This window comes from Megalops cyprinoides, chromosome 3 (assembly GCF_013368585.1).
Source record: "Megalops cyprinoides isolate fMegCyp1 chromosome 3, fMegCyp1.pri, whole genome shotgun sequence".
Classification (NCBI taxonomy): domain Eukaryota; kingdom Metazoa; phylum Chordata; class Actinopteri; order Elopiformes; family Megalopidae; genus Megalops; species Megalops cyprinoides.
The window spans coordinates 36,768,966-36,829,913 of NC_050585.1; the positions used below are offsets into that span (position 1 = coordinate 36,768,966).

At 42.4% G+C, this 60,948-nt stretch overlaps 6 protein-coding genes across 7 annotated transcripts; 4 read left to right on the forward strand and 2 right to left on the reverse strand.

Moving 5' to 3' along the window:
- Window positions 1-563: 563 nt before the first annotated feature.
- On the forward strand, window positions 564-3,511 carry cfap298 (cilia and flagella associated protein 298). Its single transcript, XM_036525494.1, has 8 exons — window positions 564-677; window positions 972-1,112; window positions 1,452-1,619; window positions 1,716-1,783; window positions 1,940-2,098; window positions 2,440-2,571; window positions 3,087-3,182; window positions 3,332-3,511. The coding sequence occupies exons 2-8, from the start codon at window positions 974-976 to the stop codon at window positions 3,440-3,442; spliced, it is 873 nt and encodes a 290-aa protein (XP_036381387.1). The 5' UTR covers window positions 564-677; window positions 972-973; the 3' UTR covers window positions 3,443-3,511.
- A 672-nt stretch (window positions 3,512-4,183) lies between these two features.
- eva1c (eva-1 homolog C (C. elegans)) lies at window positions 4,184-8,408 on the reverse strand. Its single transcript, XM_036524709.1, has 8 exons — window positions 7,959-8,408; window positions 7,435-7,631; window positions 7,006-7,129; window positions 6,691-6,843; window positions 6,353-6,496; window positions 5,222-5,299; window positions 5,023-5,121; window positions 4,184-4,915 (listed from the first exon to the last, which is right to left on the reverse strand). The coding sequence occupies exons 1-8, from the start codon at window positions 8,071-8,073 to the stop codon at window positions 4,557-4,559; spliced, it is 1,269 nt and encodes a 422-aa protein (XP_036380602.1). The 5' UTR covers window positions 8,074-8,408; the 3' UTR covers window positions 4,184-4,556.
- Window positions 8,409-16,515: 8,107 nt separating this feature from the next.
- On the forward strand, window positions 16,516-19,401 carry mis18a (MIS18 kinetochore protein A). The gene is made up of 5 exons (XM_036523859.1): window positions 16,516-16,738; window positions 17,334-17,400; window positions 17,482-17,604; window positions 18,063-18,162; window positions 19,303-19,401. The coding sequence occupies exons 1-5, from the start codon at window positions 16,516-16,518 to the stop codon at window positions 19,399-19,401; spliced, it is 612 nt and encodes a 203-aa protein (XP_036379752.1).
- Window positions 19,402-22,988: 3,587 nt separating this feature from the next.
- On the reverse strand, window positions 22,989-34,071 carry hunk (hormonally up-regulated Neu-associated kinase). The gene is made up of 9 exons (XM_036524927.1): window positions 33,287-34,071; window positions 29,949-30,241; window positions 28,769-28,824; window positions 28,146-28,281; window positions 27,756-27,883; window positions 25,885-26,011; window positions 25,621-25,789; window positions 25,221-25,371; window positions 22,989-24,150 (listed from the first exon to the last, which is right to left on the reverse strand). Exons 1-9 carry the CDS (start codon window positions 33,524-33,526, stop codon window positions 23,471-23,473), a joined length of 1,980 nt encoding a protein of 659 aa, XP_036380820.1. The 5' UTR covers window positions 33,527-34,071; the 3' UTR covers window positions 22,989-23,470.
- Window positions 34,072-35,598: 1,527 nt separating this feature from the next.
- Window positions 35,599-54,449, forward strand: scaf4a (SR-related CTD-associated factor 4a). 2 transcript variants are annotated; one of them, XM_036523465.1, is made up of 20 exons: window positions 35,599-35,736; window positions 40,994-41,077; window positions 41,327-41,371; window positions 41,540-41,701; window positions 42,002-42,143; window positions 42,375-42,520; window positions 42,684-42,845; window positions 43,159-43,247; window positions 43,464-43,578; window positions 43,848-44,036; window positions 45,173-45,261; window positions 45,375-45,565; window positions 46,336-46,436; window positions 46,853-46,966; window positions 47,364-47,520; window positions 48,001-48,107; window positions 51,632-51,791; window positions 52,725-52,802; window positions 52,898-53,062; window positions 53,187-54,449. In XM_036523465.1, exons 1-20 carry the CDS (start codon window positions 35,707-35,709, stop codon window positions 54,050-54,052), a joined length of 3,192 nt encoding a protein of 1,063 aa, XP_036379358.1. In that variant the 5' UTR covers window positions 35,599-35,706; the 3' UTR covers window positions 54,053-54,449. The 2 variants fall into 2 exon arrangements, with proteins under 2 accessions (XP_036379358.1, XP_036379359.1); XM_036523466.1 differs by having other exon boundaries at window positions 42,684-42,839.
- A 963-nt stretch (window positions 54,450-55,412) lies between these two features.
- sod1 (superoxide dismutase 1, soluble) lies at window positions 55,413-60,254 on the forward strand. The gene is made up of 5 exons (XM_036523467.1): window positions 55,413-55,568; window positions 57,870-57,966; window positions 58,617-58,686; window positions 59,621-59,738; window positions 59,847-60,254. The coding sequence occupies exons 1-5, from the start codon at window positions 55,497-55,499 to the stop codon at window positions 59,958-59,960; spliced, it is 471 nt and encodes a 156-aa protein (XP_036379360.1). The 5' UTR covers window positions 55,413-55,496; the 3' UTR covers window positions 59,961-60,254.
- Window positions 60,255-60,948: the final 694 nt, after the last annotated feature.

Sequence of the window (60,948 nt, forward strand, 5' to 3'; positions counted from 1 at the left end):
GCTGAATTGGACAGGCCCTAACGAGGATCCACTGTTCATTCTTTCTTACATGTGATATTTGAAATGAGAACAGCAGGGTATAACAAAAGGATGCAGTGCCTTCATCTGAATCTTCTGCATACCTGAAACGTTATTAATAAGGAGCGCAATAATTTCTTGTTCAGTGGGACTGAGAACAATTAACAAGTAATTATATGTACTTATCGAATATCAAATATGTGTTTTGGAGCCTGATAGTTAATTGTAGCGTTCAGTGGTCAACAAGTCTCTTCACGTTGCTGTAAATACCGTAAACGGCACGCCTATTTAGCAAGTAATTTACAACTGACGAAATGTTGAAGTGTCAAGAGAATCAATATTAAATTCAAACCTCCAGCTCAATGAAAACAGTCATGTATGATGCGGTCACACTAGAGTTCTCAAACACAAACGTAAAGTACGTGCCACGACGTTTATTTCACGTAAGTAAAACAAGAGTCTTGTCTATGCGGTATTTTACGGTAATATAAGGTGATGATCCCGGAAGCAGTCTTGATCCCTTTGAACTGCAGAGCAGTCGCACATTTTAGTGGCTAAGCTACTTGTTTGGGGGCTGAAGGCGCACTTGCCTTACAGTATTATTTCGGAAGGGTAAATTTGTCTTGTGTTCGCGTTTTCTGCATTTCACATTCTGTTTGGTAAGTCAAGGTATATGTAGCAGGGTATTTGCATAACCAGCTGGATAACGTTAGCTAACATTAGTGTGAGAACTTGTCTCATGGAAGACTCCAACCTTCCAAAACTGCAAGCTTGTGTTCAGTAGCCATGGCAACAGTGTTTGGTACGAGTTTTTGAGCTAGGCTGCTAGCTAACTTAACTCAGTGTGCTTTGATCTCGAAACATCGTATTACAAAACAGCTCTGATGTTGTCATGTGCTTATAGTCACATAGTTTGCCAACAACACAGTGCTTTTACTCCATCTCCGATCCAGATATGGTCCAGCTGCACGTCAAACGAGGAGAGGAGAGCCAGTTTCTCCTGGATACCACAGTCGATGTTTCAGTGGAAACCTTGATAGAGCAGATTGCTGCTATTTATAACGGAAGACTCAAAGTGGAGAGGATTTGTTCAGGTAAAATGGATGGGAAATTTCGGGTTAAGTACAGTGTATAATTTAGTCGTCGTGCGTTACCTCACTAGCTAGTATCTCAAAGTTACATCATGTGTCAGTGGATGAAGTGTTTCGCTTCAAGTAATGAGGCAAAGTATATACATCATTTATCAAGTATAACGTGTTTATAATTTACCAGTTGTTCGAATATTAAGGTGGCAAGCTGTCTGTTAGTATCAAAAGCTGATCTTTTTCCAAATGTTAATGCTCAATGACTGTCAGGCAAGGTAGCTATTTTACTTTACGCACAGTAAAAAAAACTGTGTATTAATGATATTTGTCTTCATCTGAATGTGACAGAAATACAGGAGCTTGCGGAGCATGGGATCACGCTCCCTCCAAATATGCAGGGGCTCACGGATGATCAGATCGAGGATCTGAAACTTCGGGACGAGTGGGCGGACAAGTGTGTTCCAAGCGGTGGAGCACACATTAAAAAGGATGAAATCGGGAGGCGAAACGGACATGGTGAGAGTAGTGAGACCAAGTACAAAGAGTTCATTGTTTTGTTCTTCTGTGTATTGCAAATTTTTCTAACTGCGAAATTGTGTTCTTTGTAATCAGCTCCAAATGATAAAATGAGGGACGTTTTAAAGAAAACTGTTGAGGAAGCAAAGTCATTAGTTTCCAAGGTAAGCAAGGAGGGTAGATTTCTTTTCTGCCAGTATGCTCCTATTCACAGATGAGAATCCGGTGCAGGTTTGCTACACTGCACCACACCATGTTTTTATAAACAAGTTAACTTTTAACGTTTAATCTTATTCATTCTTTGTTGCTATGCCTTGTAGAAACAAGTGGACGCCAAGGTCTGTGTCACTATGGATATGGTGAAAGAAGCTCTTGACCAGCTCCGTGGTGCTGTTATGATTGTTTATCCCATGGGCCTGCCTTCTCATGATCCCATCAGGATGGAGTTTGAAAACCAGGAAGATCTGTCAGGAACACATGTAAATAACATAGTCAAACAAAGCCACCCATTTGCATCAACTCCACCAGTGGTGCTGGTCACAATATTTTGTTTCTTCATTAGATCATCTTGTTCACGGCAACACGTTTACTTGTTCTTTTTGTACTGATGCAATTTGGGTAAAGTATGTTCATTAAAGGTACAACAGCTGTGCTCTCCTGGATTCTGCTGCTTCATCATGTGACATACAGGATCATAGTTCAAATCTCGCTCCACTATGCCACTGTCTGCCACTCTGCATAGTCTGCATAGTAGTAGCTTCGCAGCCTTTCCTTTTTCCGTCTCAGAGCTGTTTTCTCCTTTTGGCCTTTTGTTTCCCAGGCTTCACTGCAGGTGATTCCAGTGGAGGAGGCCCAGCTGTGGTGGGCAGCCAAGGAGCTGCAGAAAGGGAAGAAGCTTCAAGACTATGTGGGCAAGAATGAGAAGACCAAGATCATTGTCAAGATACAAAAGGTGTGTGTTACGAAAGCAATCTTACCATGGGTTTATTTTCATGGATAATTTTTTAAAAAATCACTATTAATGGAAAGACTAAAAGAAATTTTAGGATAGAAACTCTAGGTTAGAAACTCTCTTCTTCTGTGTTAACCTTTCTCCTTGTTCATTTAAGGACTATTGGAAAGTTTGGTTAAATATGATTCAAAACACTGAAACGTGAAAGGCTCTTCGTACACGATGTGTACACTCTGTCCAGTCTTTTCTCTGGTTAACTTATCACTACAGTTATGCTCACTGCCCTTGTTGAATGTATGTCTCGTTGAAATTATAGTCCCAACTTCTTTCAGTGAATCTCAGTAACATTTGTCTGTCCAGTTAAGCTGTGGCCACCAACATTCTATGATTTTTTGCTTTCAGGTTATCTTGTGGTAATAGTGACTTTTCGGTGAATCTATGCAAAATCTGTTTCTCAGGTTAACGTGGGTTTCTTGGAGTCAGACTGTTTAACATCTGCATTATTTCCCCACTAGCGAGGCCAGGGGGCGCCAGCGCGCGAGCCACTGGTCGGCCCGGAGGAACAAAAGCAAATGATGCTGCACTATTACAGAAGGCAGGAGGAGCTCAAGGTAAGAGCACACTTCTTTAAAAGTTGTATCTGTGGTAAATTTAATCCATGTTTAATCCATCCTAGTACATCTGGTTTTGGCTGTATTATGTTGTTTTTTGAAGTCATGCTTTCTCAGTCCTTTCATTTGTAACATTCTTTGGTTTCCAGAAACTGGATGAAGCAGATGATGACTCTTACCTGCAGTCTGAGTGGTCGGACAGGCAGGCATTGAAGAGGCAGTTTCAAGGTCTTACCAACATTAAGTGGGGTCCCAGATGAACTCGTCTCCACATCCAGCTTTGTCCTCAACCTAGTGACATTAAAAAGTCTAAGGGTGCAGCTGGCCCCACCCACTGACTGTTGAACTGATACTTGTCGCATCTTTCAGATGTTTGCTCCGTAGGATTTTTTGCTCCTCTTGTTACATCTCTCGTTTGATTTAAACTTTGTATGTTATTTAATGTGCCTTGAATATTTGTGAATTAAAAACGGAAATAACAAGTGTTGTCACGTCTTGCTCACTGCTGCATTGGGTATTGCAGGGTTGACGTCAATGGCAGGGTGTGTATTAAAATGTTGTTGTTAACAGGAGCGTGTGTGTTCTGTGACTGGCTGGCTTGCCCTCTTTTCTCCCCAGGAGAAGGATGCAACACCTTTCCTCTCTTTGTCCCTGCGGCTGGCAGTGGCAGCATTAAGAATCTGACGCTGTTCGAATACAGGATATCGCTGCGCGGCCAACTTCTCTGAGGGCTGCGCTGGATATGGCCAAGCTCATAATGGAAACATTTAGCAGGTGAAAATTCCAGAACATTGAGCGTAAATGTCCCCTGTGGCATTGTCAAAGTACAGCTTCAGTGAGAGGAAGAGCTTGGGTTTGTAAAGGTGTGGTTGAAGGACTCCTCATCAAGAAAGCTGAATAACAGGAACTCTGCACACAGTTTTAAACTCTGATAAGAATTAATTTATCCTTCCAGTCATTCATAATTACTGACCACCACTAAAGGCACAGAAAATGGCTGTTTGATGAATCCCACTGACTTTAAAGCATGTTGACTGAGTCTTTGGTATTATTAACAATACAAACACATCAATGTAGATTCAACCTCAAAAATAGTCAGTTTTGTAAGTGTTACATTGTCAAGCCATTTGAGATAGTCACATATTTGAAGACTACATAGTCTCGTTTTCATTTGGCATCTCCTAAAGTTGACTGATACAGGAGCTTTACACTGACCTAATAATGCACATTCATAGTTCGTTATCTCACTGACCTCAGAGTTTTATACCAGCCAAGCTGACCAGACAGTAAAAAGAAGTTCAACAGTAATGCAATGCACTTGACCCTTCAGGGACAATGTTCTTGACTGCATTCCGCCGTGAATGTGTGACTAGGTTAGCGAGGTCCTGGCGAGGTCCCATTGAGGTAAGCATTCATCCATATCTCCTGGATGACCTGCTCTCTCCGTTCGATCCTCTCCGCCAGCTCCGCTGCTTCTGTGGTATCCGTCGTCACCTCCCAGCAGTAAAGTCCCTTCCTGTCATCGCTAGAGAGCGACGAGCTGCTTTGCTCAGACTCTTCCTCCTCAGCATCTTCCTCGTTCTTCTTCATGGGCTCCCTGCTAGGGGCTGTCTTTTGACCCCCTCCCCATGGGATGTCATTGCAGGAGAGCCTGACAGACACAGCGATGAGGGCACATATCAGTCCCAGGCACATGCTCGACACAAACAGCAGGGCGGCCATCTCGGGGTGCTCTGAAGGAAAAGGAGTAAGACGTCAGTCTGTTTTGGCCTGAAGGCCCATCACAGCATTGTCTATATTGGTGTCAAGTGGAGATGGAATGTAAACCATGTGTCATTACCTTTCACATAAGCGTAAGTCATCAGAGAGTTGCTCACAATAATCCCACTGCTGGGATGGGAATCAGGGTGTCGTGAACCCTTAGGGTACGGAGCTGCTCCTGCATGTTATTTAAATCAGAAATACTATTTAACAGTTCGCATTTTTGATGGCTTGTATTTGGTTAAGGAAGCAGCTTTATCTATGGATTGGTACATTACCTTTTTCAATGTTCTGTTTGGGAATTGAGGTAGTTTTGAAAACATTCGGGTCAGCTTCCCTGAGCAATGTTTGTGGCACTACATGTAAAACACAGCAAAAAAGCAGGAAATACATTACTGTGGGGGACTGTCAAATCCTACAGCATTTCTCTTCTGTTGAAACACACATTGAAAAAAGTGTTTCTTGTTGCTGTTAATTTTGATGATAACTGATATTGTTCAGTCTGAAATACAAGAAGTTACTCAAGAAAATGTCAATCAACAACAGGCCGATGTTTAATCGCAGTACACAATACACATGACAATATCTTTTAAAAATGTCCACACAATTACAATAGCTTGGTATTACTTTAGGACCAATAGCAGGAAGTCCCTCAGGAAGGCCACAGAGGTTTCCAAAGCTCAATGAATGCAATGCAAGTACAGAATTTTTATTCTCATACAGTTTTTATCAGTTGTGCTGAGACGTGTTTTGTGTATAAAAGAGGTCACTTTTACCAAATTCCCAGTGCATGACATTGGCTTTATGGGAGGTAAGTCTTCATTTGGAGAAATATGATCAATTTCAGGTGGTGGAAGAGTGCTATCTTTCAGTGTTTTCAATTATTTTCTTTGCAAATGCCTTCAGTACACTTATTTGCGATGAATGTTCCTTACCATGTAGATATCCTCAACTTAACTGATCAATGTCAACTGAATTGTACTCTGAAGCCTTTCTTGAGGGAGTATAAGAACATTTTGGGGGCAAAGGGTAGCAGAACACATTATTCACTGTGCCACCAGCCTGAAGGTGTGATTGGAGGAAGAGGGAATTGTAGTTATCATGAGCACCTGACTCACATTTCTATACAATGTTGGGCATAGCAATCATGGTCAACCCAATGACCAATTATATGCAAGGTGAGTTCTTTCTGATTGAGTGCATGTATCAAACACTTCCATGCATGGAGATACCCATACCCTTCACATACAAAATACAGAAAATGGTTTGCATGTCTCCCAAGATGAGAGATTCAAGGACAGGGTGACATGTTGGTTTCTGCTCAACTACATTTCTACTTTACTCCAAATAATTCACAAGTGTTAGTTAAGTTAAATGTTAGTAGATTCAAAGTAAGAAAAAAAATGTACCACATGCATAGAGGATGGAGAGATACTTCTTTATCCCTGGAAGGCAGGGGTCCCTGAAGTTGTGGTCATTGACAGTAATAACGCACCTCTGTTTAGCGTAGCAGGTCTTTGACACTAGGTGCACAGCTCCGTGGAATAAGCATTCTGTGAAAACACAAAAGACACAGTGGAAAAACTCCACACTTTGTTGGGACAGACTATTCTAGAATTAATTTTCAATGACATGGCATTGCCAGTTTAGTCTCTCATAGGTCATGGAGAAGATTCCTTCTAAAGGGGCTTCATTGGGGAGAGGATTACTTCACAGCCATGGGTGACACCGGCCGACTCTGACTCACCAAAAGGTGGTGGAACTTCATCATGTGAAGAGCAGATGTTCTCATCTTCCAGTGCTCTGCCATAGACCGCTGAGTAAATGTTAAGCACCCGAGGGTACTTACAGTACAACTTCACATGCTCTCCCTCACAGCCCACCTTCTTCTTATGCTCAGCTACAACACAGATTATGCATCAGTTATATACACTGTGCAATTATTGAGGGCTCACTGAATGCAGACTATGATTCCTTAATCCTCATTGATATGTTATTAAACTACATGTATTAAGACGTAGAGCCCCTTTACAGAAAATATAAGTATATAGCTCTTACTTACTAGGCTTGCATTTGTAAGACACCTGAAGGTGCTTAGAGGTCCCAGGGCAGGGGTCATGTCCAAAGACATGGTTATTTACAGGGAGTTGGCAGTCACGATGGCCCTGGCATTCTGCTAGCAGCTTCTGAACAGAGAAGAAAACGAATGATGAAAATGAGCGAACAACCAATACCCTACATCTTTACAGGTAACTTCACTGGCAGACAAGGGTGACGTTAAATTATCGAGATGAGCTGAATAGCTGATTGTGTGACCACTGGAATGAGGGAGCAAATGAAAAAAAAATACCCACAGGGCAGCTGTATACACTTACACTGCTGTAGTTCACGTTTACTGAAACACACGTGTGGCCCTCGGATGGCCCTTTTAGTGACCTGAGTCCTGTACTGAGATTGAGAAATCAAATGTGTTGCAATTTCCAAATCGCACCTGTAATGCAGTAAAGGCGGAGCAGCTCTCATTGGACGCTCTGTCCACTTTGGTCCTTGGGGCGCAGAGAGGTACTTCGGAGTGTCCGTAAAATGCGGACAGCACTGAAATGGTGGAGTGCCTCGGGCAGTGCAGGCGCAGCTGCTCTCCGTCGCAGGCGTGAATTGAGTGACTCTGAATGATCCTGGTCAAGTAATCTGAGAAGAATGTATACACCAGCGTATGACACCAGCGGAAGAAGCTAGCACTATAAATGTAATGCATACCATGCACTCGTAATTCATTGGCATAACAAGAAAATTTTCATTGATTCGATTTCAGATGTTTTAATTTGTAGAAGCAGTTTGAAACATTGGAACATCACTAAATCACTTCGGACACTGCACAATAAATTAATGATTAAGGACAGTAATATGACCAGGTCATAAAGTCAGTCATGAATCAAACAGACAACAATACTATTAATAATAGGTCACTAGTTGCAGCATTAACTTAATCGTATCGATAATAAGAATACAACTGACTTGAAAAGTTTGCCAGTCCGTCCATTTCTTTGGTCCACAGGAGAAGGATGTAATAAAAAATATCAAGAAGCCACTTCTTCTGTCTCTGAGAACTGAAGCAGGTCATGATTAGCATTCCCAGTGTCTGAGATCATATTCGAATGCTTGGCTTTTTATCCAAGGCTCAGTCAAACGCCTGGGAAAAAAATTACACTGGAATGTCAAACGACCACGCCATCTACACCTGCCAAGTTAAGGACTTCTTCTGAGCTACTGTTAATAATCGCCCTTCTACGTGTAATATCAGCATCCGCTGTAGATGCAAACGTCACATTTCGCGAACGTCCAGTTTCTCCTTTCAATTGTTTATTCGAAATCTTGTCGTACGTCACCGTCCAGCACGAGCAGCCTGTTCATTTCAAAGCGCGACTGGGACTGTGATTGAAAATAGACGCCTTAAGAAATCCGTATCCTTCCCGAACATCCCGTGCGCGCTCGAAACTGCGCAGCGACTTGAATAATAACAGCTCGGCACCTCACAGCACGAATAAAACATACGCAACAAGTCAAAACTGTCTGAAATTCAGGAAGTGCGTCCCCTGCGCTGGAGCCAAAAGCGGTTAGAATATAAATGTTCTGCGATAAAATATTTGCTGCTCAGTGAGATCATTTATTTAATGATTAAATAACTTCACATGAACATTAAAGAAAGGAACGTAGTTGGTGTTGGCACAGTTGGAAGGGGGCGTGGCCGATCTTTATTTAAAGCAGAGGTGTACAAATCTTTACACTATTACTTAACCTATACAAAACTAGCGTTTAATCATACAATTATACAATTTTTAAAGCATCATCATATAAAGGCATTTTATCCTTAATTTCACGTCGCACTTTACTACTTTAAAACATTTCAAAAGTCAGCGAAAAGTCTGTCCCAGCCTGACGCCCATAGGGTGAGCAGTACCCTGAATGTGTGCCCTATAGGCTGTTGTCAGTTAACGCCGGACAATGTTGCCTTGGATTCCTATGGTAAGCCTCTGTGGATTTCTTGTCTAGACCTGTATCTGGATACTTCGTATGAAAGCAGTCATTTTTAGTATTTCTGTGCTCCTAAACCTCAGAGAAAACACTATTCAGGGACCCACTCAGGCAAATATGTCTGTGGGCATACAGTCCCCACACAGATGTAAAATGATTCAATGAGCATGTAAAAATAATACCAATACCAAATAGACAATGCTGTCACCCCCCAAACCCAGTTGACAGCTACAAGAGATAATATTACAGACAATCCATCTGTTGGGATTTAAAAGTTTAGATTTAATGACCTGGTTACCATCATACACATAACTTCCAAATGAGCCATATTCATTTTTTCAAGTTTTTTTTTTTCCCTATAATAGTCTTGATGAAGCCAACTAATTTGTGGTACAGCAGTTCAAATCAGTTGTTCCTCTTCTCCAAAACACCAAGAATGGGGACAGGGGATTTACATTTTGTACCTCATATTTATTCAGTTGAATGATCATCAAGACCTCTCACAGAATAATCATTTCACATTTATAAATTTCATTACGTTCTGTAAGTCTCAACATCACTCTGTTGACTCTCATTTACTTGCCAAGTTATTGTGTTAAATTGAGAATAACCAGCAATAAAGAAGGATGTCCTTTTGGAAATGGCTCGTCTGGTGGTCTGTATCAGAAGGTACCCTTGCTCGCCAGTCATGTGTCTCTGACTGTGCTGAGTAGTAAGGCCTGACATACACCTGTACAATGTAGCTAACAACCCATCCCCTGGTTGCCACGTTTTCTCAAATTTTTAGAAGTCAGAGTTGACCCTGTGAAGGTATTCACCTGATTCCCCCATCCAGAGTCACAGACTGGGGATATGCTTACAAGCAGCTACTGCTGAACAGCAAGTGTTAAAGCTCAGGTTCCAGGGTTGCAACTCTGAGGAAAACTGAGCTTCACAGAGCATCATGGGTATGAGAAGTGCCAGGGCCCTTATCTGCCAGTCAGATCTCCTTTGTTTTCTTGAGCCATGCCTCGGCCATGCATGCAAGCCACAGGACATCCAGGGGTTGGGCATTTCAATACAGGGACTTTATGTTGTCACATCCTGCTGAGTTCAGCCAGCCCAAAGATGGCAAGGCTGGGTGGATGTTTGCTCAGTTATGTCATTCGTTGGAAGGAGTCCATGCCTGCTTTCGCATAATGCTGCACAGTCCCCATACAGCCACTGATTCTTGTGAGAGCTTTCTTGATCTAAATCTAAGGTCCAAGATCTCGTGCCTCCTCCACCCATCCAAAATGAATGGAACTGCCTTCTATTGATCGTTTATATTTAAGAGTTAGTCTAATACAAACAGCACTGCTCTACTTTCCTCCACACTATGCTTACCTATCTAACAGCCTAGTAGCAATAACACAATGGTACAATTAGTATGATTTTAAAAGCCATTATGCCTATGATCATACTGCTTCACACACTTTTGCTCTAAACAATTGCTGCTATTGATCCTTTTTATTAAGGCAGCATGGCTAAGTGGGAGGAGTAGTGCATTGCTCACTATTGTTTAAATAGACATTGTGGCAGGTAACATAGTGACAGGTCCCAGATCTTTTCCCTATGACGTTTCCTCCTTTGTTTTGGCCCCCACCAATTTGATTTCACTCTCTACCTCCACTGAAGATGTTTTTTTAAAATAAGTGCTCTCAAAGTAATTCAGTCTGTCAACCCCTCTGGCCAGTTACAGTTTTATGGTGAAGGATTAGGATTTATCATATGTGACTATGGTTAAGGTTGGAGTTAGGGATGTCATGTCCATGGGGAGGGTTGTTGCAGGGCTACTGACTTTTTAGTCAAACCTGCTTGTTGATTGCCAGACCCCTGTAATCCCTCAGACTCTGAAAGCATGCTTGGCATTGTTGTAAAATTCTTTACTCACTGTTGCTCTCCAGTGGCTGACTGCTGATTGCACAAATGGCAAGGACTGGCACAGCTGGCAATTTATATTGTAGCATGGGAAGAAAAACCTTTAGAGGGTGCTAGAGAGCTGGTGTTCTATTTCCCCAATTACTAAGCATTGTGGGTTGTGGTCACTGACGGCTTTACAGTGTTTTCCATTGCAACTGTGTAATCTTAAAAAGGAAAAATTGTGTATTTCAGCAACTATGATAAAACGCCTTGTTTAAAGGTATATAATAGCTTGGTTATCTCAGAGACTTACGCCCTCAGACTTAAGATGCAGAATCCTCTACCCCACTGATTCTCAATCCTGCTCCTGGGGCCCCCCTGCTCTGCACGTTTTCCATCTTTCCCTGCTCTACCGACCTGACTGAACTCATCAGTGGCACTTTTGATTAGCTGAGCACACCTGATTTAATCAAGAGCATGTTAGTCATTTCAATCAGGTGTGTTTGGAGCAAAGATAGAAGATATGCAGGACAGCGGGGCTCCAGGAGTAGGATTGAGAAACACCCTAACCACTAAAGTGCTGCTTTATGCATGGGGGAGGCTATCATGTACTTCATAACAATATTAATGCTTTCATTAATGACTTTATTACGTACACCTGAATATTTTGTTGATTTCCTATAGGCGGAGCCAAGGAGCTGATTGTAAGTGTGTCTTGCCCAGTATGCATCTGAAAAAGGTCTTGGTGGTAATACTTCAGAATCATGTTATCTTGACAGTGAGTGAAAATATCTTCCAGTCCTCTTTAATTTGTTCAAAACAAGAAAATGTCTATTTAAAGTTTGTACAAACAATTGCATGTCAAGTAAAATATTGCAATCATTTCTCTTTTTGTTTCTTTTTAAAGATGAAAAGTTCCCCCGGGACTTTAATAAATGATTCATTCTGGTTATCTATCTTTATCTTATCAAGTATCCGCATTTGCGGGATGTTTAAAAGGCTGTACTTGTGCAATGATTTCAAGGAGAAAGCGTCTCTCTTGTATACATGTTTGTGTGTCTGTGTGTTATTGGAAGCGGGTGTTATCAGTGTGGAGGAGGCGGTTCGGCCTTGAACGCGTGACAGAAGGGGTGATATGTTTCCATATTAATCACGTCGCTGATTTTTTCCCCTTTTTGTCTTTCTCTGGCGCAAGCAGGAGAGCATCTGATTTGGAGGGAGCCACACTGGGCTCGTTGACAAACCTGCGGGTCTCTCCTCCTCATATTACAGACATGAAAGTGCACCTGAATCTTCAGACTGCACCGTCTGACCTGACACTCTCCCCCTACTCCCCCTGCACTCCAAGTAAAAAGCAGTAACCATCGTTTTTTACCCAAAAAAGGCTGGGATTAGGATTTGCTCCAGGTACTTTCTGGCTACTGAAACAGATCTTGGATCAGTTTACCCACTTCTAATGCTAACAGAAACCATTCAGTCTAAAAGGTGAATACTAATATAGGACTGCTGCTTTTGTGAGGAACCTATTGACATGGGTCAGCAAGATTAACCTGATCCTATGTTTGCTGGGATTAAGTCATATCTGTTTTTAAGGCTCAGGTAGAGTCGTTGTAGAGTAACAGGCAGATTAATTGGAAATTATTGGAACAGAGAAAATATTAGAAGTCTGTAATTGGTTTGTTCAATGAGAGTTAAAACGGTAAGCATTGCATTATTCAAACTGGGGATATCTGTAATACATTTCACATTTCTGTAACTTGTTTCTAGTATGGATCAGTGTCCATAGTTTGCACAAAATGGTATCAGTCATGACTACAGGTGGGTGAGGTCATCCTGGATCAGTTACTGGGGTCAGAAAGTACCCAGAGTGTTACATCCCCTGGCTGTTGTGATTATTTAGACCAGCTGTGTTCTTTTTCCAGTTCTGATGAGCACAAAAGTCTTTCCAGGAAGACCCCACGTCTTACGTAAGTCAATGGGTCATAGACTCGAACTCCCACATATCTTACTCAGCTGTGCTCAGGTGACCAAAGCTGCTTAGGAGCTCATAAAGACTACCGGCTCTGGGCCTTAGAAATGAGAGGTTGCAGAGGGGAGTTAAGTGAGCTAATCTGGTAGCAGCAAAGTGATGTTTGCAAACACAAGGCAGACCATATGTTGTCCCCAGCTTCAGCCAGTGCTGGGTACTGCTCCATGCTGATCTCCTGTACATTCTCCTCTGAGAGATCCATACTAAAGCAAAAAGTGAACAAAGACATATGAGATGGGCTGATAAATCAAATTAAAAATCAAAAGTTACATTTTAAGATCATAAGAGGGTCAAGTGTTATTATGTACAGTAATAAAATGTTACAGATATCAAATGCCTGGGCTGGTGGTAACAACAACAGAGTGACATCTTATGTCTTTGCATAATTTCTGTATTGTACCAGACAGTTGCTGTAAGTCTAACTTGTGTGTAGAAGTAAACTGCAAACAGTCCATTTTCCATTTTATATAATTATACTGGTAAGCATACTCTAACTGAAGACCTTTTGGTATTTCAATATATTTACTCCTGATTTTCTGCTTTTTCATACTTGTGTGTAAATTACAGGGCTTCTGTAATTTGTTTTATGTGGTTTAAGATACTACATGTTGATGGAAAGAGATTGCATAGCCAGATTCCTATGTTGTCCTGTGCATAACACAGCTAGCTAACATAACTAACTCACACACACAAATACACACATGCACACAGGATGCCCTAGTTGATCCAGTTCCTCAAAATCTGGATTCTGAATCACTGCAATGCCTTGGACAAATAAATAATTCAGCTCTTATTGTCCACAGATCAGATCTACAGTGTACAGGAGTGAGCTGGGACCACCCTTCCAGTGAGAGGGTTAAGCAAATTCTCTCCAACACAAGACCAACACAGACTCTTTCTATCGAGACACAGCTGTGAAGCAGGACTTATGGAAGTTGAACCGCACCAATGAATCCACCAACCTGCTCCTCTGTCTGAGCGAGCATAAAGACACAGTATCTAAACTCTTCACTGGCACCACCTGAGGTAGGGGATGTCCACACCAGGTGGCGCTCACAGCCTGCTTGTCTGAAGACCTTGAAGGGGAAGATTCCCCGGAGAGGCAAGAGACATTTCACCTGTTACGCCTTTTAAAAACACACCTGCCAACAACAATGCAACGGTCTGCCCATTCACTTACAAATATGCATTACACATCCAGGAATAGGTGCAGTCTCTCTGAAGGCTTAAAAGGACTGCTTGTTTGTTTTGATTCATATTGTTCCTTCAGAGCCTGGGATGTGTGCTGCTCTTTTTATGTCTGGGAGCTTAGGAGCAAAGCGCCACCGGATCTGTCCCAGACATGTGCAGACTAGCGACAGAGGCCTTAGGGACAGTGCAGAAGAAGAATAACATGCTCTGCGTGACAGGGCAGTGGTCACCAACCTATGGAGAAACATTTCCTCCCTGCACATTTGCACATTCCTGTACCATCGTGAGTCAGTGTCATTAAGCGATCCTACAAGTCCATGTTTACTGAGAGCACTAATGATTAACGCTGTGGTAAAAAAAAAATTCTGGCCCACTCACCCGTTTTTGTGGTGCAGAATATTCTACACCTTTCAAAGAAACATTCTCTTGTCAGATTTGTCCACTTTATTTTACACATACATTGCGAATAGGATATATTTTGAATGAGCTTACTCTTTCACTAACAAACACCAGCTTCAGGATATTTACATGACAACATATTTTATCCATTTTGTTTTGCCATAGGATGGTAAGAAACTGTGATGCACATAATTTCAGACAAAGTGCTCTTTGATATTAGTGTTGAATGTAATCGGTGGCATTTGAGAAATCCTTCTCTGAGATACTGAAACCTTCATATATCCAGAAACATCATGGTTATACGATGACTGTGCATTCACATTTACATGGAAATAACAGAGAGACCTGGACAGTCCTTCGGAAAATGAAACATGGTATGACCTGAACCAAGTTGTCCTCTTCAGCACAATGATTTGTAATTTTGATAATGAGTCTGGCAACTGGTAATGAATCTTCTTTTAGACTCTCATTGTGAGGCAGCTGTGGTTGATGAATTAATGGATATTGGTTTTATTCATACTTTTAATGTCGTTATGAAACTCCATATTTCAGGCAAGCAGTGAATCAGTTTTCAGCACAGACAACTTTTTCTAGAATTGTGACCCCTGTAATGAAAAAGATGAAAAAAAAAAGAGTTCAGCCAAAATATTGACCATATCTACCACCATATCCAGAATGTCTACACAGATAGATGCACATTGTTTATAGCAAAATCAAAACTCTAGCCTTTTGTTGAATCAGTCTGACATTCTCTGAGGAGCTTCCTGTTATGTTGAACTCAAAGTTGACTTTATCTTTGTGTTACAAGCACAGTATTAACTCAGGACAGGGAAAACACAAATCAGCTCAAAAATCAACCTAAGAGGACTGAGAAATAAACATTAGAACTAAGAATAAAACTTATAAGACAAAGTGTGCAACGATGCACGTATGTGAACCACTTAAAATGAACAAGTACAGAAGACCACTTACATGGGCGCACTGCCTGAGCGGGACAGATGCAACAAGATGAGGAAGAGAAGAACCACAAAGCCAGCCATACCAACCCAAAATATTATGACGACGGAGTCTGTAGAGAAGACAAATGATTTCTTTACTTCATATGGCGATTTTTAAAAAAGCTACTCAAGCGCGAAACGCTTCTAATTAGAATGCCCTTTAGATATTATAACAGTAAACATGCTGTAATCCAAAAGCAATACTTACATTTGTTAAATTTCAGTTTTTTTTCATCAACAATAACCGGATCCAGGTAATCGTAGAAATACTCATATTGCCACTGATACTCCGGGGGGTTCGTTGTATTTGTCATGCTGATCGCCAGGAGAGAATGTGTTTAAAAGTCCCAGGGCAAATCGATTGCATATGACAAAGATTTAATGCGTTCTGGTGGCGCCGAGACTTCTTAGATGAGGAAAAATCCACATAAGTAGACGCGTGAGGTGCAGATGGGCGTTATGATATACCGTAACATCGCTAACTAGCTAACGGTAAATGGCACAGCTTTTGCAGCTGGTTAAAATGAGGGGGAATATAATTGTTTTCATTAACACTAAAGTGACTGCACATAGGTGGAAATTGGTGTTATTTGTACAGACCTAATCACGCATATAATTACAACTGATATTTTAAAGTCTACTCTATATTGGATCGCTGTAATTAGAGGATTTTTAAAGCTGAGTGAAAATGCTAAAAAAAAAAAAAAAAAAAAAAGTTCATTGGGGGTGAGGGTAAACATGTAGGAATATTGCAACTAGCTAGGTCTTCGTGTCTTTGTGGTCATCTCATATCTACACAATACGGCCTTGGCTGCGAAACCTCAACAGTGGCATTGCTGAGACGAACAGCGGCCGTTTTCATGATTTTTTATCACTACTAAGATCGCACATTCTGCGTTCCTGCCAATTCTCTAAAAGAAGATCCGATTGAAGTTTACAGCATCGTGTATAAAGAGTTCCGGTATTGACAGAATACTGTCCTTTTACTGTGACGTATTTCCGGCTGGAGAACGCCGCGCGCTGTTTTGAATCTAGAAAAGCAATGGCGGGGAATGGGAAGCCGTGTTTGAGAAATTTAACGTTTATAACGGAAAGTGGAACAGATGAGAGCTCTTATCTGGGGCTGAAAGAATTTAATTCTAAACAGGTTGAAGAGGATACAGAACCGCCTGCAGTATTTCAGTGCGGTCGCTGTCATCTCCCCGTAGGTGACTCGCTGTCTTGGGTAGGGAGTGAAGAAGAGGACAACCAGATACTGCTAAAACGTAGGTAACGTTAACTATAGCCAGTCAGTTTGCTAACTGGATGCGCCATATTGTTTCGCTGAACCTAAACGAACCTTGTCTTAAGTTATGTATTATGATAGTTAACGTTTGGAGATACTGCTCTGCTAATATTAGTATTGGTATTGCTCGTTCAACGTGGATACACTTAATGTGTATACTGTGCTGGAACTCGCTCTAGATAAGAGCGTGTGCTAAGTGAATGTAATGTAATGGTACAGCTAACTAGGTGATGTTATATAACCGGAAAAATTATCTCGCATCTACGTTAGCTGGCTATCCGGCTTTATCCTAGGAACGAAAAGAATTATCTGAATCAGTTGTTACAAGCCAGATAAGTATAACATTTTGAGTGGCTGTGGTGTATTTAACGAAACTGGATTGTAACCTGAAAGTTGTTCTTTAGCTGATCTTTAGCGAGTTCCTTAAGTAGCCATCAATTTGAAAAAAATAAGATATGTAACGCAGCGTGCAAGGCATATAAAATGTAGGATTAATGTATGGAGTGTTGAGGGTTTGCATTTCATTGATGTATTGAAGTGACATGCTGTTGTTGTTACCATTTTTATTTTTTTAGGTACCACTGACAATGTTGTTGTTGGCAAAGAACCCTTTGTTTCCCGGACCCGCAAGGAATTAGGCTGGTATGAGAACATTAATTTATAACTTTTGTCCCCTCCAATAATCATGATTGATGCAGCAAAAGACTTTGTTTTCTGTTGCAGCCTTATTGTGAACCTGTCCTGTCTTGGCTGTTCCTCACCACTGGGCAGAGTTTACACATCCACACCAAAGAACTTGGACTACAAGAGGTCCCTATTCTGCCTAAATGTTGAAAATGTGGATTGGTAATGGACGTTTTCTAATCTATCATTTCCATTGTGTGATTGTGTTTTGACCTGATTTAGGAATAATTGCTCAGTTGTACATTAGTAAACAGCAACGTTGATAAGGATTTTGTTTTCTTGGGTAATAAGGCAGTCAATGTTTTAGTGTACTAACAGATTTATAGGGATAGCTCAGTAATAATACCATGCAAGTTGTCATTGTATCTTCAGGATGTGTTGGGAAGTCCACAACAATGTGCATCATCATATCATTGGATATTATGTTTGTCCTGTAGGAAAAAGAAAAAAGCTACACCTTTCACAAAATTAAATCAATGAAAGCCTTACTCGATTAACTAACTCTGTCTGGCTGCAGCCCTGATTTGATTTGATCTTGGTTCAGTCTTGTTGACAAACAATGATACTGTACTTGTATAGTATTGGTCTGTAAGTAACATTGACTCTGGTCTTCATTGCAGTTATGTGCTTGGCTCCTCAGAGCAGAAAATGATACTGGACACACAAGAAGAGCCCGTAACATTAGAATACAGAGAGAATGTCGACGTGCAGATTGGCAAGGTGAGGTTATCGATACATGGGTGTTCATCCTTGTTTTCTGTCAGACTTAAAAATACAATGAGGGCTTGTTTATAAATCTCTAGGAAGGCCATACATACTCTTTGTTCAGTTAAGTAGTCTCTAGTCTCTGGTCTCTAATTTAAATAGCTCACAGATCATTTCTTATAAATATTTTGTCAGTAAATTGTGTGAAGTCCTTAACAGCAGGGTCAAAAATAGTTTTCTCTGAAGTAATTTCTGATGAATTGCTTAGCATCTCTTAAGTAGTTAAGTACTGTGTCCATATATTACTTTCTGGTCTAAAACACCAGATCTTAAACTTGAAGCATGGGGTGCATTGGAAAATGGGGGTATGGCAATTTAGTTAGGGAATCAAACTACAAGTCAGTTAGCCATGAAAAGCATGGCAAAATGCTTATTAGTGGGGAACAGGCAGTAGGTAGATAGAGCAATTAAGAAATTGTGACTACAGCCAGTCAGTACTGGTTGTGCTTTGTGATTGTAATAAGACTTAGAAATTGTCACAGAAGTTTCAAGAGACTGTCCTGTGGTGTAAACGGGTTGTTATTTGTAATGAACACCAGATGGCGCTGATGCTGCAGCCGTGACAGTCATAAAGCAATGATTGAATAGAGTTCCTAGAACAATAGAATGAACAATGTATAGGAATTTTACAGTCGTCTGTCTTGCACAGGATGTTTATTTTTGCTTTTATGAAAAGCATATATTTGTTGGTCTTTTACTTAACATTACCCTTTTTAATACATTCTTTTTTTGTAATGAGGATCTGTATTATAATGCCGTGTTATTGTCATGGTGTTGAGAGTTGGTTTAAGGTACCACTGACTACACCATCAAATTCAGTTGAAAGTGCTGGAATACCATTTGGGTTGGACAGTATCAGAGTTACAGCTGTCCATAGTTAAACTCTTCAAATTTAAATATGTGTTTTACTACCATATGTATCATGTTTGTTTTTGCAATCCTGGCTGTGTGTTGCAACAATTCGAAAACAAATTTTAGGAACACTCTATTAATTTTTAATGTGCCCTGTCTCTCCTCTCCCCTTGTTTTGGTTTCCACATTTACCCAGCAACAAGACGTAACAGTTTCCTCTCTCCCTTCCCTTGTGTCTTACAGATCAAAGCTATTGCAGTGTCAATGGCGCAGAGGCTTTTTGAAATTGAAGCTAAACTCCAAAACAAAGGACAGTGTTCTGACAAGCACTGGCAGCCATAGGCTTATTTTGACCATGGAGACATGAGTGGTCAGCCTTGACAGGTGTCAGGATCTTGCATTTTTCACCTTGTGCATCAGAAGCTATTGTTCTTGGGGGACGGGATGCTGAGAAAGCTGTCATTAATTGCTACGTTTCAGTGTCTTCTGGCATGCATGTTTTGTTGTGTTTCCTTCAATCAAGTATAGAAATAAAATAAATATGTAAAAATAATTAAATGTTATATTTGGATGAGATTTTTGCCTGTTTCCATACTATTTCTTGCTATTTCTTGTCAGCAAATAAACATAGATGCTGATGCGACTGTACTGTTTTGGAAGCTATAGATTTTACTCAGTAACAAATGAAATGGAGGGTAATGAGTGGTTATGAATATTTGTTTACAAAGAACCACCGCACATGGCTACAGTATCAAAAAAAAAAAAACTCGAAAGCTTCTTTTCCTAGACACCCGAAGCTAACTGGCTTATCCCTAACCTTGAGATTGGGTGAGTTTAAAAACAACTAAAATATTGAAGGCGGTGTAACCGACCAACCAGAAAGCTGTATCCAAGGGAAGGAGACGATGGCAACAAAGAGCACGTGCTCCAGCGAGTCTGTTGCCACAGCATCACATCTTCTAGCCAGCCAGTCAGCCAGCCAACGAGCCAGCCGTCAGCCAGCCAGCGTTAATATTCATGCGCGCTCTTCAGACAGCTGGAGGCGAGCTTCCGCATGGATTAATCCCCGCGCCTCGTGTTTTTGTTCCCCCCTTCAACTGCCAAAAAAACAAAAACAAGCCGCATGGCTTTTGTTGTCAGCGGGCGGTAATGTTGTTTCTCTGTTGGCCAATAGAAAGATCATCGCTTTTGCTTGCGCCGTGTACGTTGAAAGCCGTTTGAACCCTTACAAAAGAGCGCTGTAATTGGCCACAGAGATGCGCGCGCGCAAGAACGCTCCTGAACTGGGTGTGAAAAGCTTCATATATGCTAAGGTCTGCTGTTGTTTATTTGGTTTTTCTGAAGTTGCCTTTGTTTGATGTTGCTTTGCTGTTGATATGCTGCTCTCTCTACAACTGCATTGCTGGTCGATTGCACTTTTCAGGGCAATAATTGCAGCAGTTTCAAGACAGCCACTCCCCAATGTCTGTGCTCTGGGATTTTGAGAGAAAATGAATAATGTAGGAATGTCTGTGATAAGGTACCATCACCAGCACTTACCTTACACAGAATTAGGGTAATATAATTGTAGTTTAAAACGAAGAAAAAAATATTACATATATCAGATGGGGCCACTGTTTAGTAATTAAAAAATAAAAGATGAAATGGCATGTATCCATAATGAATATGAAATCACCGATTTTTAAAGCGTAGTTTAGATATCCTAGATATATTATTCATAAATTAATGAATATGTATTATGGCTAGTAAAGGAAACAAACTTGTAATGTCCACTAAATGTCTTTAAAAACGATTACTATAATAGACAAAATGGCAGCATTATTTCATTTTACATACTTTTCACCTAGTGGAAAAAAAATACCCTGAAAAGGGGATTAGTCTGGTAAGCCTGAACAGATTGACTGAGACGAGAGGTCTCTGCAAAACAGGCGGACGCAGCCCCGACTCTGACGCTAATGAGGGCCTAACAGTGTTATCTGTTAGTAAAAGCTCCAGGTCTCAACACCCCAACCCTTGGAAACAGCGCTGTGATTGGCCCGGCAATATGTTGCCGCGTGCGTCTTTGTTGTCGGTTGTTTTTCATACCCGGTTTTCCTATAGCCACGCTGTCATTAACCGTAAACCTGAAGCCTCTTTCATCTTTTTAAAGCATCCTTGTTTTGAAAGAAGGCCTTTGTGTGTTGTAATGAACATTTTTTTTAATGGGAGGGGATGGGGGGGTGTCCAAATAATGTTCAGACCGTGTATCAGTTGTCTTGAGCAGTTAAGATAATGCATTTACAGAGCATACAGGCTGAATTAAGAGGTTTGTGAGTCTGCAAGAGAATTGCCTCTGTTTGCAGTACCTGACGAGGGAATTTCTCTACCACATACTCACACTTCTGTCCAAATAAGGTAGAAGGGTTATTGTTATTGTTATGTGTTGTTTGTGGCTGAGCTTCTGAAGCATTTAGGACAACTCTATGGCACTTTGTAAACAATGGGCTTGGGTCTAATGTACTTAATAGGCGTTCCTGCCCTGCAGCTTTGATCAGCTTAGCCACTCAGATTTAGTGAAGTCAGGGAGCAGTGGCTTTTTTGGCAGGGGAGTTTCTTTCTGTCTTGGTTAGAGCAAATGTGATCCTTGAGGTTGTGCTGACATGGCCTGGACTGAGGCCTGTCACTCAGCTGTCACCAGGGATCACCATGACCCCAGGTGCAAAGTAAAATGTTGAAAACCAGACATCATGGCCACTGTTGCCCCCCCCCCCCCCCCCCCCCGCCCCCAAACACACACACACACTCACACATACACACACACACAAAGGAGGAGAGTTCGCAGTACATTCACATGCCAACCATATGGTGTAATTATATACCAAATGTTGAGAGATTTAATGCCCATGTGCCAATTTGTCAGTGAATTATGGCGGTGAAATAATCACAGAACACATAAGGCATTTGTAATATAAATATTTAAAATTATTATTTTTACAGCATAAAAATATCACACTCACACAGGAATTCATTACAAAAGCTTTCAAAACTTTCATCTTTTCTTATTAACAAATTACACACAGAGAGCTGAAATCAATGGATCTAACAATTGATCACCGGTATTAAAACTGGTGTGCATGCAAGATTGGTAAATAAATTTGACAGAAAAAGAAATCAATTGCTGTAGTAAATGTACATATTGTGTATGTAGAAGCAACTGGAAGATCAGTAACACAGTTTTACTCTTGTGAAAATACCAGTTTGCTTGCTACAGCAGCACATATACTAAAATTGTAACAGTACAGAGAATATAAAAAAGGTGCAGCATAACATTTCATTTCTAAAATCCAATCACCATGGGAGACTGTTTACAGTAAATCGGTATGTCCGCTGGAAGAACAAAGACTAAATATATGAACAAGTGTACTCAGAAGAAGAGTGTGCTTGGCAATATTATACATGAGGACATTTTCAACTGACATTTAGTGTATGTGTTAATATTGCAAAAGTTACTCTATTGCTACATGGAGGTGTTGCTGATGACTTTTTAGTCTGACAGGCAATCGGAGATATATTTAAGGCTTTTCAAGACTTCCTTTGTGTTGTCTGTACAGAAATGCTATTCCTTCTTTCCATAAGATGAGGAATGCACTGCTGACATAGAATTTTACATGAATAGTGATCATTATGCAACAAGTTCACTATGGGGATTAAGAGCAAAGCACTTAAACTGCTGACCACGTCTGCTGGGCAGAGCAGGCATTCCTCCAGTATTCTCAACTTGTTCTCTGCAAACGTGGGACAAAGACTTATTGCATTCTGTCGAGAAAATAACAGTAGTCTGTAGGTCTAAACATTTCAACAGGAGTTAGATAATCTGATTGGTATGAGAAGATAAAATACACGATTCACGAACATGACAGAACAGCACTGACGTTAGACATGAAATTACAATTGCAGATTTTTTTTCTTCATTCAAGTTAAGAACTGAGGCTCATGGGAAAGAACTGCAAAAAAATGTCACGTTCTCAAAGAATTGTGGATTTATGGTGCCAGATGGCAAACCGGCCTCACAGAAAGTCCACTAACTGTGTTTCCAGTCACTGGTTCAGTCCAGTGTCTATTTCAGAGGGATGATGATGTTATGTAAGATGTAATACCCCTAAATACATAATACAAGCTCTGGAGAGCAGGGAGTACATGGACTTTACATAGTCATTGCATGAAAAGCAAATATGTACATGTCCAGGACTAAGTGTGGTAACTCCCAAAGGGTTTTTTTTATCTTCTTGTGTCATGTTGTGGACCCAAGTTTTAAATTAACTGAAAAATCTCACTAAGCAAAAGAGTGTACAGGCCACATAAGCCCCCTGCTTGTCTCATCAGAGGAAAGTTCCAAGGTCGAGCACCTCGTAAGAGTTTGTCCCACAATGCATCAGCAGAGGGTCTTGAGGGCTCCTGACGCACAGAGCAGGGTCTGCATGTGGTAAGGGGGCAGGTCCACCGAGGTCTCCATTTCCAGGGCTGGCCCCGCTTTGAGGTTAAACGCAGGGCCACGTTTCTTCATGATCTGCCCCATGCCCATGGAGGGGAACTTGCCCCGGTGCTGGGGGCTCTCGGGTTCACCGACACCTCCGCCACTGGGCGGACTGGTGCTGGAGTCTGACGTGCAAGGCAAGTCCGTCTTGCTGGGGCTCTTTTTGGGCTGGGGGGCTGGGAGCGCGGGTGGGTTGGGGATGGTGGCCTTTTTCAGGTAGGAGCTGTCCGGCTGGAAGGCGGAGACATGGCGCGGGGGCGAGAGGGCACCATTGTGGAGCTTGTACCAGGGTGACACTGGCTGCGTGTCACTTGGCTCTCCGGTGGAAGAGTCCCAGGAATGTGCCCCCACACCAACGGTGGCTGGGGCAAGGGCAGGGGCAGGTGCAGGGGTGGGGATGTCGAGCCCTCCCTGGCCGGGACTGTCGCTCGCTGGCTGCTGAGTCTCCAGGCGCCTGATTGGCTGCGGCGTACGGGGAAACAGGGGGTGGATCTCCAGGTACTCCAAAGAGGAAGAGGCCACACTCCCTCCAGGACCCAAACCAGAGTCCTTCCCACCAGTAACAGAGCGAAGCAGACCTGACGGGAACAAGAGCCAAAGGAAAACCATTTACTCATTTTAAAAAGCCCCATGTACTGTAATCCATTTATTTAGAACAATGACAATTTAGAATCTAATCCTTCAATCTGAAATTCTGAACAATAAATGTCCTGTTTGTTGTTGCTATAAGTGTATTTTTGTTTCCTTATGACGTTTTCCTCTGTTGATTCTGTTTTGGGCAGTTTTGATTATCTCCTTTGCTGGCTTTCTGATTGTGTGTCTAAAAAAAGAATGTTGGGAAATGAAACTTTATTGTTGAGGGCTACTGACCTGTAGAGCTATATGTGTGTTACACGCATATATAAAGTGTGGGTATGTGGAACCTGTCTGCAGGAAACCTATGAAAAAGATCAAGCTCATCTCTGTACCATTCAGAAATAGCCCTTGATTCCATGCAAACCATGATAGGGTGATCATCAGTCAAGAGAGCGGACAGATTGTATGACTGGTAGGTCAATAGTAGTGTCTTCATTTCTCTGCACAAGGACTACACCCTCCAAATTCCCAGAGGAGTCTGATACACCACTCCGTGAGAGTGTAACAATAATCTACATCATTTGAATAGCTACACCACAAAATCAGCAAGGCCTGCCAATCCATTTTAAGTTGCATAACAATCCTCTCTGTACCCGCCATTTCTACTGCCAAGTGTGGTATTTCTGGTTCTGGTTCAATAACCCTGAAACCTGAAACACTAATCATAAGAGCACTGTTTACAGTGTTACCAATGTGGTACAATGCCGAATATTCCCAGCATTGTTGATACTATATGCAGTGTGCACTTGAAAAGCTGTTGTGAACTGGTGTGCTCCTTCTCTGAACTGGTGTGCTCCTTCTCGTTTCTGTGTACATCAATTGTATTCGGTCCATAGGCAGTGAGAGAAGTTATGCATCATGTTGTGTGTCAGTAGTGCATTTTTGTGCCCACTCCCAGCTTTTTAAATGCCTCTAAGACTGAGTCCTGTTTGTGCTCTAGCCAAAGAGAGGGTCATTCACAGCTCAGACTGCATATCTGGACTATGCATCTGCCCCATCCTCAGCCACTGACCTGTTTTCTGTTTCTTTTCTTTGGTCGGGCCTTTGCTCAGTGCCAGGTAGATGGGTGTCTGTTTCGGAGGAATGGTGATCTTCTCAATGCGTTTTCTCCAGTGTGTCTGGAACAGCTCATTCTTCTTCTCCTTCTCCATGACTTCCTTTTCCTGCAATTTAAAGAAGTGGGAAACTGCATCAGCCTTTCTCAGCTGACCCTGTGAAAAGCAAGACTAGACGGAGCCAAGATCTCTCATATCTCACCCAACAGGCATGAAAGATGCAGACGTGGCTACTGTTAGATTTATGGTTATCGTAAAGAATTTGCTTCATAAGTGACTCCAAAGTGTTGAGTTTCAAGTGAGCCTTGTGCATGCACTGTTTTGAGTCACCTGCCAGGTGGCTGCCCTGCCACTCACCCGGTACTCCTTGGACAGCCTCCTCATCTTGTTGTTGAGCAGGAAGTACACAGCTAGGGTGTGGCTGGCCCTGTTGGTAAGTACAGCACTCAGGACCTCGCTGTGCTTGTAGCCCATCTTCTCTGTCATGTGCATGAGAACCGTGTGGTTGATTTCCTCAATGTGGATCCTAAGCGAGAGTTGGAGAGATGAGACGGTCAGCCCTGGCTGATGACCAGAACGGTTTACTTATACGCTAGCTAGTCTCTCTCTGCACAGTCTTACCTATTCAGGTACGGAGTTCCAGACTGTGGGCTCCTGAGATGCAGCCATGGGTCAGACATGATTTGGTGGATGTTGAGCCTCTTAGAGGGGTCAGGTTCCAGAAGATTCTTCACCAGGCTCACAGCATCTGTGGATAGCAGAGTCAGTAAATGCAGCTATTCTGGACATTCAGAAAAGATCCAGAAATCTTTTATGACAGCACAACCTTTTTCAAACAACACCAGGCTTTTAATGGCTTTCTTGTTTGCATGTGAACCACAACAAAAAACGCATTGTTTGCTATTAACATGGGCAGTCCTGGTTTAGACAGGAGACAAAGAATACAGTTACACAATTTGTTATCTCTGCTGCTGACTCAGAAGTGGTAGGAAAAAAATCTTTCTATCCCAGACATAACAACCAGTTTCAGTGAGTGAATAAAAGGCAATCTATCCAAAGTACATTCTCTGAAAACTAATGTAGACAGCCCATAGGCCCCTAAAATTCTTTCTAGCACTAGCAGACAGTACTGTCAGACAGCAGCACACGATTATGCAACACTAATCTCAGCCGGGTTTATGTCTGAGGAATGATATGCTATAGTTGAGAATGACGAATGAAGGAGCACCTGATAACCACGGTCTTATCACAAAACCACACCCAGAGAAACATCACAGAAACAAATCTCTGTGTTACCTACAGGAACTCTTAAATAGCTTGTGTACAGTTTGATGGAATTCTGTACTGTTGTAACTGTTGTCTTCTATTCTAGACTACAGTGCACAGACAGCAAAATTCTTTACTAAGATCTGTCATAGTAAGACAAAAAGACTCTTTGGAGAAAAGAGGCAAAGGCTTGGAGATGGGGGACTGACAGGAAAAAAAAAAAAAAACAAAAAAACAGAACAAAACCAGTTTTTCCTGCTGTTACGCAAATAAGACGATGACAAAAGTACTAATAATTCTTTGTGGGATGGTTTTAAACATGTCTACTTTGAACCACTATGTGATTTACTAATATGCAAATGAGTAAGGGGGAAAAACACCGGAAAGAAATTTGCTGTTACATAACTGCCATTTAACATTGCTGACATAATGCTAAACCATAAGACATTGACTGATATTTGTACACTGTTCCAAGATTTCAATAGTGCTTACAGAGATTTTATGTTCGGTTACATAACTGTCCAAGTTATCAACAATCCCTTGCTGACATTAGATACTGTTTTTATGAGCATTCCAACTCATATCCAGTAATTATACTGCTGAAAGAGTCACTGGGGCTCCACTAGACTTAAGAGGCTATTTCATTCAAGTGTTCTTACAACAGGAATGTTTGAGAGACACAGAGACTGAGTGCAGACCACTTCATAAAAACATTTAGCCAAAATACTTCCTCAATCAGATTTGCATGTCGGCTCCACAAGAATCTGGATGGCATTCCAAGCAGACAGATGTGGGCACGCTAGACACTTTTCTGCACTGGCAAGAAACCAAAGCCACAACAACACCAGTCCCTTGAAAAACAAACAATAGATGGTTTCACTTGAGACTTATGAAAAATGCTGTTCTCTTGCATGTAATTGAATCTTTCACGGTGGATGGAGACCAGCTTGCACACCCTTTCCACAAGAAAGGCCCTTGCAGTAGGGCTCAGTGCTGTGGGCTCCCATGTTGTATTTGGGTGCAGTTATATACATACTTGAGAACTGCTCCAGTGCCGTATTGTGCTCATGTGTGTATATACCTGAGGAGTACCCACCTAAAGGGAGCTCCGTCTCATATGTTGTTTACAGGTAAGTATGTATCTGAGGGAGAACTCCAGTGTTATGCTGTTTACAGGTAAGGATTGTGCCAGTGCTATGCCTTGTACAGGTGTGTAGGGTATGTACCTGTAGAAAGCTGAGGGGGTAGGGGGTTCATCTCCTTTTCCACCATCTTCTGGTGCAGTGCTCTGAGACTGAAGGGCTCCACAGTGAAGGGCAGGGTGCCGGTCAGCATGGCGTACATGTTGACCCCTCTATGTACACGAACACATACAGAGAAAGGCCCAGGTCAACAGTGCAGAGTAAGTCCTCACTGGGGAATGAAGGGGATAAACTAAAATTTACACCACAGATCAAGAATGATTGTATCTTACTTTTCTTTCTAGGTCACTCTGAAGCTCATTATTAATTACACCAAAAAACACGAGGAGCTGTTAACAGTGGATTCTGTCTGAAGTATGGTAAAAATCCTCATTGCCCAGCGTCTGGGTGCGCAGAATAAGTGAGATCACTCACATGGACCATACGTCCACTTTGGGTCCATACTTCTTCCTGGACAGGAGCTCTGGGGCAGCGTAGGCCGGACTGCCGCACTGTGTGCTGAACGGGTCAGAGTAGCCCAGGATCCCGGCGCAGTTGCTCAGGCCGAAATCTGAGTGCGGAGGGGGAGGGAAGAGAGGGGGCAGGGTGGTGAGAGCTGGACGATCCAATGTGTCGGGGGTTGTTAGCACGCCAGTGTTACCCATCCCTCATAGTCTTCCCCCATCGGGGTGCAAAGCACTGCTGCTAAACAGTGAACCTGTTTGCCACACTTAACACCAGCTGATTAATAAGGTGGTTATCTGCTCTGATTGTTTTACACGAAGGTGCAAGGTTATTTAGCATTAATGAGATGCTTGTTGCTGCTTAAACCCTGACCACATGTGGAAATGGGTCTCTTTTTTGTCACAGATAATGGACTCTTTGTGAGATACTATTTCAGTCTTATTTTGTGAAGTTGACTGTGCCGGGGTTTGCCCTTTTCGAGTGATTATCTTTCAGATAAGATATAATGAAAAAAAGAAAATGTTTACACACACATAAAGAAGGGTTGGATAGAGAGGTGCCATATTAAATATATTTTCATTCTATTAAATTACCTATCAACTTTATGTTGTCATTTTCATCCAGGAGAAGGTTTTCAATCTTCAGATCTCTGAAAGAAAAATTAACAGGTATGTGAAATGGAAGACAAGTGCTTTATCAGTTCGGTCATCTCTGTCCCAGGCAACAAAGGCCTCACTCAGGGATCAGATCCTTTTACAGGCCTGGGCTAAGTGACACCCTGCTCTTTCAGGAGCCATGCAGTATGTGGGTCATGCAAACACATTTTAAGTCTTATACACACCATCATATCTACACAGTTCATTAGCTAAATTATACTGCTTACTCAGCTATATGGATGATTCTAGTTTATATACTTTTGTTCCACGATCAGTTCAAAAATAGTCAACATTTTGCTGCAAAACCTTCTCCATCTCCAACTACATCTGCTCACTATTGAACAAACTGGACACACAACTCATGTGAAATGGTCACCTTGAGAATGTGCTTAAAATTCATGAGAAATATTGTTTTACAGCAGGTTGGAATATCAAATATTGGTCTACAGACCTTCCCATCAAGCCAAGGATTATACAAGATACAAGAGGAGGAAAGTTTCAGGGATGCACACAGCCTACAACTGGACATGACATGCAAACAGCATCTTCAGTGGAGGTGTTGACTACCCGTGGCTTTCCAAGAAGGGACCTGACTGATGCTGCAGCTATAAGAAGCACGGTTTCCCCAAATTAAGTCGTGCGGAATGCATGAGCCATTTTTGCACTTTGGACAAAGGACACATTGTCTCCTGTCACAAGGACTCACAAGGGACAGATTGTTGTGGAGTCCGGCACAGGAATGCTGACCAAATCTCGTCGAGTTTGGTGAATCATCCCGTGCCAGCAAATCACTGCTCTCCACACCTTAAAACACAGCCTCTACTACCAAGCTCCTGGTGTTGAGGAGCACACTTTATTTTACAATGAAAGGAGAAACTGTTGCCTCCAACCAGATATGCATATACACTACATTTGCTTAGAAGGTGATCTAACCCTGAGCAATGTATATAACTTATAATTTTACATGAGTGACAGAATAAGCACGTTTGTACATGTGTATGCATGTGATAATTAGTATGTATTAGCTCTATGTGGTTATGTTTTGGTGTTTTTGTTGTGCATGTGTAAAAACACATATACGTATCACTGTTAATGTGTGAGAGAGAGAGAGACTCACCTGTGTACCACCCCAGCTCGGTGCAGGTGCTCCACAGCCATGACCAGCTGTCTCACATACTTCTGCGCCTCCTTCTCTTCCAGGCGCTTCTTCTCGTAGATTCGGTTCATGAGGTTCCCTCCAGGGCACAGCTCCATCACCAGGTAGTAGCTGTTCTCCGTCTCCAGGATGTCCAGCAGCTGGGTGATGTTGGGGTGGCGGATCATCTGCTGGATCTGGCCCTCGCGACGCAGGTTCTTCGTCACATACGAGTCCTTCTTGGCCTTCCTCTTGTCAATCACCTTCACGGCCACCTGAGTGAGCAAAAGAAAGGTACGAGGTTTGGTGGAGAGGAAAGACAGAGAGAACATGAGCTCAGGCATGAAATTGTGTGTGTTCTGATAAGCAGGTGATACACATTACATTGCATTCACTTAGCAGATGGTCTTATCAAGAGTGACCTCGAGCACAATAGAACACAAGTGTATCCATTCAAGCTGAATGAGCAACAGTGTCAGACCAGGCTAACAATACTGTGAGACCAGTGAGTGTGAGCATACCATTATTCTAGCCCCACCCCGACTTAACTTGTGCAACCTACTACCATACATCAGTCACTAGATCACAGAATCCAAAACGCGTTGGTATACTACACATATACAAGCCGTGACACACAGCTATTACCTTTCATTAAAAACAAGTAATAATACTATACAGTTTAACTGAAGAAGAGGTGTAAATGTGTTTGCCTGTGTTCGCTGCGCTGTTTCAAAGAGAACAGGTGAGATGGATATTGACCCCCTGTCATGCAAATTAGGTCCTACCCTCTCATTTCACAGTTGCCTTCAGAGGCGCCCAGCAGGCAGCCAGAGGAGGCTGTTAACATCGCGGCCCAATGAGGGTAAAATCTGTGTGAGCACAAGTGTGGGGGAGGAGGTGGGGCACTCAACTGATCTAAAGCAAACTGACTTCACGGCTAGCGAAACCCCAAATGGCTTGTTGGCTCAGCCCATTTGTTACATACACCCTCTGAAGAAACACAACACATTCTAAGAACACTGGTACCAAACCTAAAATGCATCCTGAAGAATGCCATCCAAAGTCTATTTATTTTTATGAGGCCATTTTGAAAAAATCGTTGAAATTTATTTCACTATATGTAGCATTAAGGTGTTCCATTATAATGTCTTTGTCTGCAATCAAGCATAGATTGATCACATTGCATTGATTCTATTCACATCACGCCGGGTGATTTATTTTCTGTTGCTACACCATTATTGCTACCCATTCAAGTTACATTATTCAATTCATGTTCATAATCAATTCATCCACTATGGCTTGAATTAGCAACATGACATGAAGACTGTGGTCTGTGATGATTAATCTGTAAATGGCAATACATCAAATGAAATTCCAATTTAATTCTAATTTTAATTAGTGACCCTATGAAAAACACATAAAACCAGATTTTCAATACAGAGGACTGTTTTTCCCTTTTTCTGCTGTGTCTGTGGAAATTACCCGAACTTCAAAATGTGTTCCGTATTTGATCTAAGCCTCTCCAGAGTTCAAGCAGCATACTAAATGTCCAGCTTTAAAGAAGCCACTGAGCAACTAGTCACACACCTCCAGTTGGGCGAATAATTGGATCAATTGGGGTGACTGAGGATCTGTTTGTAGGGGCGTGGGGGGCCACCCTGTCTGTCTGCCCCCCCCCCCCCCCCCATCTACAGGAGTCACCTCAGATACAAATCTGGCATCCCAGTGTCCTGAGATGTCACATCACATATCCCTCCTTTCCTGCCTCGGTCAACTGGGGAGAGCGCAGCAGCAGCGAGACTGCTGACTGACGGCGTGTTTATCCCGCATTTTCAGACAAAGAGCCGAGGAGAAAACTGGGTTAGATATGTTCACATATCTAAGGAACATGTGCTGCGCTCCCACCCTCCCCTTCTACACCAAACCCCACCCCCCGCTCCCACCCTCCCTGATTCCTCTCCCTCTCCCCCATTGGCCTTTCCTGTTGATGCGAGGTTGAACCTCACAGGGGCTCGGAGAGAAGGAGACAGCAAACATGACGGTGGAGTGCTTTCTGATTTCTGGGGTTTGCATCATCCAAAGAGGTGTGACTTCTTCCCCCAGCAATAGTGAGCCCTCTCTCTTTTTTTTTTTTCCTCTTTTCGTTTGCGTGGGTGGTGGTGGTGGTGGGGGGGGGGGGGGTTAATCCTTTATATGCTAAATAGGAATTCCAGGTCACACAAAACACAAGTGCTTGTTTTCCCATATGCAAATGAATGGTGTAGCATGAAGCTCTAGCACAAAGGCAGACATTTTTCAGTAATAAAGCATATCAAATCACAGCCTGGACGACTAGGAGCAGGGAAAGCATTAATACATATTATTGTCCTTGCTCTGTCTTCTACAGAGGCCAATACCTGTGCATCCTGTAGAATGTGTAACTGCAAAATATTCACCATGAATACATTATAACTCTGATTCTTTCGCATACGAAGAAAGTGTTTATTGTTTAACATTTTGAGAGAGGGAATGACTGTGCATACACAACAGTAGGGACATCAAATATTTACCTGTTGGAACTTAGATGTGAGAACGTACAGTACAAAAAGGTACATCAAACAACATAATATCACATCATTAAAACATGCTTCAAGATCCACCCTTATTTGCGTTGATCACTTTCTCTGGGGTAATCGGTGATTAACTCAGGCACCTTGGGAATCTCCAGATTGCCCCTGTTGCCTAATAAAACCACTAAGGTGTGACTAATCAAGTATAGTGTTCGCATCGCTTTGCATCCCTCAAGCGTAAACAATAAAAAAAACTTGCCTTTACTTTTTTCTTTTCATACTTGTTATTACACAGTAAAAGCTAATGAAGCATCTTGTTTCCAATGCATGTGACTACGGGCTACGTAAGAAACAATATGGAATACAAATGGATTGCAGCGTGAAGTTATTTGTATTGAACGGAACCCCTTAGTTAAAGTGGCATTGTCATTATGCACGTATCGTATACATACATACATCACGAAAAATGAAACTTTTAACCATGAAAACGTGCAAGTGCGCTGTTTTAACCGCATTCTCTAATATAGGCTACAAATTTCATTAAAAATGTAGACTTAAAACATTGTCAGGACAGCTGCAGATGTGATCACGTCACACTATGAGACAGCATTTCCCACTTCATCCCAGCAAATATTTTGTAATAAAGGATGCCCATTTTGTCTACAACTTTTGGCCGTTTGCTCCTCAAGTGTCTGTGAAGACACAGACAACCATCACGCAAAAGAAGTTAATTCTCAAACCACAGACACAATGAACAGAGCCGTAGCCTACCTTTTCCCCTGTCATAGCATGAAGTCCCTCGCGAACTTTGGCAAAAGAGCCCTCTCCGAGTTTCCTTCCAATAAGGTAATTTCCGACCCTTTTGGTGTGGTAAAAATTGCGGAGAATGTCCCCCGACGTGGAGCCATTCAGAGGCGCCGGGGCGATGTTTTCTGTGCCGATGGAAACTGGGGGTTTAAACCCAAAAAGTCGAGGACCGTCGATGACCATTTCTCTGTCAGCTGCGGGCATCGCAATGCCTTCGGACTCCGTACAGTTTGTTATGCGGACAGTGCGTGGAATTGAGAAAGCTGCAACCTCGCAGCTCGCCTTCTGTGTGCTGAAACGGTATCAGTCTTGTCAGCAAGGGACATCTGAAGGAAAGTCCCTTCTGTTTGCACCCTAACCCTAATACAATATACTTAACGGACGGCGGAACATATGCCACCTGTTCAATGCAAGCGTCTGACTCTGCTGAATATGCAGCTACGAGATATTTACTGGCCGACGTTTTAGTTTTACGTAACGGTCGCATTCGTGGCTGAAAACACACAAAAGTTCAAATGAAGGTGTATAGAAAAAAGTTTATTCCAGTGAAATTCAGGCAGTCATCTCTCTTCTGATGTTTATGACAACTAAGACCAACGCAATGGGCTGATAAAACAGAACGGTTTCCCTAACGGAGCGCAATCGACGACTCTGCTGCTGTTCCGTACAGAATTGAAAGAAGTGTCTGTTTCGCGGCACTGTAAGCAGGCGTTTCTTGTTTGAAGCGTAGAAAGCCACTCCACTGCTGGGTTGCGGTAGGCTCTACTCTGTTCCTGGTAGGCAGCGGGAGCAAATGTGATCGCACCGCCAGCTTGTAAATCATTCAAGTCCCGCCCCCAATTCCCCTGAGGGATCGTTCAAAAACAACATGCGAAACCACCGTCCAGGAGAAAGAGTGAAAGTGTGTGACTTTTGGCATTGCAAAATCCCAGATTCACTTTCTCATTATTTTCTTAACTAGGTCCTCTAATCGCTGTTTTTCCTATTAAACGCATGTGGCCTGAAAGCCCAGTAACAATGAACAACAAAATAGTCTAATATTTGCATTGTAAACAATACTTTTATGGCATGTTAACATATATCAGTTCCAAATTAGCAGTATATTTTTTGATTTTATATTATTATTTTTTTTTTAATAAAATATTACATTTTACATACTGGGATTTAGAAGAAATTCGATAAATTCGCTCGTGAGCATTTGACACCAGAAGCTGCGTTCGTTATCAAGACGACACACGTGGCTACGCGTTGTTTTTGTCACAGTCCTTTCATGTAATTTTAAAAATATGAGATGCACGTATCAAGAACGACTTAAAAAGTGTTCGTACAAAGTGCATCTGTGGTGAGAGTAGGATAACCTCCTCTACAATAAAACATTAAGGTCTTGAAATGTGCATGACAGAAGAGTGGCGTCGTGTGCAATCAATCCAATCTTACTGTTAACCGATTTTTAAAAGAAGCTTTAATGTGTACATCAATAATTAACATAACCTTTCATTGTTGTTTGGGGAGGAGTGGATGGTGTATTGAATCTGACCGTGCTTTCCCATTGTAATGCTGGGTTAGCTAGGTATCCCACAGAGTCAGAGTTAGCCTAACATTCTCTCTTTTCCTAAATTATGGGTCTGTTTTGATTTTTCAGAGCAAAGCAACGAATATTTTACTGCATATGCTACTGTAACCCTACATATGCAGTACAATGTTAATTTATTGTTTATTTTTCTAACACAAAAAATATAGCCGAAATGAACAGGTTCGTTCCAGAGGCTATTCAAAAACGGGAACGGCACGCCACCTAGCGACTGTTTAATATATTCCACACAAGATACAATTTTAAAATTCAGTGGAAAGCTATGGTCAATTTCTTTGAAGAATCTTCTCATCTTTGAACTATTCATAAAACCAACGAAGATGCTATTATGTAAATGTTTTAGCAACACATCTGAGAATTTAACCCTTAAAACCCTATTTAAAAACATTATTCTAAAATCAAGTTCAGCAAGTTTGTCTTTTTATTCAAAATTATTTTGAATTACAAATCACGCGGATTAGCTTCATACATCATTCCATGGTACTGCAAACGTCTCAGAAAACGAAATCTTGTATGCAACAGAATAGCGTTTTTGGAGGTTCCCTTTCATTTCATGTGTCCAAAGCAGAGAAGAGACAGAGCCGTGAGAAAAGAAATACCACACCGCCACGGTGTGGCGACATTTGAGAATGTAGCAATCCCATCCTGCTCCGCGCTCCTCTCCATACCCGCCGATCGTCTGCTGCCGAGAACTGCTGGAAGCGGACATGTTAGACCGGCCTGTCCGGAGATAAACATTGCTTATATCAGGGTGCTGGACGGTACAGGGAAAAAGTCAAAGAGACGGGAGACCATGGATGCTGTCAACGCCTTCAACCAGGAGGTAAGCCGGTGCCTGGGATCACCAGGGGCCTATAATTTGATTCAAAGCTGTGTGGTTCTCGTCATGTGAACTCGGCTGTGCGAGATAGTCTGCACTTGTGGAGGCCGCGGAGTAGACTTGCTCCAAGGCCGCACGCAAATGCACACTCGCTTCCAAGTTATAAGCTCATTTCGATGTGTGCTCTGGACAAATGTAGTGAAGGCGCAGGATCTGACAGTTTTTGGCAGTTTGAATGAAAAACGCAAAGCCTTGTCTGTCACTGTTGCTGGCTAGCCTTGTGTGCTAACTAGTGTAGTGTGTTGGCGGTGTGACGCGCTAGCTACTCTGCCAAGCACTTGCAGTGTGGGTGTGTAGCTAGCTGGGTGTCAACGTTGAAGTAGTAACTATTGACAAACGCGAATTACCGAGAACATTTGTAGCTGGGTTAGCAGCCGTTGTGCTGCATGTTGCTTTCATTTTGCTAGGTGCAGACAAACTTCGAAAATAGGCCTAACGTTAGCAAGCTAGCTAGCTAACAACACTTGGTATGTGAGACAAGTGCAACTCAACTGTGCGTCGTTACCAAGGTAGCTAGCTAGCCAGCACGTTAGCTAGCTGGCTAGTTTGTTAGCCAAAGAGCGGGGATGCAAATACACTTCCTTGTTTGGTATCAACACTGGTGTGTGAATTTAGTTATTGTTGTATACGTGTAGTTTGCTGCCTACGTTATTTATTGTCCCGTTCTGTGGTGCAAGTTCCTTCGCCTATTGTATGGTATTTGATGTGGCTAGTTAGGATGGTTCGTGGGAGTGTTTTTTAATGTGGCCTTTGATCGGTCACTCAGTTTGTAATGTTATGGAACAGGCAGTCCTTCCGTTACCCCTTTGGGAGGAAACTGAAGAACGTGAATCAGTTCAACTACAAGAAATCCAGCCGAAGCCCTTTAATATCCGTTTGTTTGTTTCTTGTATAGCCATTATTTCTGCTGTTTCCATCCCCAAGGTTGATGGTTCGTTCCAGCTCAAAATTGCCACCGTTAATCATAAGTCATAAGTTAATCATAAGAATATTGCACTGATCGAAGTATACGTTTGTTTAAAGTGACTGAACATAAGTGCATTTTAAACCTCGTGGTCTCTGAGACACCCTGTGAAATGTTTGAGTACCACCTATGCATTGTTTGCATTCAGCAGCACAGATAGTGTTTTGAAGTGAGTGCAAAATGATACGCATTAAATGCATGTGTTGTTGGTGTCTGGGTGTAGTCTGCAGTGTGCATTCTTTTTAAACTTTTTGTGGAATACAGGGTGTCAGGAATCACTTGGATCCAAAGACTCATATTGCCTTCACTGTTAAAGGCTTATCAGTGGCTCTACACACGGTGTTCCAGTCAGGAAAACAACCTGTATCAGCTCTACATCAGCATCTTTGAAAAGCCACAGTGTTAAGTAACCAGCCACACTGGTTCACCTCTCTTTGACCTCACCCCACCTGAGATCTTTGACAAAATAAATTACCAAATTTGTTCACTCACTACTTCATCCGCTCTGGGCTCTGGATCCATGATTTGTGGCTTCAGATGGTGGATTAGAAACCGTTGTCTTATCCTTGAGTTGGGTACTCTTTCTCAACTGCTGTAATAATAATGTAAATGTAATAATAATTCTACTGTGTAGAGTAGTTGCAGAATGTGTTGTGAGTATTATATGTCAGCCTTGATAGGGGTGTCTGCTAAGCATACTCTATGGAGTAATATATGAATGAGATCAACTGAAACAATTGCACACCTTTCCTTTGGAGTTTTGCAGAGTTTGGGAGTTTTCTCTTTCTGTCATCTGTTTTTCTTTGTTTTGAATTTGACTGCTGCTTTTGATTTGATATGCCACAGCGGCATATTTGTCCATATTAAGGGGTCAAAACTGCCAGTGGCACAGTTCAAACTGGGAATTTTATGAAGAGCGCAGGAGCAGTGCCCGGTCTTGGTTCTGGGAAACCAGGAGCTAGTGTTTCCATGAACATGAGTAATTAGTTTGGATTGAGCTTTTAATTGTAGTAGTAATTTAGACCTGACATCTTATGCAGCTGTCTGCCTGAAGCCTGGTGTAATAGACATTTGTTGTGTGAGGTGTGTAAGATGATAAAAGTGTTTAGATATGTGCCAGCAAAGTTTCACTCGGATTGGTAGTCGATTTCAGTTTTGTTTTTCATTTGATTGCTCAAGTGTCTCAAGTATTAATTGAATACTGTTAATAGTGATGTGTTTGAGAAATGTCTATGTGTGTCTTTTGGTTAACAAACATGCCCTCCAACCACACATTTCTGCCAGAAATGTTAAACTGTGCAGAAATGTCAGCAATTATAAAATCACGCTTAAAATTCAGATACTCTGTTAATAGAAACTAATACAAAATACGGCACAGTGAGCTGTATAACCAGGTTTGGGAAACTCTGAAGCAGTGGCTTTGGAAGGGATTGGTTATCAGACTGATCAGATAAGAGTGGCAGTGTATTCTCGAATTTCCCACTACATATGGTTGCAAGCTCCTCTGCGGAGTTTATGTTCATAGAGTACTGTTGCACATGGGAGAGACATCTGAAGAGGTCAATACCTCTAAAGGCAGGTAATGAAAATGGTTCTCAGCAGTGTAGTATGAGCATTGTGTGTGTGTGACCAGAAGGCATATCAACACTCACCAGTAGTAGTTGCAAAACTGCAAGTGACTCGAAAGAATTATGTAGCTAATTAACATGCAAGTGCATCACTTGTTTGGGGGTTGAAAAAATTTTACCTGCAATCATCAGCGGCTAGAAAACTGCCCTGCCTGGCCTGTAGGGAAGGTGAGCCTGTTCATTTCTGAAACAATATGTCATAGCCAAAGTCAAGGTTATCACTGTCTAACAATATTGATTCCAAACAGCTTCTCCGATTGCTTTGTAGCATCAAGAAGCATCTTTGAGGAGTATGTCCATCGTCAGCAAGTGAAAACCAAGCTCACAGACATCATGTTTATATTCTCCAGATTAGGGCTGGGTATTGGCACAGATGCCCGATTCGATTGAATTACGATTCACAAGCTAACGATTTCATTCAGTCTGATTCAATTCGATTCCGATTCGATATTGATTTGATAGGAATGAGTTATGAAATACTATATAGCAGCTTTCCATATTTTTATCTGAGGAACACATGGGTATAAGTTCCTTAAAAACAAAACCAACCTGGGTCATTGCCTGCTTATTAATGACATGAAGCAGCAATGTGTTTGCATTAGTTAGCTCAGGGAAAGCTGCTTTGTGTGGTAGCTACAATGACAAAAAACGTAGCTGACTGCCAGTAGCAACTTTGCAATTGTGAATGTTTTCTTCCTAGCCTAATATGAACTAGTTGGCTAGCTACCTAGCAAACGAACATGAATAACTATGTTTCTCTTGAATTGTGCTAAATTACATTGCATGCGTGAGCAAGTGTTGCTGTTCAGTTTAGCTAGCTAGCTAGTTAGGTAGCTAGATAGTGGTTGTCGCATTGTCTCTCTCCTGTGTCGTCCGTGTGACCGTAGGGTTAGTCATAGTGAACACTGAGAGGTCGCAGCACAGTAAAAAAAATTGATGTAATAGGTTTTCCTCTATGCGTTTGCAGGTCATTAAACGTTAAAAGTTAAACGAGAGAGCGACATCTAATGGGGGGGACTAGTAATTGCCATTAATACGACAGGTGGGCTATGTCAGAGCCTGTCTATTTAATTCTCCGGCTATGTTTAACATTTGCAGAAATGAATCTAGAAAACCCGAAAAAATACATATTAGCCTAAAATATTGATCCATAAATTTTACAGATCGATATCCAATCGGATGAATTTTAAAAAACGATTAATCGAAAAAACAATATTTTTTGCACACCCCTACTCCAGTTAATGTAACTGTCATCTATCATTAGTACAATATGCTATGCTTCGTATGCACAGGGGCTGTGCTTGCTCTACTGCTGTGTACTGTTTGGTAGGAGTGTTGTTTGGCTACAAGAGGTACTCATTTCCATGCACTGTAAGTGTATCTTGGCCTGTGTAGGCCCAATGCAAAAGTGGATCATGACCTCAGCTACTTTTTACTTAGGAGATGTGACTCATTTTGGGGTTATGTGTCTTTAGTCATCGGGAAGCGAGATATAGTAACCTTGGTCTCCGCACTACAGTATCGGACACTCTTTTTCCCCTGTCGTGCTGGAACCAGCCATTTTCACAGCATGGTGTTTTGTTATTGAAAACAAAAGTAAAAGCATCTGTGAAGCACTGGTGCGGACCTGGTTACAAGCAGACCACAGGTGGTGTTAGAATAAAACATTAGATAAAGGAGACTCTAGTGGATTTTGCCAGTGTGCCTTGATATGTAACTATCAATTCACGTGTTGATAAATTGCATACCTACATTGCCTGGTAACATTGGTCTGCTGTTATTAGACATTGGCTCAAGATTTTACTGATAGTGTATGCTAAAGTAACATTTATTTCAAAAAATATGGAGAACAGTTTACTTATATTGCACCACTTAGTACTGAATGGTAGATATAACTACTGGTAGCTTTTGTAAAGTTAACCTGCTAGCTACAGGTAAAGCCTGGTGGGGCTTTTTGTCAGTATGGTTTTATCAGTGGAGAAAGGGTGTGTCCTGAATGAGTGCAATATTGTTAATTTGTTTGATATTGTTAATTTGTGCTCACTGCTATTTACAAAACCTTCCACTTTGTTGCATTTTAATGTTATTGCTGCCATTCTTATTCTGTAGCCGGATGCCTACATGCTGCATTCCTAAATTACTTAAAATTGATTTTTTTTAAAATTGGAGCCTTTGATTGGATGGAAACGTGTGTCGCCAGTATTTCTGATATCTATGAACTGCTGGTGGAGGAATTTCTGAAACCCGTAGGAGTGGATCCAAGGCCTGGTTGGATTTCCCTGCCCTGTAATACTGCTACTGTGATTGTGTAGTCATTTTGGTCACCCTCAACATGATGAGTACTGTTACGGTTGTGTTTGCAGGCTGTCACTCAATGCAGAAACGGCCTGATCTTAGGTATCTTGAAGTAAACGACTGGGCTCTTGGCCTTCATCAGTGTAATGTTCAGGACATGGGCAATTTTCACTGCCTCCCACGCAGCAAAAATGTATTTGTTCTCTCCCGTACCACACACACTCCCATCCTGGCACTGTTTCAGGATGTCAACAAAGAGCATGCAGTGAACTTGGATGTTTTATCTTTTATGTGTGTTTTATCTCTTTTATAGTTGTTCTCCTTGATGGACATGAAGCCGCCGATTTCTCGGGCCAAGATGATTTCGATAACAAAGTCAGCCATAAAAGCCATTAAGGTAAGGGAGCGTAAAACACAAGAACATTAATGCACACGTGTAAATGAGCTTCACTGCTGCAGTCAGCTGTTGTGTGGTTATTCTCTCCTTAGGGGAGCAAGCAGGATGTGATTGCTGCAAGTGCTTCTCTAACACTCTTAGTGATGAATAACTCCCCGGTCGCAGTCTCTTATTTCAGCCTGTGATTAGATGTTGATCAGATGCTGTACTTGACATATTTAGGATAAATGTCTGTCATTTTCTTTTCAGTTATACAAGCACGTTGTCCAGATTGTTGAAAAGTTCATCAAAAAGGTAAGGAAAGTTGTCATGCTTGTAACCTAATGCAAACTATGAACATTTGAAAAATTTGTTAAAAATAGTCAGAATGTGCCCATGCAGCGTTCTGTACTGCAGTAGGTCCTGAGAACAAACTTAATTGGAAAGTGTGAATGAGCCATAAAACCCTGTTGTTTTTTCTAGTGCAAGCCTGAATACAAAGTCCCGGGGCTCTATGTGGTGGACTCCATTGTACGACAGTCTCGTCACCAGTTTGGGGCAGACAAGGATGTGTTTGGCCCCAGGTTCACGAAAAACATCACCGGAACGTTTGAAAACCTCTGCCTCTGTCCCACTGAAGACAGGGTAACAAACCACGGCTTTGTGGAAGTAGTATTGAATGCGTACACTGTGGGAAGCATAATTGCTGTTAAACCTGTTTCTTTTTAAACCTATTTCTCCTCAGTTGTATATATTACATCACATCTTAGAACAGTTTATCTATGCAGCTCTCAAAAGGTATTGCAATAAGAGTTAGCATAACACACACATAAACACCAGCTAAGTATCCCCTAACCCATCAGAAGAGATGTTAGCATGCAGTTGCAGGTCGCTGTGGAATGTGCCAGTGATGCGGTCTTGTCTCTTTGTTTCATTGGTTCGCAGAGTAAGATTGTGCGTGTTCTGAACCTGTGGCAGAAAAACGGGGTGTTCAAGATTGAGATCATCCAGCCCCTGTTAGACATGGCTGCAGGTACCAGCAGTAGTTCAGGGATGGCTGATGTTGACAACGATGGTCCAGATGCAGGTAGGTCCCCCTCTGCTAGTGCAGGGTAGGTCTATGTGGACAGTTTCACTGCAGAGCCCACGTTCATTTTAAGCTGCTCATAAAAAGCGATCCAGAGGAGACTTCTATGTGTTTTACAGAATTTGATGCAGCTGTTCCAGGTCATGCTTTGACATGTCTTCTTGTGTGCCTGGTTGTGTCTGTGTGCGTGTTTGTGTTGATATGTGTGTGTGTGCACGCATCTACCCACAGGATCCCCCTCCACCCCAGTGAAGGTGGCCGCCGAGCCCCAGCCGTCAGTCACGGCTAACTCCATTGTGGCGGCCGTGCCGCAGCTGCAGAACTCGGACGCCTTCGCCGCCGTGGCGCAGCTCTTCCAGTCCTCCCAGGGCCAGCAGGTCAGCCACGCCGGGGCAGGAAGCTGGCACGGGCCTCAAAGGACAAACACATTACACACCCCTTCCCTTTGCCTTAACGTGCACGCCTAAAATAGGTTGCTGCAAGACCACAATGCTTTGGTGGGTTATGCTAGTTTTAATTCCACCTTTCAACCCTCTCCAGCTCCAGCAAATGCTGCAGACGTTCCAGCAGCCAGGGAAGCCCCAGTCCCCCGCGCTGGAGAACAACATGATGACCCAGCTCCAGCACCATGCCGCCGGCACCCAGCACAACCCGCTTGCCCCACAGCCCGTGGAGCAGAAGGCCGCCTTCGACAAGGTGACTGTGAGTGTTACTCATCTTTCTCAAAGCTGGGAAGGGCTGGGGTGTTAAAGGCCTTAAAGGAGGAGTAGGGTTATAGTGTACACTAATAGTGTATAATTCTTTACTGCTTCTACTAACAGGGCAAGGAGAGGCAGCACAGGATCAAAAGTCAACCTTTGCAGAATGATTTTTATGTGGAAGCAGGGTTTATGACCTCTGTACCCTTTGTAAATGACATTGATAATTACAATGTTGGGATAGACTGAACTGCTCAGATTGAGGCCTTTTTTTGTCAGCGTCAAAGTTTTACAGGCATGAGTTTGTTTGTGTGCAGAAACTCCTTGACCGTTTCGACTACGACGACGAGCCAGAGGGAGGGGAGGACACCAAGAAAGAGGAGACGACGCCTGTCGCCCCTGCTTTGTAAGTCTGCAGCTGTCGCAGTGCACTGAGAGTCCTGTCAAGTGTACAGTCATGTTGAAGAGGGACTTAACAAAAAATGTCACCCAGCCCATCTGATGGTAAAAACCTATGTGTTTTAGTGCATTCAAAGGTGAGGCTCTGTGCATTTTAGTGCATCTGAAAGTGAGGCTCTCTTGCGTCATTGCTAATGTGTCGTTGTTCCATATTACATTGCAGTGGGTTTCCAGAGAATGTGCAGCAGCAGGCCTATCCCCAGCTCTCCGCTCAGATCCCTCACATGGAGCACTTTCCCACGCAGATGATGGCCATGACGCAAGACCCCGGCCATCAGGTTCGTCTTTTCCCTCTTTAAAGCCGGAGACTGGAGCAGTGGTTACCGCTTTGTTTTGTGTGCGTGTGTCTGCGGGCAGGATTGGGAGGGAGATGTACGTTCTGATGCTGTACAGGGTAATCAATAGTCTGGTTTAATTCAATTCTTCAATGAGGACATTTTTAATTGCTCTTTAAGTGTGCTGGCAAAGCAGATTTCTTAATGAAAATAAGATAAACGCACACAGACATTGATGTTGTCTCATAGTGAAATCCGGCATCCTCTCTCAGGTCGCCCTTCCTCCAAACGGACAGCTCCAAGGTTACGGCATGATGCACGCCCAGCCCTTTCCGGGCATGATGCAGCCCATGGGACAGCCTCTCATGTCCCAGCAAACTGCTGCAGTGCCCACAGCCTTCCCGGGTGGGTACCCTCCCCAGAACGAGGCCTACCCCCAGCACATGGCTCAGCAGTCGCAGGTGAGGGTGCTGCTTTAACCTTTTTCTCCTCCCTTCAAAGAAATGCTCACCTACTGAAAGGAGAAGTGCACAATTCATTGTTCCACCTGCCAAATAGTCATTATGCTGCTTAGCCTTGCAAGGGCAGGCAGTCTGCAAACCTGGTATGAGATCAGTCTATCCAGACTATCAGTGTGTCAGTGTTTTACTGTGTTTCCCTCCAGGGGTAATTTCGCTGTCTGGTTATTCCATTACTGCCCAGATGAAGCCCTCTCTCTGTCAGCAGCGAGCTGAAAGTTACCAGTCCCCTCTGTCGGTGGAATACATACATATTTGTGTATGTGGTCATGTGTTCCAACTGTTCTGCTATGAACTGAGAAAACATGGGTACTTTAAAAGGGGCAGTCTAGGGAGGGCCAGTATTCACAAATGTCCCAATCCTAATATTCTTGCTCCTATTAGAAATGATATTTCTGATAGACCATACTAATATTTGCAAGTCATTACCTGCATAGACATGCTTTTCACTGTGAAGGTTACCAAGGCTAGGAAGACACCACTAATAAGACATAATTTGCCTTGTTTCTAACTTGTAAGATCCTATCGGATTCTCTCTTGCAAACTCATTTTGGTGCTCTCATCATGAACCGTTGAAGTAAGGGACAGTATGTGCTTCAGCAGTTCCTTTAGCCATACAAGGTTTGACTTTTCTGTTCAGTAGTTCTAAAATCTAGGTGGTGCCTGATCCTAAGAATTACCTGACTTGCCTTTTAGAACAATTGGTTTTAAATGTGTAATGTGGCCTACTGTACAGGGCTGTAAACCCCGCTCAGCACATGTATTTTGTAACAAACAAGAAGCAAAGCATAAAGCAAAAAGAAACTGACCTAGTGATTCCGTGTTTACTGCACAGACTGCCAGCTGTGCTTTGCTGCAATATTGTCATGGATTTTGCAGTGCACTGTGGGCAGTGTAGTTTGCTAAGTGGAAAACTTAACTGCAGTACCAGAAAAGTGTGTCCCCCATATCAGCTTCTGTCACCCCCCATCTTCATGTTTTTCTCCTCCTTTTTTGAGATATCCAGTGTGAGAACACTGTAACTGAAGAGGTTCATTAACCTTGTATGTGTCTCTTGTAATTCTTCTCCCCACCTTCAGGAAGTGTCAATGGAAATAGACCCTCCCTTAAACAGGGAAGGAAAGCATCGACCAGATGGCAGGAAGTCGAGATCCAGGTCAGCCTCCAGGTGAGAATATAGATTTGTTGTGTTTTATTTAATCATCATAAGCAATGAAGTCAGTAATTAAATGTCCAGACCTGAAATATTGATCTGGAACTATGCTTTTCTCCTGTTTCCAGATCCCCAAAGAGGAGGAGGTCCCGGTCAAACTCGCGCACGCGTAGGTCGCGGCACCGCAGGTCACGGTCACGGTCCAGGGACCGGCGTCGCCACTCGCCCCGGTCGCGGTCTCAGGAGAGGAGGGACAGGGAGAGGGAACGCGAGCGTCGACAGAAGGGACTGCCAAATATTAAGAATGACACTCTGAGTGGTACGTAGAAACTCCCTACTTCATTTTGTTGGCCATTGCATTAACTCTGAAAAGTAACTCTGAAAAGACTTCCAGCATAAGAGAACAGAAGCGTACCCATTGAAGTTAGATGAGCAACAGTGTCAGACCAGGCTAACGACACTCCCATTATGGCACTGCCACAACTTAACCTGTGCTAACCAGACAGCCTGGAAACTGAGAGAAGCCAAGGGAAGTATGGTTAATAAGTCATAGAATTTGCCTACTGTGTGGGTTTCTTAATCAGCTGTGTATGGGGCTTTTGCAGTATGAAGTAAAGATTGTTCTTCAACTCATTTATTGCATTTGTACCCCAGAAACAAATTGATATTAATCAAGAGCACTCACATTTAAGTAATGGAGAGATCTATACAAATGAAAGCCTGCATTGGCAGTAGCTTACCAGGGCTTGGTTGTGCTAGTTCATAATTCAAATTTTCACACACAACAGTTTAAACTTAGTTTAAAAGTTTTTTTTTTTTCTGTCCAGTGTATCTGGTTGGACTAAGATTGACCATATCAAACATAAACAGATGAAAACATGATAATCTGGTTTGTCATGCTGGTTATGATCATGATATTTCTTAGTTACTTATAGCAGGGGTTAGTATTAATAGGTTGAGATGACTTGTGTAGTTATATGCTTAATTGTTTTTTTTTAAGGTGAAGTGGATATGAGCATCTGCTAAATTGTAATATGCGATCCCTGTCGCCTTTTAAAATGTGCCGTTGGGTATTTGCTTCTGTCTCAGTTTGCAGCACAACGCTGTGGGTGGGCCAGCTGGATAAGAGGACGCAGCAACAGGACGTGGCCTGTCTTCTAGAAGAATTTGGCCAGATTGAGTCCATCAATGTGAGTTTGGACCGGGGCATGTGGTATTAGTACGGGGAGAATGTGGAAGGCCTAAGGATTCATCCGCTCAGGACTGTTCTCTGATATTTCACCTCACTGTCAGTTGGGTATCAAGTGTCGGTTAGGTAATTGTCGGTTAGTACCTGTATATCCAACCGAATGTATTCATTTTCGTCATCCGTGTTGGCGACTTGTGTGTGCTAATTGATTCTTCCTGCAAAAGAAGGTAACCCTGGGTTACCTTAAAATTTTATACACATACTGGTTGGTGTTAGCGGAGAACTTGGGTAAACTGATCCGGGATCAGTTATCAGGGACAGTGTACACCCAAGTGTACTTCCAAACCCTCTGAGTTTTTTTTTTCTTATTCTGATGGAAGACATGAGCTCTAACAGGTGTGCTGCTCTGTTCCTCAGATGATCCCGCCCAGAGGCTGTGCCTACATTGTGATGGTCCACCGACAGGATGCCTTCAGAGCCCTACAGAAACTCAGTAGAGGCTCCTACAAAGTCAACCAGAAAGCCATTAAGGTAGTGCACAGCATCTCTTGTAAATACTGCTTACTAATTTATGTGTTTGGACATATAGAGGGAAATCCTTTGCAGTGTGGCCTCTTTGCTGTGATAAGCACCCAGCAATCGTGTTTTTGACTCCTTATTCATTTATTTGATTGAACTGTGCTTTCATATGTACAGTGAAATGGGTGTAATTTATAACATATCAATTCTCAAATATTGCAGTGATCTGGTGAACAATGGGATGTTTTGATTTTGGATAGTGTCAGCGTTTCCCGTTTAAGCTAAATCTTTATCATTGCACGTGACTGCATGAGGTACTCTTTTTTTTTTTTTTTTTTTCCTCAGCACAGGGAAAATGGCCACATAACACCTTTATTTATATAATTTGATCTCACTGTCTCTCGGACAGATTGCATGGGCCTTGAACAAAGGCATCAAGCCGGAGTACAAACAGTACTGGGACGTCGAGCTGGGCGTCACCTACATCCCATGGAGCAAGGTCAAAACAGAGGATCTGGAGAGCTTTCGCCAGGGAGGCATGCTGGACTCGGAAACTCTGTGTCCAGGTAACCAAACAGGTGGCCTCCTGCCTCATCTGACTGATTATGTGTTGTACATGATCATATTAAAATGTAAATGTAAAATGTCTGTAATGTGGTTAGAGATTTTATATAGGGTAGCTTCTTATGGACATATGTCATTGTCTGCACTGGATAAATGATGATGAAATATAAGCATTTATACAGTAACTTGGTCTCAGGTATTTTTTCTATAAATTACAACATTTGACATTATTTGCTGTCAGACAGCATGTGCTTATACATGCGTGTAGAGTCATTGTGTGTGATTAGTACATGTGTCTACTCTTTGTAGGTGACTGGTACCTCTTGAGTAGAAAGCATTTGTGGGTGACTGGTGTCTGTGTGTAAAGAGCGTAATGATTAGTTCCCCTTAGCACTTGTGTAGAGTGTGCTTTGGGGGGACTGGTACATGCTGTACAGACAGTGAGTGTTTGCCCGTGACCATGTGTCGGACCTGTCTTGCAGAGTGGAAGGGCACCGTGATTGATGCAGAGAAGCCAGAGGAGGTGGCACAGAATGGCCGCTCAGAGTCTGTACAGGCAGAGGAAAACCCGGCCGCTTCCTCTGTACAGGTAAAGCCTGCTGGATTTTAGGTGAAACGCATTAAAACTGGACCGTCTGTCGTTGCTTTCTGTTATATGTCCATACAACTAACCATTCCTTTTCTGCAGGTGGATTTAACAGGGCACAGAGACAGCCCTGATGATCTGTGCATGTGGCTGTTTAGTTACAAGGCTATTCGGTTGTAAAGAAAGCACTCTTGGTCAGTTGGGCTTGAACCTCAAATCAACAGCCTAGAGTATTGCACACACTTTATGTGTTGTAGACACACGTGTAGAGGGTGTTGTGTGCTCTGATGGCTCAAAGCTGTCAGTTTTTAAGTACCTGCGAGATTTTATGATTTTGCTTTTAGGTCATAACTTTCTAAGGTAGGTTGAATCATTCATATATCAAATAATTTCATTAATGAAGAGATTCTGGGGTATTTAGTTTCAAGTGGTTTTCCATTCAGAAATAAATCCTGAAAGGTGCTATGAATAAAATATGGTTATTTGTAACCTGGATTACATCTTTTCTTTAGAAAGATCCAGGGTACGCTATAAAACTGCTGGGTGTATGTGTTTTTTTTCACATGGTTGAGAAAGCTCAAATATTCACAATGAAAGGGAGTGAATTAAACAATTTACATGTAAATTCGTGGGAGGGAAAACACATGCACCACTGAAGAGACAAATGTCTCTAATGCATTGAAGAACTTCCACCAGGGGCACGTGGCATCATAAAGGTAAGTGATTTAGCAAGAAGCCAAGAGAAGAGGACTGCTATTCTGGGGATTTCTAAACCATTTGTGTCAGTTGGCGGTGTTGTGGGACCAAGAGGGCACGCAGGAAACCCCTCCTTTTTCCCCACTGTAACAAGCCCAAATGAGACAGCTTTTGCCTTGTGTACCGTGAACTCTTTTCAAAGCTGTGAAGTCCAGTCGGTCATCTGACGTAAAAAAAGAAAAAATGATATCTTGCATTACACTTAAGAAATATTTGTTACCCTGTCGTCTTCACATCAGTCAACAGACTTGCCAGTACCTAACTGTTAATCTGTCAACTTCAGCACTAATAATTTAATAGTACATTATTAAGTACTGTTTGCAACGCTTATATAAAAAAAATACTGCGGGACTGACAACAAATTTGGGGGTTGGGCACATGGTGGGGGTGGGCAGAGGCTGCATATAGGAGGTTTTTTTAGAAACCTTTTATAGGAGTTTTTTATCAGTATTGAAAGTCCATGAACCAGGCAGTCAAGAAGCTGCCAGTACACTTTCTGTTCTGTTATTTGCACAAAATATGTATTAAAACTGTGCACCAGTCAAGGTCATGGTGATGTAAATCAGAAATCTCACCTTTTCAAGAAAATGTTAGAGCTCCTTACATTTCCATGAATGCTTCCATTTTAATTTCCACAATAGCTGTACTTCTTACTGTTTCTCAAAACTATGTCTCAATAGTTACTGTAGTTTTTAAAAGTAGTTCCTGTTTGGATGGTAGTGAATACAGAAGGCTGCAAAGTTCTTGCCTTGGTTACAGCAGAATAATAAATATGGCAGCCTGTGGATATCAATAGCATGGCACTACACATCCTGGACCTGCTGATCATTGTTCTTGAAACAGTAGCCTGGGTGAGTTGCATCTCACTGATGATTCAGTCTGCTGAATCTTTCAGTAGACTGCCACATGAAGTTTTATTCCTTCTCAAATCTTACTAATCACTGACCATGCAGCAAACTTCCTCTGCTTTGCAACCATTTCTAAGAAATTAAATGTATGTTTTGAATGCAATGAGCAAAATTGCAATTGCTGAAATGTTGAAATGGAGAAATACACTAAAATTGTGGTTTGAAGGGGAGGATTGGGAAATAATGTGCTGCAACTCCACTGATCAGTTTGGGTTTTATATAGATTTTAACAGAATGCTTATTTATAAACTATTTAAAGTGTGAACAGGTCTACATAAGAATATATAGATGGATTTTAGAAGTAATAGCATCTCTACAGACGCATGGATGTAGCAGGACTCTTTTCAACACAAGAAGAACCAAAGCCACATTGAAGTGTAGAAAGGGGCTCAGGACGAAATGTAGTCAGTGACACAATGACAGCTACAAGCTGCCATGCCTGATGGTACACTTACAGAAGGGATAATCTCACGTTTTATGCCTCTTCACCTTTCACTTCTGAATGGTTGCAGTGGCAGTTGTGCTTTTTATGTTGTCATGTTTTTTTTATTGCTCCATCTGAAAAAGTAAAATCCTGGAATGCAAAGTTGCTTACTATTTTGGTTGCTATTGGGGAGCATGGACTTTGAGCAAACCATACTAAGATTCACTCAGTGCCCTGTTGGGGAACATGATGGAGATGGGTGTGGAGGCATGGCCTGCGAGAAGTAGAAATGCGGTTAATGACTCAGCGAGTGGAATCTGCACAGACACCTAGTGCCTCTTGCTGTTTTGTTGCCGGGATTTTTTTGAACTACATAGTTTTTTCTAGTAAAATTGCAAAGGAGATTATTGAACACACATGGTAACAGCAGGAAGGAAAGAACTGAAAAAGCGGTGTTAGCACATCACAGTACCCAGGATTGGTGAAACAGGTGGGCCTGGTGTGGGTGAATTTGTAGCAGCTCTAAGATCTAAGGTTGTTATTTAACCATGAGAAAATTCACATATTCTTGGAAGGCTTTGTACTCTTAATCTAGATTGTAGTGTAGATGGTACTTTGCATGACATTGCTTGCTGTTTAGTTACAGTAGTGTTTAGTACTTTGGGTCATTACATTTTTCAATGGTGACTTTGGAATGACTGCAAAGGGAGAAATACTTCTGAGACGTAATGTTGGTGACAAATGTTTTGCACAAATAAAGTTCTCTGAATTAATTTAGTTTGCATATTACTCCTTTTGGTTTTGTGCAAGTGTGTTAGAATGTAGGACACTGTGAGTATGACCATGTGTGCCAGTTCCAGTTGTTTCTTGAATCTGCTACGCTATGTTCCAGAAAGTTCACATGATGGTTATTTTGGTGTCTATATGTTAACTCCACATCTGCTGACATTTATGGGTGTTAAGGGTGTACAGCACGGGTTCTGAAGAGCCCCAGGCCTGTAGGTTGTATAGACATCTTTATATCAGCTGTGTTCAGAAAGCAAGGCCCAGTCTGTCCAAAAGGATTCATAGAATGAAGGAAGAAATTGACTTAATAGGTTTATTAAAAGTGCAGATATTACAGTAACAAACTGCCGTCCTCCATGATAAGACCTGCGTTTCCCCTGATATGAATTTTTAGTTTCTTCATTTATTCTTAACTTTGCTAATTATGATGAATCCCTATCTCTCTTTGAAAATAGCAGACTTTAATCTGTCATGTTGTCATCTTAGATAAATGTGTATTTCATTGCAAGTCCAGCCTGTGATCCCAACAATGTATCTGTGGAGTCCTTCTCAAGTCATGATTGCAAGAACACATACTGGAATGTTGACATGACATAAATTTGAGAAAACTATTAATCCCTGGAACTTTATTCCATTGTGTTTCTGTCATCCAGGTGTCGTCTGTCCAGGCAATGGGTGCAGTTGGCGCCCTTCAGCCCCCTGCTTTTCCTGCACATATGGGGCTGCCACCTCCAAACTTTCCTCCTGGAGTGCCTCCCCCACCTCCACCCCCATTCCTGCGACCAGGATTCAACCCTATGCAGATGCCTCCAGGTAACAATGCCACCATGCCACCCATCCTGACCAAGTACTGTTGGTTGAGAGACCAAATTAAGTGCATTTGGATTAGAGTAAGTCAGAAAAGGACATCTGCTACAGATACAATAGACAGATACACACACACACACACACACACACACACACACAATAATTGCTATTGTACAAGATGCAGCAGTGTATAAGGCTCAACATAATTTTTGGAAAGGGAATAAGCATAAAAATCTTGTCAGTTTCCATTACTTTAATATATACACTTATAATGGCAAACAAACATTAATGCAGCGGAAATATGAATATTTGAACAGTAGCATATTGTATAAATATTTTATCACTAAGAAATACATCAGCTAATACCAACATTACTTGAAGTATGCTGTATGCTCATAGTATATAAAAAACATTTTATAAAAGTGTATATTTGTGTGTATATATCAAGACACAAAACAACATCCCACTGTATACTCAGAAATGTTATTTTAAAGAATGCTAAACCATTTCTACACCATTAATACAGTGATGTGAACGTACAGGCAAGACTCAATCAGTGCTGCCAATGTCAGTCTACCGCTGCCTGAGTGCAGAAGAAATGGAAATTTACCAAGACCTAATTTTACCATACAATACCAGCACAGTATGTCCTTCAGAGTACTTCCTTTTTGGTTGTTCCAGAAAACATGGCTTGGGTAACCTTAAGTGTACAGGCTGATGCAGCTGACCAGCTGCCAGTTCAATACAGGAGGAAGGATGATATTAGGGGTATTATGTGTCTCATGTAAAGGCGTATGCTTAAGGCGTTTTCCTTTTGCTTTTTTTTTTTTTTTATTAAATAAATTAGCTGTTAAAGGGAATGGGGTATAACTCAGTGTCTCACGTAGGCTTTGGACATGGGATAAATGTGTTTTGACTACTTTTCTCACTCTGGTGTAGGATTTCTCCCTCCTGGAGCCATACCCCCCATGGGTTCAACTGGACCCCCTCCCACCTCCACCGTCAACATCCCTTCTTGTAAGTATGGCCAACTTACGTGTAGTGTTCTGCGTGAACTGTTTGATTCCTGTTGGCATATCATTGTTCCTAATGCCCTGTTTCTCCTGATTCAGCGGGAGTAGCTGGCAGCTCAGTAGAAGACCCCTCCAAGGACTCTGCAGGTGTGGGTACCAGGAACAACAGCGAGGCTGCAGACGGCTCCAAGCTGTACGGCTCTGTGCCAGGAATGAATCAGGGCGTGGCTTCCAACCTCCCTGTGTCCATGCCACAACAAATGGGTGAGTGAGCTTTTTACTGGCTGTGTAGTTGGTATGGCTGTGGTGATTTTGTATCACAGAGGAGAAAAATGTACACTCAATGTTCCTGCTGTGCTGAAGTTTGTGCTCCTGTGCTTGTGTGTAGGTAACCAAGTGGGCACTCCAGGAGGTCCAGGGATGAGCATGCAGCCTCCTTCAGGTGGCCTTCTGGGGGCGCGGCCGGGCATGATCCCCCTGCAGCGGCCTCCCGGAGTACCACCTCCACACATGCAACGCTTTCCCCTGCACCCGCCCCGCCCAAACATGCCACCCATGCCCCCTCAGATGATGCACCGGGGGCCACCCCAAATGTTGCACAGAGAACCTCCTCCTGGGGGGTACGGCATGCCCCCGCCCCACCCCATTAGGGGACCCTACTCCCCCCACGGACCCCCGTTTCTACGGCCCGGCGGCCCGAGGGGACCGGAAGGGCCAGACGACCGGGACGCCAGACCGTTCCGAAACGAGCGACCGGGGTTCGGGCGGGACAGGGAGCAGGAGCGGTTTGGGGGGAGGCGAACGTACAGTGGCGGCAGCGAGGGCCGGGGCGGTGAGCGCGGGCCCGAGGGACGCGACCGCTTTGCGAACCGCCACGAGGAGTTCGAGCAGCGAGGAGGGTGGGACCGCGAGCGCAGAGACTGGGGACGCAGCCCGGAGCACGAGCGTGGCCGGGACACGGAGGACCGGAGCCGCCGTGCCAGCGGGCACAGGGACAGAGAGCCGGGGACGCGGGAGAGGAGCACGCGCTGGGACCGGGACGACCGAAGGGAGACAGGGGACGAGGGGGACAGCATCGACAGGCACCACGACTCCGCCGGTGCTGACCCCCCAGCAGACTCTAAGGAACTGGCCCAGCCTGAATCGCAACCTGAGCCCACAGCGCAGTCAGCTGAAGTGGCTGTGGACCAACAGGCTGCTGAGGCCAGAGTAACGACTGAACCTGCAGAAAAGCCCCAGGATACAGAGTCATAGGGATGGCGCATACATGCTCACACGTACACTTCACAAAAGTGATACTGTCATTGAAAATTACTGTTCTGGCAGATGTGAAACGCTGCCCCATGAACCACAGTGTCCCACTTTGGAGCTTGAATGTTGTATTAAAAAAAAGACACAAAGAAAAAAATAGAGCTGTAAATATGCTTATGCTACTCAACACCTATTTGTAGTTTTTGGGGGAAGCGTTTTGTTCATGCCCCTTTGTGTTGCAACAGAATATAGAAACAAATTGACTCAAAAGCAAAACCAACAATGAGGCTGTTTTTCTGTAACATTTTTTAACTTTAAATGTTTACAACTCATAGGATGAGATGTTTCTATAATTTTTAAGTTAAATAAAAACAAACCTGAAATTAAATCTCCTCCAACATTTGAGCATTAGGGATTTTGTTTTTAATAAACTATTTTCGTACCAAGCAGGTGTGTTATTTGTATTTACCATTTTATGTGTTTTTTGATAAACTGCAATGATTTTAACGATTTAATTTACAACAGAGTTTATTCTTTTTAGTTATTTGAAAATGACTCTAGCTATAAGTTACAGAGAAGGCAAGAAAGGTAGTTTGGAATAATTCATTTGACTCTACATCTTGGAGATGACCTGAAAACGGGAATGAACTTGAATGTTGTAGTTCTGCCTTCAGGTTATATACATCCTGTAAAGGTGTATTTGCCTCTGTAATGGGAGGTCTTTCTCTTGCAGAGATAATCAAATCCCTTTTTGCTCTTTTGTACAGAGGGATTTAGTTTGCTGGGAATGCTTTCTTGCGTAAGGAACAACGCGATTTCGCGATTTTCACTGTTTGTTCTACAGTCGTTAAAATGTATTAATTGATCACAGTAACCTGAAAGCCCATCGCATGAACACAAGCACCGTAATTAGTGATATTACGAACATTGACTGCGGGTAAATGTTTTTCGGGGAGCAGGAATGGATGAAGGACTGGTCTTTGAAAAGCACTTGCTGTTGCCAACCATAAATACGACTACGCCTGGGTTTTGGAAGCTTGCCTCATAGTGACACCTGACCTAAATTTACCTCTGTATAGCCAACCTTTTGCAACAATATCAAAGCTCTTGTTTAGAGCAATCTATCTACAACACGTTTATGGTAGTGTTTGTACTACACATTTCAGTTGCGTTTGCACATACATTCACCCACAGCAATACGTCACTCTGCAATACAATTAGCTGTCTGCGGTTTCCGAATCACGCCATATTTGCGTCGCTTATCTAAAATCTCCATGTCCGAAACATAACAGGCATCGTCTGCCACCGACTGAGCCTGCGCACTAGAGGCGGAGTCACTACACTTTACCTCATTGGACGCGCGGGGAAGGCCGTCTTTTGGTGCAGCTATATCGCTACCGGAGTCCAACAATTTTCTTCTTTCGGTAGCAAGTCGAAATCGTGCAAGATGGTGTTGAAGGCTGTTTGTGTTCTTAAAGGCACTGGGGAAGTCACTGGAACAGTGTACTTTGAGCAGCAGGTAAAGTAGGTCCCTGGCTAGTGATGCATTTTCTTATGAAGCAGAATGAGCAAAATTACCTCGCGGGCCTGCGCGATTTATTAGCTAACTTGAGTTGTCTGACAAGCCAGCCAGTCTAGCTACCTTTCTAACCCCGTCTTCGAGTTCAGGGTTGCAGTCTGCATAGGTACGTAGGCTCAGTTGGTACTGTTCACGTCATCTGTCAGACATGTAGACGTCAATATCGAATATATAGCTAGCTGGGTATCTGTGCTTATTAGAACATTTGGCATTCAGACTAGCTAGGTAGCTAGGAGGTATGAAACATGGTTTGGTGTTAGAAAACTAACGACGTTAGCTAAAGCGTGTCCTTAACTCATCAGTAAATGATTGTCGTCTCTTTAACGTATAGTTGCAGCCTGCTAGTCCTGTGAATATCTCTCTAGCTATGTTGGCTTGCCATGTGCGGCGACCTTTGAACAGCAGTATTGCTCCACGCCCCTAGACCTACTTTGTACATTGCTAAATGACTAGCTAGTAAGCCATCAGTCACTTGTTGCATGCATCCAGCTAGCTATCAATTTTATAATCGGCGCTAAGTAGCTCGATTATGATCGTTACCTACCTGACGTCTGTACCACTTATGACCAACGTTAGCTATAATGGCAGGCCAAACACAAGATGCAGCATTAAGGCTTTCAAGGAACGCATTCTGAATTAAAATGGTTTCGCTCGCTTAGCTAGACTCGTGGACACGAACTACTCATTCTGTCGGAGTAGTCCACGTTATCTTGTGTTCTTGGTGCATTTTGCTGAGTCATTTTCAGAATGGGTTGGCCCCAAACGACTCTAGCGCGTCTAGCTACAGTTTGCAATGCAATTTGAGAACATTGTAGTGATTATGGTAGCTAACCAGCGGGTTGCACAACACGATATGATTCAGCTCACAGTATACGTAACTAGCAATAGGTAGCCTGCCATTGATGTTGCACACACAGAATTGGGTACATTTCATTTCACCACACGTTTTAGACGCAGCTGACTGCACATAGCCTTATGCTAGCTAGCTAGCTAATCTCATGTCAATCTTGCATATTTGTGTAAATTAATGTAATGCTAGCTAACGTTGTCTTCATTGAAGCAGAATTAGCTAGACTAACATTTGATGGCTTGTTTCTGATATTCTTTAGATAAAGTAGGTCGCCGACTAAACTGAAATCAGCTAATATATATGTGAACATTTGGTTAGAAATATTTTCTACTCGGATATACAGGGCCACTTGCAGTAACACCCTTAAATGAAGTTACGTACGCTGTCTAGTAAAGTTGCTTGACGCATTATGGCAAAGAGAAGAGTAAGGGTCAGAATTTTTAGGAGTAAGATTAAGTTGGCTAACTTGGTTAAATTTCCACTGTAAAACGAACTGTCAACGTTAGAACAAAAAATAGCATCGAAATGATCAGATCCGCTTTTTGGAAAACAAAACAAAAGTACCTGAAGCAGACGTTTCCGTCGAAAGAGGGAAGGGGTGACAAACGTGGTTAGATTAACCGTAAACATGTGTCAAGTTTCCCAACCCCGTACAAACTGAGTGATCGTGATTATCAGTATCTGAACTAATTGTTATTTAAACGGCGAAACATATGGCATCAGAGATTACAGCGCCTTCTTAAATTTAAGAAGCCGCCTTCTGTAACAGAGCTGGCCAAATACATTTACCACTGCATTTATCACCGTTAAAAACGGCCTGCGAAACGAAGTAGCTAATGTTGGAGATGTGTATTTATTAATACTGATGTTTAGGGAACGTGTTAGGCATTCAGGCTATAACATACACGTTGAATTCGCTCGTGTGCGACTTGATTCTTACAGACATGTTTTGAGACTAATACTTTTTTAACTGTGCTTCCACTGTGCAATTCGACGGTAATTTTATTTCCGATGGTCTGACCATTGACATTCTAATTTTGCATTATTATAATAATTGTTCCTGGGCTCAAATATGGAGCCTTTGGGGATGTAATACATGCAGAAAAAATTAAATCAAAGGCATGGTGAGGTTAGGTAGTATCGATTCTAAATCCCTTCCACATTCTTCCAGCCTCTTTTAAACCATGAAATCGGCATTTAACCAAAGTTCATCTTGCCTGCGACAGCAGCATAAACACACACCACCAGACTTCCTGCTCATAGCAGTTAATGTATTTTGCTCTGCTAATTTGCCCTCTTCCTGTGTGCATTGGTCAAATGCTTACGGTCATACTTGTTACTCCCCACTGAATGATCAAGTAGAATGAATTGCATACTTATGTATCCATCAGAGTGAATCTGCCCCCGTGAAGCTGACAGGAGAAATCACAGGCCTCAGCGCAGGAGACCATGGCTTCCACGTCCATGCCTTTGGAGACAACACAAATGGTGATGTGCTTTTTTCAAACTCTTCTATGCAGTCCTTCCTGCTCCTGTCACACATTCACACACACACATCCACACACCCACACATCCACGCACCCTCCAGCTCCAGGCAAGGATCCCACTTAGCTTTTAGCCCCACAGTATTTGTCACTGTAGGTAGATGTGTTAGCAGTGTCATACTACTTTTCCATTTTGGTTGTTGCATTGGTACATTTCAGCACACCACATAATGTTGTGCAGCTTCCATTTCATAGAGAAAAATGCACGCGTATCTTAAAAAGCAGCCATCATGTTAATGGCGACTGATTTTTCAGGCACTGTGGAATTGGCAGGCATGGCATGTGTTAATCTTAGCGTGTAATTACATGCACGTGATCTGCAGCCATGAGTGAGGACGGTTCTCTGTGTGCCTTTGTTTTGCAAGGCAGGGCTATACTGATTGAAGGACTGGACTTATGAATAGAAAGCTAGATGTTCAAATCCCAGGTGCAGCAGTGTTGTGTAAATGTGCATAGCCTGCATTGTCTCAGTTAATACCCTGCTGATTAAATATAGAGGGGAAACTTTGCAGGTCGTCCTCAGTACGGGTGTATGGGAAGCAAGGAATGTAATGGAAATGTTTCCTCCACTGTCTGAGTCATCTTCTTTCCTAGGCTGCATTAGTGCTGGCCCACACTTCAACCCACACAACAAGACTCATGGTGGACCCACTGACGAAGTCAGGTGAGTTGCTCTCTGCTCGGAACTACTACAGAAGCCTGGTAAATAATGCTAGATTGCTCCAATTATGATAAAAGGAGTGTTATCCGATATGTAGTGGCAAGGAGCAGGGCTTGTAAACCTTAGGTTACTGGTTCAGTTTGCTTCTGGGGGCACTGCTTGTGTTCCTGTAGGCAAGGTGTTTAACCAGAATTGCCCAGAATTCATTGAATGTCAAACTGCATAGAGTGTATAACATGTTAGAATTGTAATCCATGTAGGTCACTTTAAATAAGAGCATCTGCTTATCAACTAAATCGAAATGTAAATATCTGGTTAAATGTTCAGTAGTGATAGGAGTTCAATGGCATGCTTATTTTGTGCAATTTGTGAGAGTGTAGTTTCTTTTACAAATGATCCATAGCCAGCTGCAATGAAGACATTTCAGAGAAGGTGGTTTTGGTTGGATGCCTGTCATGGTAGTGTCATGCTGCCACAGTGTTTACACATCAAGATCCTGGGGAACTTCTGCTTCTTAAGCCTTCAAACAAGTGGTTTCACTGTCAAATATATGTTTATATTATCTCTTACTTATGGTATTGAAGTACTACACTACACAGAGGTGTATGTGCATGCTCCATGTAAGGGTAAACGAGCAAGAGGTTCATTTTAATATTAGAAGCAAAACCCAAAATAAACCTAGAAATTCTGTATGACTTGTTTTGTACAGGAAAAACATTTGGTAGATTTAATACATATTCACTGCTTATGGGAATGTATTATTTTGATTGTAATTGAATTGTCTGCTTAAGGAGGTGAGTGAGTTCTGATGCTTACTAGTTGCACTTTTGACTGTCCTTGGGGAGGCCCTCTGGTGGTGATTACCTTACTGAGCTTTGAGAGCCAATAAGGAGGAAATATTTCTCCCGTTGACCTAACATTCCTCATTTCCCTCTAGGCACGTTGGGGACCTGGGCAATGTGACAGCAGGGTCTGATAATGTAGCCAAAATCAACATTGAGGACAAAATTATATCCCTGGCTGGTCCACAATCAATCATTGGCCGAACAATGGTGGTAAGGGAAACCTGGCTGCATGTCAGTGTGTTCTTTTTGCCCCTTGTGCATCTCAGACTCAGTCGCACTGCAGGCAGTTTCTCACAAAAATGCCTTTGCCTCTCGCAGGTCCATGAGAAGGCCGATGACTTGGGCAGAGGTGGCAACGAGGAAAGTCTCAAAACTGGCAACGCAGGGGGCCGTCTGGCCTGCGGCGTTATCGGCATCGCAGAAATCAAATAACTGGAACCACCTGAGTAGAGTAGTAGGTGACCGGTAAGGGTGCCCCAGCGTCAGGAAGCTCTTTGAAGATAGATAGTTTTATTTTTGCAAATATTAAGATGTTCAGTAAAAGAGACACTAGCTAATCTGTGCTGTCTTCTGACCAAAAATATACATGGTGTATTAATCTGTAATATGTGTATGTCAGTCAGCTATTCCTCACTACACCTGGTAATCGGCATCCTTGGAATGATTTATATTTTGTTCATCCAGCACCTGTTCACCAAATAAAACGCACTGGTTACAAGCTTGTAATGGGTCTGTAATGTGGTCCTTTGTGGTTTGTGCTAGTTTTGATGGTGAATAAGGGCAACACATGTAAGTAAAGAAAAGGAATGGTTCCTCCTTGGAATTTTCCAGTAATATGATGTTTTGACACTTGGTGGCACCCTTTCCCTACACTGGGTTTGAAGTACGCTGTCTTGATCATACCTTTTGTATCACACTAGAGGGGGTTGTTGTGACAGTGGAGGTCCTGTTGGCTTGACAGAAACACCTGTGTTTGGAACAATGATAATATGGATAATTTAAACTGCTGGTCTATGGACACAAGTGTCCTAAGGGATAGCCAGGTATCACAAAACTCTTAATGTCCGTTTCTAGCTCTTTGAACACATTTCGCATTTGTATTGCCGGCACCTTCAAGCAAACTTTTTTTTTTCTCTCAAGGTGGTCTCTTTTTAGACCAGGAAAGTGCAAGTGTACATGAATTCGTTAGCAAACAAACTCAGGTTCATGTTTTAAATTACTACTTTTCTAATTTGCTGTAGCACATCTCCGTTCACTTAAGCATATACGGATATAATGGGGAATGAAGACAGTGACTGAAGTGCTCTTGCTTTTCCTGCATTACTCAGTTTTCACTGATTAACTGCAGCTGAAACAACTAAAAAGAATTGTGTGTGTCCATGCAAAATCTGTCCATTTGGAAAGGAGAAACATATGAAGC

What these genes read in the sequence shown, in the direction of transcription:
- cfap298 (XM_036525494.1), top strand. Translation starts at nt 974, where the DNA reads ATGGTCCAGCTGCACGTCAAACGAGGAGAGGAGAGCCAGTTTCTCCTG. An exon ending in AGTGGAGAGGATTTGTTCAG is followed by an intron (nt 1,113 to 1,451) that starts GTAAAATGGATG and finishes TGAATGTGACAG; the next exon opens with AAATACAGGAGCTTGCGGAG. An exon ending in TCATTGTCAAGATACAAAAG is followed by an intron (nt 2,572 to 3,086) that starts GTGTGTGTTACG and finishes TTTCCCCACTAG; the next exon opens with CGAGGCCAGGGGGCGCCAGC.
- eva1c (XM_036524709.1), bottom strand. Translation starts at nt 8,073, where the DNA reads ATGCTAATCATGACCTGCTTCAGTTCTCAGAGACAGAAGAAGTGGCTT. An exon ending in CGGACTGGCAAACTTTTCAA is followed by an intron (nt 7,632 to 7,958) that starts GTCAGTTGTATT and finishes CATTCTTCTCAG; the next exon opens with ATTACTTGACCAGGATCATT. An exon ending in CTCCATCCTCTATGCATGTG is followed by an intron (nt 5,300 to 6,352) that starts GTACATTTTTTT and finishes TTTTACATGTAG; the next exon opens with TGCCACAAACATTGCTCAGG.
- mis18a (XM_036523859.1), top strand. Translation starts at nt 16,516, where the DNA reads ATGGCGGGGAATGGGAAGCCGTGTTTGAGAAATTTAACGTTTATAACG. An exon ending in CAACCAGATACTGCTAAAAC is followed by an intron (nt 16,739 to 17,333) that starts GTAGGTAACGTT and finishes TTATTTTTTTAG; the next exon opens with GTACCACTGACAATGTTGTT. An exon ending in AATGTTGAAAATGTGGATTG is followed by an intron (nt 17,605 to 18,062) that starts GTAATGGACGTT and finishes TCTTCATTGCAG; the next exon opens with TTATGTGCTTGGCTCCTCAG.
- hunk (XM_036524927.1), bottom strand. Translation starts at nt 33,526, where the DNA reads ATGCCCGCAGCTGACAGAGAAATGGTCATCGACGGTCCTCGACTTTTT. An exon ending in AAAGTGGACGTATGGTCCAT is followed by an intron (nt 27,884 to 28,145) that starts GTGAGTGATCTC and finishes TCGTGTACATAG; the next exon opens with AGGGGTCAACATGTACGCCA. An exon ending in GGCTGTCCAAGGAGTACCGG is followed by an intron (nt 25,372 to 25,620) that starts GTGAGTGGCAGG and finishes TTTAAATTGCAG; the next exon opens with GAAAAGGAAGTCATGGAGAA.
- scaf4a (XM_036523465.1), top strand. Translation starts at nt 35,707, where the DNA reads ATGGATGCTGTCAACGCCTTCAACCAGGAG. An exon ending in TCTGTCCCACTGAAGACAGG is followed by an intron (nt 41,702 to 42,001) that starts GTAACAAACCAC and finishes ATTGGTTCGCAG; the next exon opens with AGTAAGATTGTGCGTGTTCT. An exon ending in AGATCCAGGTCAGCCTCCAG is followed by an intron (nt 45,262 to 45,374) that starts GTGAGAATATAG and finishes TCCTGTTTCCAG; the next exon opens with ATCCCCAAAGAGGAGGAGGT.
- sod1 (XM_036523467.1), top strand. Translation starts at nt 55,497, where the DNA reads ATGGTGTTGAAGGCTGTTTGTGTTCTTAAAGGCACTGGGGAAGTCACT. An exon ending in CTTTGGAGACAACACAAATG is followed by an intron (nt 57,967 to 58,616) that starts GTGATGTGCTTT and finishes CTTCTTTCCTAG; the next exon opens with GCTGCATTAGTGCTGGCCCA. An exon ending in TCATTGGCCGAACAATGGTG is followed by an intron (nt 59,739 to 59,846) that starts GTAAGGGAAACC and finishes TGCCTCTCGCAG; the next exon opens with GTCCATGAGAAGGCCGATGA.